The 55053-nt window shown below is 38.8% G+C and overlaps 5 protein-coding genes and 1 non-coding gene across 6 annotated transcripts; 2 read left to right on the forward strand and 4 right to left on the reverse strand.

Annotated features, from left to right (window-relative positions):
- Nucleotides 1-2288: 2288 nt before the first annotated feature.
- LOC112053983 (uncharacterized) lies at nt 2289-7484 on the reverse strand. Its single transcript, XM_052884406.1, has 7 exons — nt 7247-7484; nt 6304-6417; nt 5385-5525; nt 4515-4709; nt 4193-4326; nt 3145-3265; nt 2289-2564 (listed from the first exon to the last, which is right to left on the reverse strand). The coding sequence occupies exons 1-7, from the start codon at nt 7296-7298 to the stop codon at nt 2383-2385; spliced, it is 939 nt and encodes a 312-aa protein (XP_052740366.1). The 5' UTR covers nt 7299-7484; the 3' UTR covers nt 2289-2382.
- A 1302-nt stretch (nt 7485-8786) lies between these two features.
- LOC112053987 (macrophage mannose receptor 1) lies at nt 8787-16844 on the reverse strand. Its single transcript, XM_024093619.2, has 7 exons — nt 16621-16844; nt 15509-15622; nt 12656-12793; nt 11940-12134; nt 11251-11384; nt 10046-10166; nt 8787-9106 (listed from the first exon to the last, which is right to left on the reverse strand). Exons 1-7 carry the CDS (start codon nt 16670-16672, stop codon nt 8928-8930), a joined length of 933 nt encoding a protein of 310 aa, XP_023949387.1. The 5' UTR covers nt 16673-16844; the 3' UTR covers nt 8787-8927.
- A 7563-nt stretch (nt 16845-24407) lies between these two features.
- On the forward strand, nt 24408-32659 carry LOC112046550 (uncharacterized). The gene is made up of 7 exons (XM_052884390.1): nt 24408-24497; nt 25468-25587; nt 26716-26853; nt 27473-27667; nt 29651-29792; nt 30965-31077; nt 32150-32659. The coding sequence occupies exons 1-7, from the start codon at nt 24428-24430 to the stop codon at nt 32320-32322; spliced, it is 951 nt and encodes a 316-aa protein (XP_052740350.1). The 5' UTR covers nt 24408-24427; the 3' UTR covers nt 32323-32659.
- On the reverse strand, nt 28722-28803 carry Trnas-gcu (transfer RNA serine (anticodon GCU)). The gene has a single exon. It is a non-coding gene; the product is annotated as a tRNA-Ser (tRNA).
- A 3410-nt stretch (nt 32660-36069) lies between the features above and the next one.
- Nucleotides 36070-39776, forward strand: LOC112046549 (uncharacterized). The gene is made up of 4 exons (XM_024083215.1): nt 36070-36125; nt 36865-36982; nt 38929-39097; nt 39598-39776. Exons 1-4 carry the CDS (start codon nt 36070-36072, stop codon nt 39774-39776), a joined length of 522 nt encoding a protein of 173 aa, XP_023938983.1.
- A 295-nt stretch (nt 39777-40071) lies between these two features.
- On the reverse strand, nt 40072-51882 carry LOC128198521 (uncharacterized). The gene is made up of 2 exons (XM_052884407.1): nt 47102-51882; nt 40072-40262 (listed from the first exon to the last, which is right to left on the reverse strand). Exons 1-2 carry the CDS (start codon nt 50289-50291, stop codon nt 40072-40074), a joined length of 3381 nt encoding a protein of 1126 aa, XP_052740367.1. The 5' UTR covers nt 50292-51882.
- Nucleotides 51883-55053: the final 3171 nt, after the last annotated feature.

Here is a 55053-nt window from a genome sequence, read left to right on the forward strand (position 1 = left end):
AATTTCTAATAGCGATTATGTACCAACACGTCCAAAACACTTGTAATATTTCATACGATACGACGGACATAATGCGCGCCTGGCTATTTCAGCACATAACTCCAGGTGTTAAGAGTTATATTCGCGTGTATTGTTTATTTGGAACTAAGGATGGTTGATAGGGCAGTGGATAACATTATGGGATAATGTCCCATTTCCTATTCATTCCGTGATGGCTGTACATTGAGTGTGACGATGAATTGTGTGACATATCATAACCCCGACTTGCTGTGGCCGAGGGTATCTCAGGTTCCATTATGTTATCGCCGTTTAGTGTTGGCAATAGTAGTCTGTGACGGATATGACGTCGCTCGATCTCGTGTTGGCTTCAGTGTGCTCGTGGCGTTCGAGCCGTCCACATCTCTTGTTGTGTAATTCTTTATGGGTTACTTGGGACAGGCGGGGAGAGTGACTTGAGTGGAAAAGGGGAGTGTTTGTTAACGCTCAAAGAAATCGTTCACAAGTACGTGACTTCACTCAAGGTCATTCTCTGCCATTCTAGGGTCTTATTTTGGTTACAGTTTGTCCTGACAAGTGTTGTGAATCATAACCTTTGTTCGACATTAGTTTTCTTATATTTGTAATCACTTATGAGTCCTATAATAATTAGACCTCACACAGTTGACACCACGGAGTTAATATTAGGGTAGTTGACTCATATCAAATTTAATATAAACAATATTAATTTCGTATAGTACATGGATTAAGGGCCCGAAATATATCGATTTTAATAAAAAAAGGTAAGGATTTCTTATAAAACTTAATTTAAAAATCATGTTTTTTTTTAATTTTCCAAACGTCAATAACGCGTCCATTTTGTGACGTCATAATGTAGTAACATTGATGTAGGTACTAATATGAGTGGGACAAATTGTCCTGCGGGCAGGCATCGAACTACAACCCCTCGGTAATGATTTGGTCCCTTTTACCGTTGAGCTGTTGATATTGAGGCTTCTTTACTTACTTGAGGTTACTTTGAGCCCCCATAAATTGAAGCCCCTGGGTTAGTCATCAAATTTTCATTTCTCATTCAAAAGTTAATAATACCCATCAAAGAAACACAATACCGCTGAATTAGTTCCCCGCTCTGTAGACATAAGAGCCCCGGCACACGATGCGTTGCGGCGACGGTGCGGCGACGGTGCGGCGCCGGAGCGGTATCACTGCGTCGTCTTATATAGAAATGTCTGTTTCATGTCACACGATGCGCTCCGTGCGACTTGAAACCATCGAGACGAGGCGAGGAGGGGTGAATGCATTGCGACGTCGGAGCGGGACCGCTCAGTTGTTTATGCGTCACAACATTATTTTATTAACAGACTGTCGACTGTGCTACGACGCCGCTGCAACATAACAACGTTGCGGCGCCGCACCGCTCGTGTGCCCCCGCTCTAATTAACAGGCTGTCCAACGCTGCTACAGCGCTGCTGCGACATAACAACATTGCGGCGCCGCATCGCTCGTATACTCGCTGATATGGTAAGATCTTTGCGATGCGGCGCCGCAACGCGTCGTGTACCTTCAGCCTTACTGACATAACGCAGATCTCTCGGATGTTGAACGAAAGGAAATATTTAAGTTTGAAAACTTTAGAGCAGATTAGTTATTCTTGACAGTTTCAAATCAATCTGTTCTTTCACAGGTAAATAGATTTCAGTAAAGATAGTACTGGCGGCAGACAGTAGCATTACGGTAGCCGTATCATTAGTGTAACTACAGGGTGGTAGAGCTGACAAAATGCTTTATCTTGATTTCCACTTATTACTTGATTTCAAGTTATTACTTGTACGATGTAAATCAGGTACAATTCAAGGAGCTGCGATTGTAACAAACTTTCAAAATTCGATTACTTTAAAACATCCTGTATTTTCAAACACCTACCTATTCGCCGCGATCCCGCTATGGGGATCGTTGGTCCCTTTGAGGTCATTCACTTTAGTCTAATGTTCAATAACTTCATACTTACGTAACAGAATTAAAGAGGTGTTTAAGTTTTTTCATAAATTAACTTTTTTGTTCGCTAGAGTGTAAATTAGCATGTGGTCATTTTTAATATTGTTAAGGGGTTTCTTGTATTGGACTAATAGATGTTGGGGCAGCTAAAAGACGGTGAAACTAGCACTGTGTATATTTAAAGTAATAATTGAAATATTTCAATGAGAGGAATGATTTGTATAGTTATTAGGATAAGTTAACTTAAGTTCCTTATTGTATTCTTTCTTAATAAAAAAAAATGAGAGGCAGCAAAATTTCCAACAGTAAATTCCTCCGGCGGCGTTTCAATACATGAAATAAATATACTATGATACTTTATTTTTTTTTTCGTTCTTATGACAGTTGTCGTCAGTCGTGGCAGACAGGGTTTTCTGGTTTCTTCTCACAGATGAAGGCGTAGGGGCTCCTATTACACCACAGGTCATCTAACAGCGCGCTCCGGTAGATGGCGCCGCAGACGTTGCCTCTCTCCGCGATGTTCGGCTCACCGCTTGCGTATTTCGCGTAGCCTGCCTCTTCTAGCGTTTGCCCTGAACAGTCCAATTATACGAACAATTTGTTTTGACAACATTATCAGAAGGTTGGACTAATCCAGTGACCATAAATACTTATCACTGGAAAGTCACAGCAAGCAAGAAATGCGCAATTTTGTTTACTTAGATAGCACACTTATGTACTTGAACTTTGTGAAAATTCTATTGGAACAAGCATCGATGTACTCGTAATATGTCAAGTCTATTCTTCTAAATAAAAAACAGTCTTCTAAGTCCACCTTTGGAGGGTCAACAACAATAACTAACAATATACTATTATGATTATATATCACAGGATTTGAGAAAAACAGAAACAGACAAAAGAAAGTTCACACGAACTAAGTCATGGGCGTCCGCAAGTATATAATATTTACTAGCTGACGCCGCGCGGTTTCACCCGCGTAGTTCCCGTTCCCGTAGGAATACGGGAATAAGATATAGCCTATAGCCTTTCTCGATAAATGGGCTATCTAACACTGAAAGAATTTTTCAAATCAGACCAGTAGTTCCTGAGATTAGCGCGTTCAATCAAACAAACAAACAAACTCTTCAGCTTTATAACATTAGTATAGATTACCTTCAATTGTGAGGAATTCCCTATTTTCGCCCCAATCTTGGAATCCAATGAAGGCGACGTCTTTCCAGAAGTTACCTACCATGGAACTTGCCGGATTCTTTGCAAACAGTTCCCTGAGAACCTGACAACAAAATACAATTATCTATTACTCTCACACATACATAATTTAATTATGTATTTGTTGTAGGCTCCTGTAGTGCGACCTCTGTATCATTATCGGAAGGTTAGGTGAGTGCAAGTGGAAAAGCTGTGCCAAAATCAATTAAAATATTCGAGGGCGGACCCCGGGATCCGTCATATCATTGACATACTAAACCTACCGGCACAAATTACTGTACCTCCAAGAGATTTAACGTTCCAGTATGGTGTCACTTTGAAATCGACAGAGAAAAATAAATAGAATAAACTGTCCTCCAAGTTAGCACACTTCCATCTTAGACTCCATTATCACTTAACATTAGATAAGATCCTAGAAAAGGGCAGACTTATCATTAATTTAAAAAAAAAACGCCATGAAGGCCAGTAGTGTAGTGGAGCTTGTAGCAACTGCCCGTGCGGCTGTCGAACTGATACTTATGGTGGTTGTATATACCGTAGCCTCAGTATCACTGTTGATGATGGCCAAGTGGCCGCCTTCGGCCGCGCACGCCATGTAGGCGCGCGACCACGTGCGCGGCACCTTGTGGAACTTGTAGCAACTGCCCGTGCGGCTGTCGAACTGATACTTATGGTGGTTGTATATACCGTAGCCTCAGTATCACTGTTGATGATGGCCAAGTGGCCGCCCTCGGCCGCGCACGCCATGTAGGCGCGCGACCACGTGCGCGGCACCTTGTGGAACTTGTAGCAACTGCCCGTGCGGCTGTCGAACTGATACTTATGGTGGTTGTATATACCGTAGCCTCAGTATCACTGTTGATGATGGCCAAGTGGCCGCCCTCGGCCGCGCACGCCATGTAGGCGCGCGACCACGTGCGCGGCACCTTGTGGAACTTGTAGCAACTGCCCGTGCGGCTGTCGAACTGATACTTATGGTGGTTGTATATACCGTAGCCTCAGTATCACTGTTGATGATGGCCAAGTGGCCGCCCTCGGCCGCGCACGCCATGTAGGCGCGCGACCACGTGCGCGGCACCTTGTGGAACTTGTAGCAACTGCCCGTGCGGCTGTCGAACTGATACTCTGGAACAAACTTTTAGACATCAAGCATCAACAATCATATATATTTTTTTTCTGAAACAGTGTTTTTGATGTTATATAAAGTTACCAAGATTAACTGTATCACTAAACACATATTCCAAGACAATTAAAGCATGATGTCTAACAATGGACTTCCGTCGGTTGGTGATGATGATGATGATGAAACTCACCGTTATCGAAAGTCCCGCAGTTGTTAGTAACGAGAGCCCTGCCGGCCTTCCCGTAGCACAAATACGGGAAGGTCTCTGCACAGCTGACATCAGCCAGGTCTCCGTTATTCACCATCAGTATGCAGCTTTCGTTATCGTTGTGATTATCCGGTTCGCCTCCGTACCATGTGTGTGGTATTTGAGAGAGTGGAATGCCTGTTTTATAAACATTACATGAGTAATATTTTGTTTTATCAACCATTAACCTCAATAGGTGCATGATTAAAAGCTGGACTCAATCATCACTCATTCAATTATCTAAATGACACAGGTTATAGGATTATTATTGGACTTAAAAGTGATTACAAATATAACAAAACTAATGTCCAACAAAGGTTATGATTCATAACATAACATTGTCACGACAACTTAATTAACAAATCAAACTGTAACCAAAATAAGACCCCAGAATGGCAGAGAATGACCTTGAGTGGAGTCACGCACTTGTGAACGATGTGTGTAGGGTTAAAGGATCCTTTGACAGTCGACTAACACTCCCGTTTTCCACTCAAGTCACTCTCCCCGCCTATCCCAAGTAACACATAAAGAATTACACAACAAGAGATGTGGACGGCTCGAACGCCACGAGCACACTGAAGCCAACACGAGATCGAGCGACGTCATATCCGCCACAGACTACTATTTCCTACATTATTTATTATAAACATGTAAATTTAAAAGCGGCCAACGCGGCGATAACAGGATTAACATCAGTTGAGCTTAAGAACAAAAAGGAACTGGAAACTGATCGAATATCTTAAATATATCGTAGCAGTATTGTTATACTTCTCTGACACTACAGATTCCTAAAACGCCAAGTGTTCAACTTGCCCTCGATAGAATGAAAATCCCCTCTTGAGAAGAATCCACTGATGCCGGTGAAAACACCACTCTTTACTAATTCCGCTTGTTGCATCGCAGCCTGCATCGCTAGCCTCAGGCCGGCATCCAACGGAGAGGCCAGATTACCACCTGAAATAAAATTTATTTAAGAACTCTTTTGAAAAGTTAAGCCTTACGATGGTAAGCCTTAACATTCAAAAGAGTTCTTATATTTATTATATTATCTGCCTGTTACTTTATTGGATTATTATGCTAAAATAATAAGCTCTTTATTCTGACAAGTTAGAAATACAAATATTATATTTGAGTTTCATAAATTTTGTTTAGTAGTTCCGAGTGCTTAAAGGCATAGGCCTACTCTAGTCTTTTCCACTCTGTTCTCTCCTGTGTTTTTCTGCCGTTAGTTTTAGATCATCTGGCCATCCTATATGCTGACGTCCTTTGCCTCGTTTTTCGTCTCTATAGGGTACCAGTACAGAAATCATTGGACTCCACTTGCCTTGCCTATCTTTAATCATGTGACTCGCAATTTCAATTGGCACTCATTTTCAATTTGCACGAATAAACAATACGGCTTTTTGAGACAGCTTGTCTCAGGAAGTATTACTGCCATACTTATTTCTGCCACCAAACAGCATTGTTGTGTCTTGGTCTAAAGAGCCTGAGCTCCGGTGCACATTTATGCTTAATATCTAGAAGATTTTAAAGTGAAGGGCTTTAGATTGCATGTTCTGTGAAATATTGCTCAGAGATATAGAAATTAGTTTCCCACTTACAGTAGACCATCCACCTGGTCAGTTCATTACTACTATAAAAAAAAATCACCAATATTAAAAAAGATATTTAACATAAATTACGTACGAAAAACTCGTAAACTCTCATCTGTATTAGTATGATCGTCAATTACCTTCTAAATGACATCTCAGTCTCGCTTCGCGCCAATTAGTAGGGATCCTGTGTAGCTTCAGCCAGCCTTCAGCTTGCGGGAAGTACTTGTAGTCACAGCGGAACTGATGGCCATCTAAAAAGGATTTTAAAAAAAGGTACCTAATATGTATATTACGAGGCGTAATGGAAGTGTCGTCAAATAAATAAAATTATCAAACTATTTTTAACCGACTTCAAAAAAGTTATCAATTCATCTAAATCTTTTTTTTATGTATGTTCACCGATTACTTGAAGACGCCTGAACCGATTTCAAAAATTCTTTTTTCATTTGAGAGGGTATGCTTTTCAGTTTTCCTATAGTAATCATGTCAGGATCTGATTATGGGATCTTGGAGAAATCGAGGGAAACTCTCGAATGTTGTAGCAACAACTAGTGCGTTTTTTAATTCATAAATCATAATTCTTTATTTGCAAATTGTGAAATACAGATCTTGGTACAATAAATGTTGGCATACAATTTGCTACAAAATGGCATGCAATTTTTTTAAAAAATAATCTTATAATGTTTTCGTTAGGTATTTTAAAGCACTACAATTCAATGGAGGTTTGTTGTCAATCTGATGATGGAGCCGAAGCACAGATGAGGGAACTTCTCATCGATTTACAGCAGTTACCTTCCTCGTGTTTGGACTTAATTAATTTGTATCGATAAGCATTTTACGTCTACATGAGTTGTAACTATCATTACCAGACCAGTAATGGAGACGAGAGACAATTAAGGGAACTCCTCAACGGTTTACAGTAGCTACCTTGTGTTTGGGTTTGATGAATTTGTTTTGATAAGAATTAAAATAAAAATAAATCATAAACACTTAGGATTTTCAGACAGTTCTTTCAGAAACGGCTTTGATTAACAATAATAATATAAATAATTTAATATAAATTATAATAGTTTTACTCACTCATTAAGGTCACAAATGCGAACACAAAATAATACCCCAATGCCTGTCTCATCTTCAAAACTAACTGAATGTTTGTTAAGGTAATTTATTGCATTAGGAATATTAAACAAATTTTTATATACAAACAACTAAAGTTGAAATGTATTTCTGTGAATTTAAATAAATGCCAAGATTTTAGTGGTATTATAGCCATAAAAATCAGTTAAGAAGCATTACAAAAATGAAGAAAATTATATACCTATTTGTTTTAATAGGTTTAAATCAACTCTATGCAAAGTTATGTACTCGTATTTCACAATCCTATATCAAATCTGGGTAATGGTTATTACTGCTAATAGCAATCCATGACAAACGTGCGTGTCCAAAATCTTTCAGTGATAAGGCTGCCTTTTTGTTCTAAATTTAATTATTTGCAGATTAAAAATAAATGAATATTTTGAAACTAGCGGACGCCTGCGACTTAGAAAAGCCACCTTTATGTTTTACAATTTTAACTGTATTGAGTGTTATTCATATTATTTGATTATGAAACACGGCTAAAACTCACGTGACACAACATAGGTGTATGCCCGACTAGTTTCGAACCCATACGGGGCTCTTAGTCATGAGCTGGTTCTTGCGACACGGCGGCACTTGCGGCAGCTCTCAGAACCAGTCAAGATGACATTCATGAACCGTCGGAGAGTGTAACGGAACCTTCACTCCCCATCCCACAGCCCCTCTCCCAACGCGCGCTGCGAGCGGCCGCTCAAGCTGCCGTGTCGCAGTTAGCTCGTGCCGCATTGCAAGAACCAGCTCATGACTAAGAGCCCGGTATGGGTACAAAAGTATAATTCCAAAAATAAGCCCAGACACACAAAAAATAAAAAAAAATATTGAGTTTTAGTAACGTGTTTATAACTGTATGCATAATGTGCTTATAGTTATTTACACGATTTACACATATTACGTCCAAGTTATTTTGAATTCACAGACAGATACTCGAAGTTGCGAAGCTTACGGACCCGAGCGACTAATGCTCTAGAATGAGGGCCATAGCCATGTGGCACATTGATTCTCTTTCTACAAAAGCTAATGCTTCGAAAATAACAAAATGTATAGGAACGACAGTCATTATAGACAGGTCACGTGATCAAGTTGTCGATCGGATTTGTCATTCCTATATATTTCTTTTTGTTTTCGAAACGTTAGCATTTGTAGAAAGAGAATCGATGTCGACGACCACATGGCTAAGGTCTTAGTCTAGAGTACTAGTCGCTCGGGTTAGTAAGCTTCGCAACTCTGTGTCTGTGTCTTGTCTGTGATGTCAAAATAACTTGGACGTAATATGTGTAAATCGTGTAAATAAGCACATTACTAAAAGTCAATCATTTTTTTTTAATTATCTGTGTCTTATTGAGTTTAGTAGAACATTTTCTACTCTCAATGAGTTCTATAATCTAAAATAATCCTGTTCTGATTATTTTATATTTTTACTTTGTCTTTCATAGATTTACAAATGAACTGAACTTAACCGATAAGAGGAAATAATAGTCGACAATGAAGTCAGAGTATGGAATAACTTTATTTTCAAAAGCTGCCTCATTATATAGCTACAATGCTTACGAACTATTGTTGTATCTACGAATCAATGAAACGAACGAATGTCATTTAGTTAATAATTTCTTTCTAACGACAGTCGTCAGTCGTCGCAGACAAGACTGTCGGGTTTCTTCTCACAGATGAAAGCGTAAGGGTTCTCACACCACAGGTCGTCGAACAACGCGCTCCGGTAGATGGCGCCACAGAACTCGCCCGTCGTAGCGTTATTGGGCTCGCCGCCAGAGAACTTCGCGTAGCCCGCATCTTTCAGTGTTTTCCCTGGAACATGCCAATAGCCCAGTGGATATGACCTCTGCCTCCGATTCCGGAGGGTGTGGGTTCGAATTCGGTCCGGGGCATGCACCTCCAACTTTTCAGTTGTGTGCATTTTAAGAAATTAAATATCACGTGTCTCAATCGATGAAGGAAAACATCGTGAGGAAACCTGCATACCAGAGAACTATCTTAATTTTCTGCGTCTGTAAAATCTGCCAATCCGCATTGGGCCAGCGTGGTGGACTATTGGCCTAACCCCTCTCATTCTGAGAGGAGACTCGAGCTCAGCAGTGAGCCAAATATGGGTTGATGACGACGATGCCAATAGAACAACCAGTTCATATAACAAACGGCCCCCAGAATCTTGCCCCGCAAAAGTAACCTCCCAGGATTTCGTAAAGGTTTTTCTTTAGGTAGAAAGCTAAATTTCTGTTTTTCTTTTTATATTATAAAGTTCCGTAGTTTCGGAGATAGGAGTATGTGAAGGCCAATTTTTGTCTGTTTTATTGAATAACTTGTAATAAAATAATAAAAAAAAATAAAACATTTCAGCTCCTTTTATCAAGAAATGCTACTACTATACTCATAGATCAGTCTCATACACAGTCTGCCAATCCGCATTGGGTCAGCGTGGTGGACTATTGACCTAATCCCTCTCATTCTGAGAGTATACTCAAACTTAGCAGTGAACCGGTGGGTTGATAATGATGATGACGATGAAAATGACTCATAACTCTTTTAGGAAATGTGCAGTAAACAAATTGCTTTTTTTTTATTTTTCCACCTCTGCTTTTGGTACACAGTTACTCGTATTGATAGATATGTGCACCAAATATTAACTTAATCCGTAGAGTAGATTTGGAGAAAATTTACTGTGACTCGCGGGAGATCATAAAAGGGGTTCCGTTTTTTACTCAGTATATAGATAATAGATTAATATACCTTCGATGGTGAGGAATTCCCCATGTTCGCCCCAATCGTGGAACCCAACGAAGGCAACGTCTTTCCAGAAGCTACCAATCATGGAACTAGCCGGATTCATCGCAAACAGTTCCCTGAGAACCTGGCAACAAAATACATTGATTACTGTGAAGGCCAGACTTTCCAGAAACTTTACATTTTAATCTGGTCCCTGCACGCCATGTAGGCGCGCGACCACGTGCGCGGCACCTTGTGGAACTTGTAGCAACTGCCCGTGCGGCTGTCGAACTGATACTTATGGTGGTTGTATATACCGTAGCCTCAGTATCACTGTTGATGATGACCAAGTGGCCGCCCTCGGCCGCGCACGCCATGTAGGCGCGCGACCACGTGCGCGGCACCTTGTGGAACTTGTAGCAACTGCCCGTGCGGCTGTCGAACTGATACTTATGGTGGTTGTATATACCGTAGCCTCAGTATCACTGTTGATGATGGCCAAGTGGCCGCCCTCGGCCGCGCACGCCATGTAGGCGCGCGACCACGTGCGCGGCACCTTGTGGAACTTGTAGCAACTGCCCGTGCGGCTGTCGAACTGATACTTATGGTGGTTGTATATACCGTAGCCTCAGTATCACTGTTGATGATGGCCAAGTGGCCGCCCTCGGCCGCGCACGCCATGTAGGCGCGCGACCACGTGCGCGGCACCTTGTGGAACTTATAGCAACTGCCCGTGCGGCTGTCGAACTGATACTTATGGTGGTTGTATATACCGTAGCCTCAGTATCACTGTTGATGATGGCCAAGTGGCCGCCCTCGGCCGCGCACGCCATGTAGGCGCGCGACCACGTGCGCGGCACCTTGTGGAACTTGTAGCAACTGCCCGTGCGGCTGTCGAACTGATACTTATGGTGGTTGTATATACCGTAGCCTCAGTATCACTGTTGATGATGGCCAAGTGGCCGCCCTCGGCCGCGCACGCCATGTAGGCGCGCGACCACGTGCGCGGCACCTTGTGGAACTTGTAGCAACTGCCCGTGCGGCTGTCGAACTGATACTTATGGTGGTTGTATATACCGTAGCCTCAGTATCACTGTTGATGATGGCCAAGTGGCCGCCCTCGGCCGCGCACGCCATGTAGGCGCGCGACCACGTGCGCGGCACCTTGTGGAACTTGTAGCAACTGCCCGTGCGGCTGTCGAACTGATACTTATGGTGGTTGTATATACCGTAGCCTCAGTATCACTGTTGATGATGGCCAAGTGGCCGCCCTCGGCCGCGCACGCCATGTAGGCGCGCGACCACGTGCGCGGCACCTTGTGGAACTTGTAGCAACTGCCAGTGCGGCTGTCGAACCGATACTCTGGAACAGTTCAGATAGTCGACTTGAATCAAATGATAGACGTTTAGAAATAAAGAAATTATGCTTATAATTAGCTAGCTACACCGTATCTGACAAAACTTCAAAGTCTTAGTCATCGCAAGAAGATTGCTAGTCTCTCAGTTTTTGTACAAAGTATATTCCGGAGAGTGTGCACAGGAGCTATTTGAGATCGTACAACCGTCATCATTTAGCATCGCCATTGCACTGCAAGACACCGGGTAGTTTTCCAACCTTAAGTCATTGAGATCCCTAGTCTCGTACTCGTACGAAGCGATTTGCTTCTTCGTTTCTTATACGTATGGCTAGGGTATGGAACTCTCTCTCGAAGTCAATTATTTACTGATTCTTACATATTGGACATCTTTGAGATGAGACTGAATAGGCATCTTCTAGATAAGCGCGTTCCACCTTAGGCCACATCTACACTTGCCATCAAATGAGATCGTGGTCAAGCGCGAGCTTATTCCTTATATAAGAAGACAAAAAGCATGTGTCCAACTGGGGACATCCATCGCCTGATGATAAATCACTCACCATTGTCTAAAGTCCCGCAGATGTTATTAACAAAAACCCTGTCGGCCTTCCGGTAGCACAAATACGGGAAGGTCTCTGCACAGCTGACATCAGCCAGCTCTCCGTTATCCGACATCAGTAAACAGCTTTCGTTATCGTTGTAATTGTCTGGTTCGCCTTTGACCCATGTGTGAGGTATTTTAGATAGTTGTATGCCTGAAAATAAGCAGCGAACATTCTTGCAATGCTTAGATATCGATTTGGAATTAAATCGGATCTATAATAAATAAATGAACAAGCTATATTCGGCTCACTGTTATATGCACGAGTCAGAATTAGAGGAGTTACTTAGTTAATAGTTAGAATTTGATTTCTCACACGCAGAAAAATAATAAAAATTTTCAGGTTTCCTCACTTTGTTTTTCCTTCACCGTTTGAGGCACGTGATATTTAATATTCATAAAATGCACATAACGGAGAATTTAGAGGTGCATGCCGCGGACCGGATTTGAACCTGCCTTCAAAAGCATTAGGCAAAGGAAGTTATATCCACTGGACTATCCCGGCAATTCAATCTATAGAAATATAATAACATTTTACTTTCCTCGTTTTCGTTAAAAACGATTTATCTCACTGAGTAAGCAAAGCTTACATTTTCTCACTGTTTTTATGCCATTTTCAGAAAATGGTACCAATACAAAATAATAATTTACTATTGTTTTATCAGAACTTCTTACCTTCAACGGAGTGGAAATCCCCTCTGGAGAAGAAACTACTGATGCCGGTGAATACTCCACACTCGAGCGCAGCTTGCTGTATCTCACTCACCATCGCTAGCTTCAGCTCATTGGTCAACGGAGACGCTAGGTTAGTGCCTGAAGTCAAATTTATTTAAAAGTCTTACGTATTAAGTCTTAATTTTAAAGTCTTTAAGAAGGTTCAGAGTCACTCAGCGGGCGATGGAACGAGCAATGTTAGAAGTATCTCTGCGTGATCGAATCACAAATGAGGAGATCCGCAGAAGAACCAAAGTCACCGACATAGCTCAACGAGTTGCGAAGCTGATGTGGCAATGGGCGGGGCACATAGTTCGAAGAGCTGATGGGCGTTAGGGTCCCAAAGTGCCAAAATGGCGACCCCGCACTAGAAAGCTGTCGACCCCTCAGCGGGTGGACTGACGACATCAAGCGAGTTCATCGGCTGATATGATGATGATGTTGATGATGTTGATGAACGGTCTTACAATTGCCTCTGGTCCAGTGGTTTTGGATCACTAGGTCTTGGGTTCGAATGTTAGAACGGGCTTACTAAATGCTGATATTTTCTTTCTTCTAAGTTTCCATTTTGTTTTCTCAGCCCAGAGATGGGCAGTTGGATGTGTTACAGTTACGTTATGCCGTTGGTCCCGGATACTAAGCTAAGCCCGCCAACCCACACTGGAGCAGAGTGGTGGGCCTAAGCTTCATATTTCCTCTCATATATTGGCCCTGCAATGGACCGTTGAAATAAATGATAAATCAAGTTTTTTTTGAAAAATAAATATAAGTTATTCTACAACAGTTCAGGAAGCGGTTCAAGAAGCCGTTTCTTATATCTGAACCACGTTAATAGTGCAATTAAGCAACAGCCCCCCTAGCCAAGTGACACGTCGATTCTCTTTCTTCGATCGCTAACGCTTCGAAAACTAGAAAGATGTATGGGAATGACATTTGCTATCGACAGGTCACGTGATCAAGATCTGTCATTCCCATACATTTTTCTAGTTTTCGAAGCGTTAGCGATCGTAGAAAAAGAATCGACGACACTTGGCTAGGGGGGCAGGTACCTACAAATGTAAATAAATAGCAATAGTTACAGTATTTATCAGATTTCTTTGTAATGAATTCTTAGAGGCAAGATGGTAAAAGTCGATCAGGAATATTATTGTACCAACCTAAACTATTATTTTAAGTGATATCGTTTATTAAAGAAAGTTTTGATATTCAAAATTGCTTTTCTTGACTTTTTTAACGTGCTTGTGAAATAAATCTTTGTACTGAAATAACAACTTTCTAATTACCTATAAAAATTTTGAATTTATATTTGTAATTATATATCTAAATAAATAAATAAATAAATATTTCTCACAAGGTACAAATAATAAACTGGATACAGTAACATTACATTAATGTATTTATTGTAATATAATAAAGAGGAAAAGTTTGAGGTGTTGTAGGCGGTATTCTCTGGATTTTGAAAATTCTTTTACTGCAATAAAGCGACGTTATTTGTGAGTGTTATAGGCTATATCTTATCGCCATATTTTTGCGGAAACGGGAACTACGCAAGTAAAACCGCAAGGCGTCAGCTAGTATTGTATAAAAGTTTACAAGCCGTTTAAGTCAATCTTCTTTATTGACACAAGTGGCACAGAAGTTTCGGGAATATGTGGATCTTTGCCACCAACTCGATCTCTGTACAAACTTGCCCGGAATCAGAGATAAATAGTCCAAGCGGCTTTCCTAAACTTAAATCCAAAATTAACCCGAACCGCATTCAAATTAGACTTACGAGTAGATAGCTAAGTAGAAACCTAAGTTTTGAAACAGCCCCTCAATCTCCTCAATTTTTTTCTAAAAGTTAAGGTATTTTTTTGAAATTTTACTAAATAAAATTCATCCGACTTCAAAAACATAAAACGTGCAAACGAAACTAAAAAGCGAAAAATAACATCATATTACGTTCTACCTGCTGATCACGTTGAAGGCGGTGATGTTAATTACCCTTACTCTTACTTTACTTTATTTACCCATACCTTTTCTACAATGATTATTTTTACTATAGATTTTTTACCCTACAAAATCACAGCAAAAAGTGATCCGAATTTGACTCCACCAAAGACCTTATACTTACTAACTATAAGGTCTTTGGACTCCACTGAGCACAATTTGTGTTTACTTACATTATATATTTATATAGTTTTTATACTTCATAAATACACAACTCGACATTATAGACAATTAATTGATTATGAAACACGGCTAAAACTCACGTGATATTAAGTCGGAGTATGCCCGACTAGTTTCGAACGCAGTTTGGATCGTACCGCGATGAAAGAACCAGCTCGTATCAGTTCGAAACTAGTCGGGCATACTCCGACCTAATATCACGTGAGTTTTAGCCGTGTTTCATAATCAACTAATATGAATAACACTCACGATAGTTTAAATTCTAAAATTATAGACAATATTTAGATATTATGTGTTTAAATAATTTCGTTGTTTAATAGACGATTAAATTAAATAAGACAATAAGGGCTCCCACACACGGGTCACCGGCCACAACCACAAATTCATAGACGATGCGGGGGCGCCCCCAGTGGATCGTTCGCCCGCTGAGTGTCGAATTTAAACTCTATGAGAATTCAACACTCAGCGGGTGAATGGTCCCCTGGGGGCGCCCCCACAACGTCTATGAACTCTACTGAAAATCTTAGCAGTCTTTGCAGATTGATCCGAAGCTAATCAAACAACTCGGAACTCAGTAAGCTTCTTTATAAAGCAGAAAAGGTACAAGACACTTGTAGTGTAGCTAGTATGATCGTCAATTACCTTCTAAATGACATCGCAGTCTCGCTTCGCGCCAATTAGCGGGGATCCTGTGCAGCTTCAGCCAGCCTTGAGCCTGGCGGGAGTACTTGTAGTCACAGCGGAATTGATGACCATCTAAAATATTTTTATTAGGTAGAAAAAATAAGTACTGAACCTTAAATTATGAAAAAAAGAGGAATTATTTTCCTACTCTTTCTTCCTTTGTAAATCTAGGAGTTTTTTTTTTTATTCTTTACAAGTTAGCCCTTGTAATTAATCTCACCTGATGGTAAGTGATGATGCAGTCGAAGATGGAAGCGGGCTAACTTGTTAGGAGGAGGACGAAAATCCACACCCCTTTCGGTTTCTACACGACATCGTACAGGAACGCTAAATCGCTTGTCTTTGTCGGTAGGGTGGTAACTAGCCACGGCCAAAGCCTCCCACCAGCCAAACTTTTGGTGGGCAAAAAGATATATCAATAGTTTGTATACGTCGTGTCGCATCAAATGAAAAGACTTGAACTTTTATGAGGTTTTCTATATACTTTTCTTAATCTTCTAATGCATAAAATTCTCTTGTCGCAGTATCTGTTTTCTCATCCGAATCGGCTAGACGGATTTTTATGAAATTGTGTGTACATACCTATAGAACAGACCTGATAATCAGCCAAAATTATTTCCTTTTTTTTTTAATAAGGCATTAAAAAATAGATACAACTTTAAAATATCGACCCTTATTTATTAATACTGTTATGATATAGCAACGTTAGAAAATAGTTTAAGTACGAGTTATTTTGACGGCCTCCGTGGCGCAGTGAACGGGTTCGATCCCCGGCTGGACCGATTGAGGTTTTCTTAATTGGTCCAGGTCTGGCTGGTGGGAGGTTTCGGCCGTGGCTAGTTACCACCCTATCGACAAAGACGTACCGCCAAGTTGTGTTGTGTTGTGTTGTGTAGAAACCGAAAGGAGTGTGGATTTTCATCCTCCTCCTAACAAGTTACCACATATCACATACCATCGGTGAGATTGTAGTCAAGGGCTAACTTGTAAAAAATAAAAAAAAAATATATCATATATCAAAATTTTGAAAAAATCACTCATTAATTAATAGTTATAACAACTATACTCACTCAATAAAATCACAAGTGCGAACACAAACAAACATGTCAATATCAGTTTCATCTTGTTAACTATCTGAATGATATTATAACATTACAACTTATAAAACTGTGGTTTACTGCCTTATCTTTGACCTTTGATTAACTATGAATATATACAAACAAATATAGTTAGAATGTATTTCTGAGAATTCAATTAAATACCGATTTGGCGATACTAAAACCAGTCAAGTTTCACACACAAAGAGAAGTGTCACTATTAATGATCACTATATACTTACTCGTAAAATGAAAAAAATTACGTAATCACAGGTAATAGTGTTCCATGACGAACTTGCGCGTTAAAATTCTTGGAAAGTGTGAAACTGACTTTTTGCATGCAATTATTTCTCTCTATTTCATTTAATTGCATTTTATTTTTAAAAACATTTTCACATCCTGAAAAAAAAACATCCACAAACACGGGATTTGTGTACACACAAAATATCAAACGAACGGAGTCAGGCGTCCTTTGGTTTTTCTTTTTTTTAAATATAGAAATAATGTAAGAAATGCATTATCGAACAGCTGAGAGAACCTCAAATTGATTGTTATATTGATTTCGTCAACTGCAGCTACGCGAATATCTAATCTGAGGTTAAAATATATCTTATTTTATTATTATCTTATAGTCGTCGTTATCAACCCATATACGGATCACTGCTGAGCTCGAGTCCCCTCTCAGAATGAGAGGGGTTAGGCCAATAGTCCACCCCGCTGGCTCAATGCGGATTGGCAGACTTCACACACGCAGAGAATTAAGAAATTCTCTGGTATGCAGATTTCCTCACAATGTTTTCCTTCACCGATTGAGACACGTGATATTTAATTTCTTAAAATGCACACAACTGAAAAGTTGGAGGTGCATGCCCCGGACAGGATTCGAACCCACACCCTCCGAAATCGGAGGCAGAGGTCATATCCACTAGACTATCACGGGTCTAAAATATACAGTAACTCAGTATATTTTATTTTAACCTCAGATTAAAGATTTTCTGATCAGTGCGTGTCATGGCGTCGCGGCGCTGGATTAAGCCGCCACGAGACACCTGCCGCGATAATGAAAATTTGTTTTTTCTATCTACCCACCTCTAGCGCTTATTCAGCTATTTACACTTCCTTCCTTCAAACAAATGGGGGTGCTTATATTGAAACTTTTTGCCTAAGTCTGCAAGCCTGCATCATTTGTTATCGCCACATTGCAACGACTTGCTTTAGTGTGCTCGTGGCGTTCGAGCCGTCCACATCTATTGCTGTGTAATTCTTTGTGGGTACTTGGGATAGGCGAGGAGAGTGACTTGAGTCGAAAAGGTGAGTGTTAGATATCTGTCAAAGGCGCCTTTATTCCTACACACATCGTTCACAAGTGCGTGACTTCACTCAAGGTCATTCTCTGTAGTATTCTGGGCTACCGATAAGAAATTCTGTTATGATACTAATAATAGACTTGATGTTGGGGGTTAGGCCAACCTAGGAAAAGCGCTAATGATTTTCAACTATGCGCGCCGAGCTTTCGGTCACATGATGTGTGTGTTAGGGGCAATGGGGATGATTTCGTTTGAATATATTGATTTTTGTGAGACATTCGGGTCAGTGTTAATTAATTTATACGTAAAAAGCAAAGATTGTCGGGATATTTGCAAAATAAATAAGATTATAAATCTATTAAACATCTTTTATTGTAATTAGATAAAAATTCATACAGTTTTAGCTTCCTTACATTAAATTTCAGTAACATTTTTAATTTATGAATTATAAACGTAAATGCACAAATAACAAAGATAATAGTTATTTTGTTTGAACACCCATACAAGTCTAACGATCATTATGTACCTACAACGTCATTAATTCGTGCTATTTTGTCGTGCTGTAATGATCGCTGATACCCTGTTACTTTTATAAAATTGCTTTACTATTAGCATACTCCTAATTTATGCACAATTTAAAAAATTCGCAGGTGTGTCGCGACACTAAACCTTTCACTACAGATGATATAAATATAAGTTATCAGATAACGAGTGAAATCTCCTTATTGTAGGTTATGAGGTTAAATGTTAATCTGAGTAATAAAATAAGGGAGAAGCGACGGCTATTGGGAATTTCCACCAAGTGTGAGCCCTCAATATCGGTGACTATAAGACCTCCTGGATATGACCTCGGCCCTTGATTCAGAGGGCGTAGTTTCGAATCCGATCCGGGTCATGTACCTCCACCTTTTTAGTTATGTGCAGGAAATTAAATATCACGTGTCTCAAACGGTGCCTACCTGAGAAATTTCTTAATTATCTCTCTCTCTCATTTCTGAAGTCTGCCAATCCGTATTGGGCCAGCGTGGTGGACTATTGGCCTAACCCCTCATTAGGTGAGAGGAGACTCGAGCTCAGCAGTGAGCCGAATACGGGTTGATAATGATGATGATGATGAAAGTTTGGGTTAATCTCTGGATTTACCTACTCAACTGATTTTGATAATTCTTTTACCAATAGAAAGCCACTTTATTTGCAAGTGTCATAGGCTACATTTTATCCCTGTTTTCTCACGGGAACGGGAACTACGCGGGTGAAACTGAGGCGTTTCGGTTAGTCTCTTATTATTATGAACCTTTAATTTCATAACGAAATAACCTCTGTCCAACGTAATCCATTCAATGCTCCACAACAGTATTAGTGTTCCAATTTACTAATGGCAACACTAATATAATTTCAACCAATCATTGTATTAGTGCTAATGCTGGTATGAAATGCGGTTATTACAATGTGGCCATTTTCGAAAATTAATTATCGTAAGTGGAAATTCTCTTATTCGCTTTTTGCATTTATAACAATCTTCATTTACCTATGTATCATCATCATTTCATCATTATCAGTCTACTAGCTGACGCCGCGTTTCACCCGCGTGGTTCTCGTTCCCGTAGGAATACGGGGATAATATAGCCTATAGCCTTAGTAACTTTACTATTTTCGGACCCTTATTTCAAATACTATAACTATACCACCAGAAATTAATATTGTTTATATTGAACCAGTGTCGGCTTAAAGTAACTCGATGCCATAAACAACCTTCCCCTGTGAGCCCCATCGATCTACTAGTGGGCCCCGAAACGTACGTCAACGTAAATTTAAAAATTAATATCATGATAATTTTTCAGCCATCTCTCTCTAAATCCCTATCCATAGACGGGGTTCCTTAAGCTGATAGGGTAATTGGTAATTAAAGGGTAATTTTCTTTCTTTCTTTCTTTCTAATCTAGGACTGCACCCTACAGAAAGAGCTATAAGCTAACGCTATTACGCCTCTTTCACACAGCAGTCCAGTTTTGCTGGATCCAATAAAAAACTATCATTCCTACGCATAAAAATAGTGTCCAGCACGCAGGAAGCTGTGTGAACACTGCTATTTAAATATATGCGTGATTAAACGGGATCCCGCTTTTTACTGGACAACGGATCTAGTTTCTAGTGACAAAACCAAATGGCACAATTCGGATCAGTTTTTTGCAGGATCCCGCATGCGAGATGCTCGTGTGATCACATGAGATCCTGCAGAAAACGGGATCCTGCAGAAAACTGGATCCTGCAAAAAAGTCCAGTTTTTTGCAGGATTGAACATTGAAGAGGCTCGTTCATTGAATGCATTAAAAATATCTTAGTCGATATAGATCTATCCACAACGCTACAGTGTGATAGATTTAATTATTAGATGATACAATATATTTTGCAGTGGACGTCCATCGCCTAATATGATGATGATGATGATAATTCACGACTAAATCGCTGACTTTTTGGCACAAAAATAAATTGAACTTGATGAATAAGGTTTATTTAAAAAATTTGTATAGGATTTTTTCTGAAAAGATTTGTTTAATTTTTTTTTTATATATAATCACTGTGTGAAAGAGACGTTAGTGTTGACACGCGTCACCTACCCGACACCCGAGCCTAACGCAAAGACGCCCGTCATTGGATAAAAAAATAATTAAAAACATCTTGTTTAAATTGTTTGTATATTAAAAAACACCGTATAAGCCTTAAATCCGCTTTCATCCGCCATCATCCGCGCGGCGTTGTCCGCAACACGTCTGCGTGTTTACGCACCGTGACGATCTCAGCGGATCTGACATTTATAACACAGTGATAACCTTCCTTTCTATCGGTCCTAAGTTCAACTTTTTTTTTAATTTTTTTTTTTTTTATTTTATTGTACAAAAAACAAAAATTGTTACATAATTATGTACATAAATATTCATCCTCATAAACTTGACGTTTTAGTGAGGATGGCGAGTTCACCATTATGTTAAGTTATTATCTAATATATGAAATTCTCGTGTCACAGTTTTCGTTGCCACACTCCTCCGAAATGGCTTGACCGATTTTGATAAAAAATTTTGTGCATATTCAGTTATCTAATAGTTCATAGTAAGTAGGTCTGAGAATCGGCCAACATCTATTTTTCAAACCCCTAAATGCTAGGGTAGGGTAGTGGTAGGGTAGGGGTATGGTATAGGGATAGGGTAGGGGTAGGGTAGCGGTAGGGTAGGGGTAAGGGTAGGAGTAGAGTAGTGTAAGGTAGACAGGGAAGAAGTGCAAATAAATAAATTAATAAGTCAAAGCGAAGCTTGATCGGGTCCGCTAGTATAAAAAAAAAATACCGACCGAATTGAGAACCTCCTCCTTTTTGAAGTCGGTTAATTAAATTACCTATACACATTAGGGACACAGTTAGGCACCGTATTATAATGCCTAACTATTTCCTCTAGCGACTCGAGATGTACCCTTTAACTATTTTAATGATTTTTTTTTGGTTAAGTTAATAGTCTGAGCTAATTTAGGTAAGTTTCTTTTATCAATTAAGTATATCTAAATCTAATCTAATATATAGGTAAGATTTGTGTTTTGGAGTAAAACTTCTTTAAGCTCGTATTACTTGGGGAGTAAGCTGGGGAATGCGTTACAAAAAGTGTAATCAGACGAAGCGAACGGACGTTGTAAGGGAGAGCTAATGAAGTTTTACGTTAGATATGTGGTCTAAGGAATCTCGTTTTTTTATTGTTAGTCTATTTTTTGTTACGCTCCGAAATTACTTGACCGATTTTTTAATGAAAAGCCAATCCAATGGAAAGCTACGTTAACAGTGAGTGACATAGGCTATACTATATCCCCGTATTCCCAAGGGAAAACATGAGTAGACTACTATTTTTAAACAAAATGAAATATGATTTATCGCATAAATATCATTAAATTATAGCATAACACGTTAAATATGTTCCCTCCGCCCGAGCGCGTCGCGGGCATTCATTCCCATCATTTATTAATCTAAATATAGCGGAGCAAATAATATAATGCATTTAAATTACCTCATGATACTGCCACAGAATAGCAATCGCCACAGTTCGGCTATAAACATAAGCAGTGGCGTTGTTGATTATTTCTTAATTTTATTCGTTATTCTACACTAGTAGATGCCGCGCGGTTTCACCCGCGTGGTTTCTGTTCCCGTAGGAATACAGGGATAAAATATAGCTAATAGCCTTTCTCGATTAATGGACTATCTAACACTGAAATAATTTTTCAAATCAGACCAGTAGTTCCTGAAATTAGCGTGTTCAATCAAACAAACTCTTCAGCTTTATAATATTAGTATAGATAACGTCTATGGCACTACAGCTGGGTCTATTCAGTAGACAGGTTTTTAAAGTTTTACCAGATAAATGTTTATAAAGCTGGCCTCGATAGGTGCGAGACTAATGAAACCGTAGTGTCACCTCCACAAGGTAAGATTCTCGAATGCGAGCAAAAGGTTCATTCTCGGTTTTTATCTTATTACCACATAAATGTGACATCGTTGTCTAATTTAATTTAGCATCAGATACTCACTTCAAAGAAAATACACAAAAATATCTAATAAAATAATACAATGAAATGTCACTTTGAAATGAAAATTCGTTCGCTAGTATATAGTAATTACCGAGCAGTTAAAAAAAAATCGTTTAGTTTTTGTAATTTATTAAATTTTTTCTAAAACTGTTACCCACTCTCATAGTGTATACATTATAATATTGCACTCTCAACTGTGTGATATCTAAACTGTGACATTGCAGTATATTTAATGTTAAAGTACGTTTCAGTGTGCCTGTACAAACATTCAAATTCAGATTTTCGTGTTCATCGGAACATCACTAACAGCCTAAAATGAACGATAATGTTATCACTATCAACAGAAACACTAAATACTTTATGACTCATGTATGGCAGATTCAATCGTCGTCATCAACCCATATTCGGCTCACTGCTGAGATCGAGTCTCCTCTCAGAATGAGAGGGATTAGGCCAATAGTCCACCACGATGGCCCAATGCGGATTGGCAGACTTCACACACGCAGAGAATTCTCTGGTATGCAGGTTTCCTCACGATGTTTTGCTTCACCGATTGAGACACATGATATTTAATTTCTTAAATGCACACAACTGAATAGTTATAATAGGTGCATGCCCCGGACCGGATTCGAACCCACACCATCCGGAATCGGAGGCAGAGGTCATATCCACTGGGCTGTCACGGCTCTTACGGTACGGCAGATACAATAACGGATATATTCTGTACTTACCTTGTTACTGGTCGTGACTTTGTCTGCTCCGAGATCAGTTTGGTGTACTCAAAGGCAAAAATATTTTATAATGAGCATTCTAAATAAATAAAAATAAATTCATGCAATTAATCCTCTATCCCAGTGGTTCCCAAACTGGATTGGGCTCCGACCCACCTAACAAAAACGGACTAAGTCGGGACCCGCATCTTGACAGTCTTAAAAAGAGGGCACAAAGTAACGGTCAGATTATTTGGTTGGGGAAAAAAAATTTCACCAACAAACCTATATTTGGTCATTAAATTGTCATCATCACAGACTAAAATAAATAATTATTGTAATTTAATAATTTCGGTTATAGTTAGTCTATGGTCGTTCGGCTCTTACCTCAATCGATCGGTTAATCGATGTCAGGGCCCACTCAATATTTTCTCACGACCCACCCTTGGGTCGTGACCCATACTTTGGGAACTTCTGCTCTATCCTATTAGACGGGGAATATGGAGCGTTGACACACCGCGCTGCTGCGATGTGGATTGTCGGGCTCAGGGCGATAATGTTCGATTCTATGACCATCACTATTACATGATAATGATCGTGACTGGGACAATCCTCGACAGACTAACGGCGTAACTCACTCTCCGAGTTATGACATCACCAACTTTTCAACTACGGGCAGTAGCCAAATTTTTTTTAAATGGCCAGTAGTTATTATTTTTATCAACTAACCGACGACGACCCGCAGTTTCACCCGCGTAGTTCCTGTACCCGTAAGATTACCGCGATAAAATATCCCTATGACACTCACAAATAACGTAGCTTTATAGTGGTAAAAGGATTTTAAAAATCGGTTCAGTACCTTCTCAAATAACACAGATTTTTTATAATTTTAGTTTAGATAGATAATTGAAAACAACTTGGAAAAAAAGAAAAGCCTACATACATTTCATAGATCAATTCAACACTCAAACAATACTTTACCTACTGAAGTCAATTTTGACTAAAAACATCTCTTTGATGCAAGCGGAACCACAGACAACAGCTAGTAATAAATATAATGACTTAATTGGAGATTTCGGTATACCTAATTACTCTACAATGATATAATGCTGTCACACTTAATGAAAATTTCCACGCGGTATTTATGAAGGCATTCAGAAATAAAGAAATGGATTAATTCGTTTTGTTTGTTTCAACATGAAGGTCGTTTTATCAGCTTATCTCATAGGTGTAGGACTTGCTTTTGGAGCGAAACTCTTAAATAAAGGTAAATCATTAAATTTATAAGCAAAAACCACTTTTTACTAATATCTAATACTAAAACATGAAAATGTACTTACATTTAAAGTATGCGCGGAATAATTACAAGACAGAGGTCCTAGGTTCGATCCCCAGCTGGGCCGATTGAGGTTTTCTTAATTGGTGCAGGTCTGGCTGGTGACAGCATCGGCCGTAGCTAGTAACACCCTACCAGCAGAGACGTGCCGCCAAGCGATTTAGCGTTCCGGTACGATCTAGTGTAGAAACCGAAAATGCGGGTGGATTTTCTAACTACGCGTAGCAAGTTACCCCGCTTCCATCTTAGATTGCATCATCACTTACCATCACGTGAGATTGTAGTCAAGGGTTAAAAAAACTATTGTAAAAACAAGACAGAAAGGTCAGAAGGGGTGACTTTTTCTCGCAAAAGATAAGTCTGGCCGTCCAACACGTAAATGCATCCAGTATTCTGGCCACCATTCCAAGTGGCCATGATTTGTAAAACTATTCCTTGTTGATTTTTTTTTAATTTCGAGGACACCCCAAACAGTCTGAATTGAAACCCTCGAATAGCCAATATAACTAGATAGATTAACGATATATACTTTTATGACAGAAATTAATTCCACCTTAAAGTAAAAAATCTTCACCCTCACCACAGAAAACATCCCTCACTAAAAAACTAACGGGACTCACTCATGGTGGCCGGCTTTTTCACAAAATATATACCTTCATGATTATGACCTGGGTGAAGTTCTCGCATGGGTTCGTCGGCTTTTCGCGGATGATAGCAAAATAAATAAATCATTATATAATCATGATGAACTTCCGCAAAATAACGCCTGCTTCTATCCAATATTTAAAATACCTTCAAACAGGTGAATTGGTGATTAATCTACCTACCCAGTTAAGGGAGCTATCGAGAAGAAATAATTAAGATAGGGATATTTACGAACAACACATTAAACTGTTTGCAGGGTTTCCAGTGAACGAATTTCGCTGCGACTATGAATATATCCCCGCGATCGACGGCTGGATGAAGTTCCACGTCATCCCCGCCAACTGGTTCGATGCTCGACTGAGGTGCCATCTCGAAGGTATGATACTTTACACTATAATGGGATTTTTATACGTTTGATTTATTAACTACCTTGTTGGTCGGATGGCTATGTTGTACTTAGTTCGAGTCCTTGGTCGGCTAAGAGATTACTGAGCTTTTCTTTATTCTAAACATTTCAGTTACATTTGAATATGTAATTTTGAATGCTCTGAAAATTTAAAATATCCATGAATTAAAATAAAGCTAATCATTTTCCAAACCAGTGTATAATTTCTAATAGTAACTGTTGTTAACATTTTAGTGTTAATTTGCCTTCGAAAATTACTAAAATTATTTATTTTAAAATTAATCTAAAGCCAACACAGAGATGCATTAACTAAAGCCGATTAAATCATAAACTTTTAGGATTTAAACATCAAAAGACAGTTCTTTCCCGTGGTTCTTTCAGAAACGGCTTTAATTAATACGTCACTGGCTTGGCACCGCCTTCAAAGTGTTCAGAAGGTAGCACATAGGATGTTATTTTTTGCTTTCTAGTTTATTTATCTAATTCTGAAGTCGGTTCAATTTTTTTGGTAAAAATATTTTTTTTTCAGTACAGAGTTGGGAAGTTGGTATTACACCCTCCTACCTAGGAGAACATGATAAGCCGGTTTTGGTCATTATCATGACATCTGGCAGTGGTCGTTAAGGAAACAAAGGGTCCGCCAAACTGCTTTTGAGCAGCGTGGTGGGTTACGCTTCAAATCTATCTACTCTCATAGGAGACCAAGCCCGTTGAAATAGGCTAATAATAATGATGTTGAAGATCTCATCATCATGTTGATGATCTGCTTGATTTTAATCAGAAACTTGAATTTTTTGTTATACTTAAATATACTTAAACAATACACATTCTATCTAGTCCCAAAGTGAGCATCAGAGTATAGCCTGTATTATGAGTACTAAGATAGTTGATATTATAATATTCATATACATTTATATACTACATATTAATACTTGTATAATGTATAAATACACACAGACACTGGAAAAAACCCATGCTCAGCACACAAATATTTTCCAGTTGTGGGAATCGAACCCACGGCCATGGATGCAGAAAGCAGGGTCACTGCCCACTGCGCCATGCGGCTGTCATTTTGAGAGACAAGCCCGTGTATTTCAGGGACAACACTAGCGTCTCCACTGAACCCAGACATCCAGGAAGCAATGCTGAGTGTATCAAAACTTGGCGCACAGCACAGCGACATCTTCACCGGCATTCACTCCACTTTCTCCAAGGGAAACTTTTTCTCAATCGAAGGTAACGAAAGTTATAAATATTGAGACTTTTAACGATCGCAGGATTTTATGATTTACTGCTAGTTTTAAAGGAAGCTAAACTGAAATCTCGTAGAAAATGTCGTGCTGGTGCCCGAATAAACAGACAGACAGACAAAAATCTTAAAAAAAAGGTTGTGTTATAGCATCAGAGGGTTAAGTGTCGTGTTTGTTTGTCTGTCTGTCTGTCTGTCTGTGGCACCATAGCTCCGGAACGGATGAACCGATTTCCATTTAGTGCGAGTATTCTTAGACATGTTTGATAAAAATCGGTTGAGCTATTTAAAAGTTGTGGGGGGTGAAAGTAAATAAATAATTAAATAAATAAATGATTTATTGAGCAAAAAGCATTTTTTATACAGAATAGGTTGAAACGACAGTTGTGCTAAAATCTATAAAAGATTTTGTGTTACAACCATCTCTTCAACGAAAAGTGAAGGTGAAAAAAAGTGGGGAAGAATAACCGAATGTCTACAAATATACATATATGCCAAATGAAGGCGCACTGGAAGATAATATTGATGTCTTGATCAAGCGTGTAATTAATAATTTCATGACTTTCGGCGGTTCCAAATTTTCAATTTTATATGTATTGGTTTCAGGAGTTCCTCTTTCGGATATTCTGCACGAATGGGGTACAGATGAGCCCAACAACTTAAATGACACAGAAAGCTGCGTATACCTGACGCCCAGTGGTACCATCGGAGACGGTACCTGTGACACACCTAAACCTTACGTGTGCTACAAAAGGAACGACGAGAACCATGTACTCAATGAGTGTGGTACCATCGATGATGGTAGGTATTTATATAATTAGCAGACCCCGGTTTCACCTGTATAGTTCCCGTTTCTGTGGGAATACAGACAAAACATATCCTATGATACTTGCTAATAACGTGGCATTCTATTGGTAAAAGAATTTTTAAAATCGGTTCAGTAGATACAGAGACTTCCATAAACTTTATCACATAAATTTAACTCTTAGTAATATTAGTAGGTACTAAAAGATACGTTAATTGCTTAATGTCATGTTAATACACTACTAATCTAGATATATTTACATATAAACTACAAAGGACCTTGTATAAGTTCTCGTTGTTTCTTGACAAAACAAAATACCTATGCTTTATTTAAAGGCTAAAGTAACTATTATAACATTTCACTGAAAGTATTGCCCATCACTAGACAGCACTGTCTCTCATCTTTCGGGTGGTGTATTAACTCCAGGTCAAAAAATCTTTCACCAGTAAAACTGCCGTATGGAGTAACATATATTTTATCCGCATAGGCCATATTCCCACGAGAATGGGAAGCTAGTGATGCCGTGAGGTATTGTATATTTTATATGAATTATTTAATTTAAATTTAAATTTATACGTTTTGTAACTAAATATTTTATGTATTACAAACTTAAAGTTAATTTGACTCAAGCGAAGGTCTCAGTCAGTTTCCTTTTTTTTTTATTCTTTACAAGTTAGCCCTTGACTACAATCACACCTGATGGTAAGTGATGATGCAGTCTAAGATGGAAGCGGGCTAACTTGTTAGGAGGAGGATGAAAATCCACACCCCTTTCAGTTTCTACACGACATCGTACCGGAACGCTAAATTGCTTGGCGGTACGTCTTTGTCGGTAGGGTGGTACCTGGACCAATTAAGAAAACCTCAATCGGCCCAGCCGGGGATCGAACCCAGGACCTCCGTCTTGTAAATCCACCGCGCATACCACTGCGCCACGGAGGCCGTCAAAAGTTCCTTAATCAGTTTTAAAAAAAAGATCCAAGATAACTAGATGTTTCGTATAGTTTCATTATTATTATTTTTTTATTAATTTTATTAAAAAACATTTGCCGACGAGGATGGGATTCGAACCCACGCGTGCAGAGCACATTGGATTAGCAGTCCAACGCCTTAACCACTCGGCCACCTCGTCTGTGAGGCGATCGTTGAAATACAAGGTCACGGTTAGAAAGTATTATGGCAAGGCGACCATCACCTGACGTGCGTACCTACTCGTACTTACGCGATGTTTGAATCGTAAGGCTAGATTCACACGTTCTGCATGTTTCTAGGGTTCCGTATCCAAATGGTAAAACGGTACCCTGTGTTAGCAATTTTAAATATTGGTCATTAACATAGTATTGAAGATCAACAGTGAATATTATTTCAAAACCCCTCTGAACTTTATACCTGTTACTAAGTGTCTATCCGTCCGTCTGACACATGAAAGTCAGTCTCATGAATCGTTATAGGTAAAATTTATTTATGTTGCCACTTTAACAATAAAAATGTAAATAAAATAAATATTTACCTAAGTGGTGAAGGTTGGAATGTTTTCGCAGATAACCCAAAGAAAATAAAATTCATACCGCATGACATGGTTTCCCATAATACGTACTATATACTACGTATTATGGGATATATATTCATTACAATGTGTACGGATTTATACGGTAACCAGTCGGGAATCGGCTTGTTTGGAATCTTCGCCGCTGGTGCCCATACAAAAGATATGATTTTTTTGACGTTTTATAGATAACTAGCGGACGGATTACATTGATTTTCCCGCGACTTCGTACACGTGGATGGTAAACTTTCAAGCCCAATTTCACCACTATAGTTTGAATTTTAAAAGTTTTTGAGCCACGCAGGTGAAACCGCGTGGTTCAAAAATTCAAAAATAATATCTCTCTTATCTTCTATAATGATAGATAGATAGGCCTATAGTAGGCTGTTAAAATAGGCTGCTAATATTACAAACCCGTTATGCCTACTTCCAGCATATACCCTGAACAGGCTGACCGGCAGTTGCTACAAGTTCCACCGCACGCCGCGCATCTACTCGCGCGCGTACATGGCCTGCGCCGCCGAGGGCGGGTACCTCTCCATCATCAACAGCGAACTGGAGGCTCGGTTCATCAGGTAAACTCATCATTAACAACACACATCGGCTCATTGTTAAGAGTGTGCAATATGTAATTTGGTGGTTACAAATGGTTCTGGATCTCAGATTCTGGAAAAGTTAGGAGCTTGATATTTGGGTAAATGATATTTCAAAGCGTTAGCTTCGTTATGACTAGGTATGCAAAATACACAATTTGTAAAACTTTTCTCGATAGTTTATTATTTTGAAAAATATATGTTTTGCTCACATTTTGCTTTCAATCTCAGGAAAAGCAAACTTATTTTGTTTTTCGTTATGTTGTTTAATTTACTTGCAATTAGGTAAAAATGGTTTTGGCACTCACGTCATAAAATTTGCGTCGCGAGTCAATCGCTCTGTGCTTTTCACTCACGTGAAAGTCATAATTCGGCGTCTCGCTTGCGCTTCGATTTTTATCCATATCGTACCGACGTGCTGCGCGCTCTTAAGTACGAGTCTCCTCCCAGAATTTGAGGACTTGCAGATCTGACAGCCTCCGTGGTCGCGCACCACGGAATTACAAAACGGAGGTCCTGGGTTGGATCCCCGGGTTGAGGTTTTCCTAATGAATCCAGGTCAAGCTGGTGGGATGCTTCTGCCGTGGCTACCGGCAAAGATATTCCGCCAAGTGATTTGGCGTTTCGGTATGATCTCTGTAGAAACCGAAAGGGGTGTGGATCCTACTCCTAACAAGTTAGCCCGCTACCGTCTTAGATTGCATCATCACTTACCAACAGATAAGATTGTAGTGAAGGGCTAACTTGTAAAGTATTCAGGTTTCATCACAATGTTATTCCGTTTGAGATACGCGGTAAGTTTTTAATCTCTTAAAATGCACATTTACTGAAAAGTTGGAGGTGCATGCTGCGGATTCGAACCTATGTCCCCCGAATCGAAGGCAGAGGTCATCAGTGGCGTGCACTTTATAGATGCAACAATGCACTGCCTACCCTTAGGACTCAATACAACCATATGTTGAAACACAAAATATATAGTTAGACTAGGAATTTACCAATTTTTACATATACCCTAGTTAAAAACCTTATGCATGCCACTGGAGGTCATATCTACTGTGTTATCGCGGTTCGTTTTTTGCCATGCGTTTGTATTATTCTTTATTTTGAACACGTCAGTATTGTCATTTAATCATTAATTGGAACTTTTCCATCAGGAAACTGTTCGCGCTGAACCCAGCGACATCGATGATTGGACCTTTCTATAAGGATGTGGCGTACCTGGGCTTTCACGACTGGAAGGAGCACGGGGAGTGGCTCACTATACATGGTAATCATTATCATATCAGCCGATGGACGTCCACTGCAGGACATAGGCCTTTTGTATGGACTTCCAAACATCACGATACTGAGCCACCTGCATCCAGCGAATCCCTGCGACTCTCTTGATGACGTCAGACCACCTGGTCGGCCAACACTGCGCTAACTGGGGGGTTACATGGTAATACCCAAAGTCAAAGTCAGTTTTTAACCGAATTCAAAAGGAGGAGGAGGTTCTAAAATCGATGCGTATGTTTTTTTTTTATGTTTGTTAGCTCATAACATCGTCATTTTATTGACGAATTTTGAATTTTTTTTTTTTGAAAGAGTATAATTTCAGATTGGTCCCATTTCATTTTCATGAAAATTGGTTTAGTAGTTTTGTAATAAATCGAAATAACTGAAATACGTCTTTCAAATCGGTTCCATTTTTGTGATAAAAAGATTATTTTGCATTTTAATTAAAAACATAAGAAAATCAATAAGAATTCTGATATTTTGATATTGTTTTTTTACATTCTTAAATAAAAAACACTGTAAATAATAAATAAAGAAAACTAAAAATTAAAATTACGTGGTTTCCAAGCACGCCTTAGCATAGACGCTAAGCGATTTAGCGTTCCGGTATAATGTCGTGTAAACCGATAGGCGTGTGGATTTTAATCCTCCTAACAAGTTAGCCCGCTTTCATTTTAGATTGCATCATCACTTAGCATCAGGTGAGATTGTAGTCAAGGGCTAACTTGTAAATAATAAAAAAATAGACCTATACTTTCTTGATACTGTTACTGAGTACTGTTTACCAACAAACAAATTAAAAATGACGGTATAAATCACTAGTCATTTTACACCTAATAATAATTAAAATTAACTTGTTCTTAAATTTATGAAAATTTGCTTAATAGGCTTAGAACAGTTGGATATGGTTAATATATTTTATATAACATTTTATAAACAAACCATACATAATTTGAAATAAATAAGTTGTAAAATGACATGCGTTTTCTACCTTCATTTCCAATTTCTTTGTTGGTCAACAGTACATCGAGAAAGGCTGTTGTATAAATACTTTTATCCCCCAGGTGAGACACTAGAGAGCGCTGGGTACGAGAAGTGGTCATCCGGGGAGCCAAACAACCTTACGGGGGAGTTCTGCGGTGCCGTGTACCGCTCGGGGCTCCTGCTGGACCTCATGTGTGACACCGTGCACGCCTTCATATGCGAGAAGAGTCCCGCTAGCTTGCTGTGTGAATGACGTCACTCCTCTCCAATGCTCTTCACTTCTTTCACTCCGAGAGATTTTTTAGGGATAGTTAACATTTACATATTATCTCTTAAATCTAAAATAAACGTAAAAATAGTTTGAACATGTAAACAACGATACTATCCACGGATACATACGAAAATAATGGCGTCACAAAATACACAAACATAAATCAATTAAAAAAAATAGAGAGAGAGTTATAACAATAATAATTAAAAATACAACGAAACAAATAGGTACGAAAAAAATGTAATAATAATTATAATAATAGTCTATTAAAATATAATATGTAAAGGGAAAAAATAAATTAGAGATTTAATAACAAGAATTAAGAGTGATTGAGATGGCCTTTTTATATTGGGGTTCGGGCAAGGCAAATACGTCCACATCGTCCAATAGCTTGTTGTATGTGTCCACAAGTCGACGCACAGGCGCGCGCTTTCCTGCGTTGGTTTTACAGAAATTGACAGCGAATAAATTATAAGCACGCACCCGACGTTGACCTACTTACTTAGGTCTAAGACTACGTACTTCAAAACATTTAGTGATATCTTACATACTAAGTCAGGACAATCGTATTTATTGTTGATGAGTCCATGCAATACCATGTTATGGAAAAGTAGTTCAGTTGGGAGATAGCTAAGTGTTCACTTTTCTATGTTCTGTGGTCAATTTATTCCGGGAAGTTCTTTTTAGATATAGTTGTAAGATATACCAAGCGCATATTTGACTTTCTTGAACGTTGTTTGGACGTAATAAAAAAATTGACAAATCCCTGGAACGTCGTTTAATGGTGGGCGTCCACAGATCCGCATAGATACGTATCGGACGCATCGCATCAAACGGTACGTGAAATCCGTTCGATGCGGATCTGTGGACATGTATGACTTTTTAAGAATATTAAAATCCATTTGACGCGATCTGTGGACGCCTGCCAAAGTGTCACAATCACAACCTTTTTAACCGACTTTAATTTTTTATTGTCAGACTGTCATAATAACACTAGGTAAAACCGATCCTTAATATTATTATTAGTCCATAGAAAAGTTACCTACATTAAACCTTAAGGTAGAATTTATAGTTCTTTCATCAAGAAAGGATAAGGGTCCATCACAGTTTTCGGTATTCTAATAATGATGAATCCCTTAATCCGCCGTCGGCGTAAGTTTCGGTAAAGGATAATTAAGCAAAGCATTCAATTAGTAAGCGATGCCCATCGCTTCGTGCCCAGCGAGCTGCAGCGATACATTCAGTGTGCAATTAATTACACGATGCAGCGGTGAATAGCGCACGACGCACGATGTGGAACGTGCGGCTAAAGGTGACTGTACATACGACCACCGAGCGACTTTTAGAATAAGCTCTAACATTGTGATTATGATTTATTGTATCTATACTTATAATAAATCTGTAGAGAGGTCAATTCTGGTGATACTGATGCCAAAAATGCAATCAGTAAAATTTTTGTCTGTCTGTCTGTCTGTCTATTTGTATGTTCTTTATAGAAACAAAAACTACTCGACGGATTATAACGAAACTTGGTACAATTATTCTTCATTCTCCTGGGCAGGTTATAGTATACTTTTCATCACGCTACGATCAATAGAAGCAGAGCAGTGAAGGGAAATGTTGGGAAAACGGGAGAAGTTACTCAATTTTTTAAGCTTCCATCGCGTGGTATGTTCGTTATAGAAACGAAAATTACTCGACGGATTTTAACAAAACTTGGTACAAATATTCTTCATACTCCTGGGCAGGTTAAAGTATACTTTTCATTACGCTACCGTCAATAGGAGCAGAGCAGTGAAAGGAAATGTTGAGAAAACGGGAGAAGTTACTCCATTTTTTAAGCTTCCGTCGCCGTCGCATGGTCCCTACCATAGGGGTAGAGTAAGAGTAGGGTTAGGGTAGTGGTAGGGTAGGGATAGGGTAGTGGTAGGGGTAGGCGAAGTAGTAGAGTTTCACGCAGACGAAGTCGCGGTCGTCTGCTAGTCCTTAATAAAAATACCTACATAATCCGATAATTCAAAAAGTAATAAAAAAAACAACCGACTTCAAAATCACATAAATGTTTCCACTAAACTAAAAAGCAAAAAATAACATTGTATGTACTGACTTTTGATCAATTTGAAGGCGGTGCCAATACAGTGTTGCATTAACTCAAGCCGTTTTAATAATACAGTAAAGATTTATTATTTTCAGACAGTTCTTTCTTGGTTTAGCACCGCCTTCAAATTCGCGCGCTTGTTATCGGGTCTGCTTCAGTGTGCTCGTGGCGTTCGAGACGTCCACATTTCTTGTTTTGTGGTTCTTTATAGATTGCTTAGGATAGGGGGGGGGTGACTTGAGTGGAAAAGGGGAGTGTTTGTTAACAGTCAAAGCTACCTTTCACCCTACACACAACGTTCACAAGTACGTGACTTTGGTTTGGTCACTCAATGTCATTCTCTGCCATTTTAGGATTTACTTTGGTTACAGTTTGATTTGCTAATTAAGTAGTCCTGACAAAATGTTGTGAATTTTGTCTTTGTTCGACATTGGTTTTCTTATTTTTGTAAACCACTTCTGAGTCTGCTAAAAGTTCTAAGATATAGTTTTGGGATGTTAATAATGGGCTGCAGTATTTAATTTAAAAAAGAATTGTTTTGCCAAATGTAATTTTATTTTATAAATGAAGATGCAAAGAAACATGTTTGGATTTCATCCTCCAATACTCTCACCTACTCAAGTTAGCGAATGTGCTCCAATGTATAGGCAGCTTTATCCCTAACAATCTTCACAACCGAATGACCTGCAGCTTGCAGCTATTCGCTGCGAGATAGCCCGCTGCATATTTCAGAGGCCATCAACTCGAGCCGCTTTAAGACGTTGCATTCAAAGCCTCAAAGAGTTAGTATACCCATAGCAACTATATAGCTTTGCAAGTTTGTTGACGACACTCCCATGATATGCGAGCGACGGGGGAAAAAAAAATTACTGCTCGGGTGTGAAGTCGTGCGCGCGGGGCAGAAGGAAGGGCGGTATGAAGTCGTGCGCGCAGTGCATCGCTACCCCTTCCCGGCCCGTGCGGACCATAAGGGAATGTTACGAACGTATTTGTCACGCTATAGCACTCATAACAGCGATAAAGTTGTACATGTTTGTGGTTTTACTGTTGTTTGACTCTGAGTTGGTATAGCGGTCCTGGGTTTGATTTTTAGCTCTGCCCCCCTAGCCAAGTAGTACGTCGATTCTCTTTCTACGATCGTTAACGATTCGAAAACTAGAAAAATGTATGGGAATGACAGATCTTGATCACGTGACCTGTCGATAGCAAATGTCATCCCATACATCTTTATAGTTTCCGATTTAGCGTTAGCGATCGTAGAAATAGAATCGACGTACCACTTTTGGCTAGGGGGATTGCTTAGTTTGTAGTTTTATATTTCCTAAATTGGCTCAGGTAACTTGAGACGTTCCGTCAAGCGATTTTGCTTTCCGATACTATGTCGTGTAGAAACCGAAAGGGGTGTAGATTTTCATCTTCCTAACAAGTTAGCCCGCTTCCATGTTCGATTGCATCATCAATTACCATCAGGTGAGATTGTAGTCAGGGGCTAACCTGTAAAGTATATTTTAAAAAAATTACTAATCTGTGCTTCAAAATGGCAAGTGTCATAATTAAGTCAAATGTACACACAACATTTCAACATCTATATTTAAGTTTATTTTAAGTAAATTAATTCGTGCTCAAATATCATGCTGACATTACCCAAAACACAATGTGATCCTAAGAAAACCGCTGGAGTATGCAAGTATGAGCGTTACACATTGATTTATCATCTTCATTATCAACCCATAATCGGCATGTATACAGCTCACTATTGAACACGAGTCTCCTCTCAAAATGAGAGGGGTTAGGCTAATAGTCCACCACGCTGGCCCAAAATTGTGGTAGACTGAGGCCTAAACATTTTCTTAATTCTCTATGTGAGACATAGAGAATTAAGAAAATGTTTAGGCATGCAAGTTTCCTCACGATGGTTATCTATTATTATTTTATGGTATATAAATTATTATAGATATATATTATTATATTATGGTATCACGTGTCTCAAACGGTGAAGGAATCACCGTTTGAGACACGTGATATTCAATTTCTTAAAATGCACACAACCGAAAAGTTGGAGGTGCATGCCTCGAACCGAATTCTAACCCACACCCTCCAGAATCGGAGGCAGTGGTCATATCCACTGGGCTATCACGGCTCATACAACAACAGCAATGTATAATGTTTATGTTTATAAGCCTCAATAGCTCACCGGAATAGAGGCTGGACTCTTTACTGAGGGTTCGTGCGATTCGCGCCTGCTAGACCGTGGTCATACCCACTTCTAGTGCAATCCCTGCCTACTATCTGGACTATTGTGGTACCACTTCTAGTTAGAGGGAAATGGGAACATTAGTAATGTTTAAAATATATGCAACATATTCTTTAAAAAAAAATTCTGGCAGAGTTATTCGTATATCATTCGCATGATATTCATTCCGCAGATGCCGACCGATCTGCAAAAGCCGTCGCCGCGAATGGAAGGGAGAGTTGCAGAAGACTTCTGGGGAACTCCTCATCGAGAGGAAACCCGCACACGAGTGCTTCCGAAGATGGCCGATGGTACGCACATATGAATGATTTACGAGCGCACTTGCTTTATTTATTTATTTATTTATTTACGTACACTTACAATATACATATAGAGACATACACAAATAATATATAACTAACTCACATTGACTTATACGTACATCTATGACAAGTGCACACAACATTCACTAAAAACTAAAAAACATGTAAACAGTCAAATACCACACAAGGAACAAAATAACAGATATAACTAACTTGCTTTCATCATCATCATAATTATCAGCCTAATTTGACGGTTTACAACAGGGTCAGGCCTCCCCCCTTATGGGAGAGGGGTTATGGAGCGTATAGGGTGATAATGTTACATTCATTAACAACCATTATCAATAGAAGATCTCCCCACTCCCGGACATGACCTCTTAATCACCGCTGGCTGATGGGCGCAAACGAGCTCCACCTCGCTAAGCTATGAATTAAGCCACACGAAGCGACAATTCTACGCCACTATCGCCGATCGCCACGACGTACGCAGACTTGATCTACCAGTGGTCCCACCCGCATGAAGCACGCAAGCGTTGACCATTACAGAGAGGGGCCATCGACCTGACCATTGTCGCTTCAGTAGATCCAGATATTAACCCCTACAATATAATATAGTATTATAATATTAGTATAGACATTGTCGGTCTTATCGCTAGGTAATATTCGTATTCCTACAGTTTCAATATTCAATATTCATAGAGCAATTTATATCAAAATGTCTAAACTCTGAATACTCCATTTACGATGAGATCTAAATAATGAATTCGATTTGTACCGAAGTGAACCGGAAACATAACTCGCAAGAGTCTGCCGCTATCGCTGTACATATCTATTGTTTTGGCTGCCTCATTAGTCCCGTTGTGAACTGGTTCGGCTACAAACAATGAGGTCCAGGGTTCGAATTTCGTTAAAACTAAAAGTGTTATCTATTGGTATTTTTATAAAATTCAAAATCCATTTATTTCAATTAGGCTTAGTTTACAAGCACTTTTGAGATGTCAGGATTATGTCATAATATTATTTAATCGAATGGTGGTAATAATAGTCGAAAACTTAAAATTAAAGTTATGAAGATTCCAAACGCGCCTTAGTCAAAATATATAGAATATAAGTATTCTATATATAAATATATAGAAAAGACTTCCGCGTGATTTCCGCTACTTGTAGATAAGTGTTGTAAGTTAGCATTGAGATAGTGAATAGCCTCTATAAAGTGTCTGAAGCAAGCTTTCGAAGCACGTAACGCTCCTGTATGAAGGCTACACTTCTCTCAAATTTTCACTTGGCCGAGCGCCAGGAACTGTCTGTATTGAAAGAAAATTGCAACCACTTTAAAGTTTCTCCTATAACAAGGCAATTTGGAGTCGGGATTTCTAAAGGGCTGGCCATTTTGTCCTAAATCTATTGATGTGAATCGTTGGTAGTTGTGAAATGAAATGTAAGTTGTTTCCGTTGTTCTTAGGATAAAATAGTAGTAATATTCGCTAGTATTATCCAAAATTCTAGATTAATATTGTTAAGAGGAAATATTTTTTATTTGTTTATTTATACCGTGTAGGTTTGAAACCATTAACTAATTCTTAACCTACTGTTAAACTTTTCTTTAAAAAAATATTTTACGTTAAGTTACTATTATTAGCGAGTAACCTAATCGTTGTTTACTAGCTGACGCCGCGCGGTTTCACCCGCGTGGTTCTCGTTCCCGTAGAAATGCGGAGATATTATAGCCAATAGCCTTCCTCGATAAATGGGCTGACTCTAAAAGTATTTTTAAAACCATTAGTTTCTGAGATTAGCGCGTTCAACCAAACAAACGAACAAACTCTTCAGCTTTATAATATTAGTATACACGCAAGCGGGAACTATGCGTGTAACACCGCGTGGGACAGCTAGTAATAAATAAATAATTTACAATATAACATGCTGTTTGACAGAAAGTCCAGCCCAACGGTCCGTGCCCACTGCTGGGCCGCTCCCGGCACGTCACCGTGGTGCCGCGCGCTCACGTCCGGCCGCAGACCGTCGTCCGGATCTGTCAGGGGCCCGTCGAAGATACTGTGGACACGCCCTATTTGAAACTTGCGCAAATTATTAAAAATTTAGGTAATCTTACGACAAACTGTGTACAAAGCGGCCATATTTAAGTTCGGTACTTTGGTCGGGTTTGAAAAGTTGAGATTTCTCTTATGAAAGAAATGTTAACTTCAGGTAGTAGTGTTTAGGTCCACTTTACTTTGAAGTAGTTTAGAAAAAAAGAAATAAATTTCGTTTATTTGACACATTTCTGTGTGTGTCACACAGAAGACAACAAAAAAAGTGATTAAAATAAAGGACCTAAAATTAAAAGATGTTAAATACCTAAACTAATAGTGGTCTTCCATGGATCCATGCTTAAATTGTAATCGATGTTTACAAATAGGGTCGTTTAAAAATATACAATTTTTTAAAAGCTCAATTTTCTATAACCCGAACCAAGGTGTGAACCTTTAGATCGACACCAAACAACAGGCTAAACTGTGCCTTGTTGCTAGATACTCAGTTTGGTGACAATGTCTCACCAGAAAGCCTAAAAGTTTAATATTTTTAACACTATAACTTTGTAGGTGCGATGGACGCGGTGAAATCGTGTTGCCCGTTCTGCGCTTGCACCGGATGCTGCGTTTGTCGCGTGCAAGACTACGAGCCGGCCGACGAGACGCGCGACAAGATGCGGCAGCGCGATATGCGCGTCTTCGACGAGCGCGTTAGTCGCGACTTTCAGACAATGCGGATTATGTACTAATGAATTGAATTAGCCAGATTTTATATGACTCTCTGCCTAGTTCTTCAGAGATTCGTTACAATTTAAATATTTCTTTATTTACCTGTAAATATCAGTTATTATATTAAAATTAAAATTATAGTGGACAGATTCTTTGTATAATGCTATATAATTATATAAGCTGTGTTTTATTTTTATATATTTTAATAGGTATATTTTTTTAGTTATCATAAGTTTTGTTGCAAATATAATTAAATAGCGACATTACTTTCCACCGCGACTGTCGTTCGTCTGCGCTGACCCTATAACATTTTGTTCACTTTTCACTAATTTCTTCATAGCACAGCAAGCTGGAGGGATGCTTCTCACAAATGAAGGCGTGGATGACGTCACAATGCAATTCGTTGAGGAGGCCGCTGCGGTGTATAGAGCCACAGAACTCTCTCGTGGAGTTGTTGAGCTCGCCCACAGAGAATTTATCGTAGCCCGCCTCAGTTAAAGTTTGACCTGAATCAAGACATAACTCCTTAATTTCAAAGCCATAAGCACTATCAGAACCTCGCGGTTACATCCGCATAGTTTCCGTTACTGTAGGAATTCATTATCAACCCATATTTCGGCTCACTGCTAAGCTCGAGTCTCCTCTCAGAATGAGAGGGGTTAGGCCAATAGTCCACCACTCTGGCCCAATGCGGATTGGCAGACTTCATACACGCAGAGAATTGAGAAAATTCTCTGGTATGCAGGTCCTCAAGTACTTAGGTACTCAACCGATTTTAAAAAATCTTTCACCATTAGAAAGTTACATCAATACCGTATAGGCTATATTTTTCCACAGGAATGGGTACTACACGGTTGTATCTACGGGACATCTACCACTAATTCGAAATTTTATAAAATAGATGAAAATTAAGTAATATTTCTTTTCATTAATATACCAACAACAACAGATAGAGCAGACCTTTTTTATTCTTTCGCTCTCTTTTTGTTTAAATACAAATAATACAATCAAACGGTTTGCTGATTATAATTAACTAGCTAAACATAACTTCTAAATACTTTATTATAATTTAGTTATATTCCTAATATAGAAAGTTGGAAAATACAACAACATCGAAGGCTGTGCAGGTAAATACAGGGAAGTATTTAATTATATATCACGAGTAACCGCGGGTAGAGCAAACATGCGGAAAAATGAACTTTTTGCTCAGGGGCACGTTGCGTAAATATTTGGCGTACCGTCATTTTTTGACAGCATAAGTTACAGTGTCACCCGACATTAAACTTTCGGTAAATGTAGGCCTTAGATGTGAAAACGCCATGACTCGTGAAAAAAGATAGTTATTGTGGACCAATAATATCGAAAATATACTAAATTGGTCGAAACGAAATACGTAGTAATACGTAGCCTTTAGCACGCATCTTAGGCCTATTGCACCAAAAAAACACACATGCTTAATATAACTAAAGCCTTAATGACTCAACGGATATAAAGACGAGCTTGTCGGCGCGAGTGAGACATCCGATACAAGATAGTACGAAGTGTTCCATGAGTTTGGTGGGGAGTAGTGTAATAAGACTCTGGCAGCCTACCTCAGCACATTCTTATCGTGACGTTCGATCCGTAGAAACCTTTTGTTGGATAATCCTTCGTGGATTATTTTGGTATAGGCGGGTTAACTAGTTTTAGTAGACGTTTTTAACCCTACATACTTCGGTTACAAGTCCGAAACTTCGCTCAAGGTTATTTCTCTGCCATTCAAGGGTTTATTGGTAACATTCTTAGTGGGAATTGTTAGACCTCATAGGCTCCCATTCAGTGATCGTGTTTTGCTCTTTAAATCTGCTTTTGATATCAACCTGACAAGTTTTGAATAGGTTCGATCCCAGCTCGTTGAAAAACTGTTGTATCCACGTCGTTGCGTGATACTTTTAGTTAAAACTATAGGTTTTACCAACTGCCAGCTCAGTCTGTATTTAGACTGCTAAATAAGACTTTACCTACTTACAACAACTTTATTGCGCTAAGGTATAAGAAGATAAAAGTGAGTTCTAAAGTTAAGAAACTTTGAAATTGAGTAGATAATAAGTAACTACTTTAAGAAAATCTTTTATTGAACTGATAACTTCTAATGGGAGTAAACCGCTTCGTAACGTAACGCGTTACGGCGTAACTCAGACTGGCTTTCCTTTCATTCACGCATGCAGCTGCAGGCACTCGGCAAGTTGTTATTTTCTGATACTTTGATTTTAAGTCTCACGTGTTTTGACGGCCTACGTGGCGTAGTGGTATGCGCAGTGGATTTACAAGACTAGTAACCCTACCGTTCTGGTACGATGTCGTGTAGAAACCAAAAGTGGTGTGGATTTTCATCTAACTCCTCCTACAAGTTAACACGCTTCCATCTTAAATTTATCATCACTTACCATCAGGTGAGATTGTCGTCAAGGGGTAACTTGTAAATAATAAAAAGAAATGGTGTTCAATTCGCTACCTGGTTAATTATTTGTAATATCAGAGAAGTCACCAAACTTTTACTAGTATGTTAGTTACACAAATTATATTATCAGCCCACTTTAATGGTCCACATGTGGGCCAGGCCTCTCTTTATTATAAGAGAGCGAGTATGTAGCTTGGACCCAACACGCTGCGGCAATGAGGGTTGGTGGACTTAGGAAGATAATATTAAACTCTTTTACGATCACTATTACGTGTTCTCTAAGGTACGGGGTGTAACACAATCAACTTCCTCACTCTGGGCTGAGAATTAAACGAAAAATTTCTTAGGAGAAATAAAGACTTAGTTTTTCACAGCACGACCAGAGACTCGAACCCAGGACTTCGTGATCACACAGACTCACCACTGAATAAACTTATGGATCACCGCAACAGGTAAAAGCTTTCACAATTTGAATGAAATTATTATTATAATTGGAATGTTCAGATATTGAATAGACGCGTTAATTTGAAGTCCTTGGACCGTATTGAAGGTATAATTAATTTAATATACTATAATAATTATGTTGTGAAATAGCAAATTGAAATAGTTGTTTGGGCAATTCATTTGTTAAGTCTAAATTAGTTGGTATTACTTGGTTTATTGAAACACAAAAGGTACAATTGAACTATTAAAATAAGCATAAATTTAATATAACTATAAAATTAAAATTAATTAAAACTAATATTTAAAAATACTTACCAAAATTTGCCGCCCTTGCTAGGGTGCCCATTTCGCAGGCAGCATTCCCGCGTTGAATTGCGATTGAAATTCTTTGCGCGAGAAAGCTGCCCGCCCGAGGGTCGCCTGTTGCCTCTCTGAGGCGTTTGCTGATCTCCTTGTGGAGAGTCTGGGCGCTGCTGCCCCTGTCTCGACGCCAAACGGGACGAATTCATACTAAATTAGTTATTATTAAACAATTGATGAAATTCAGGATTTATGAAAATAGAATCAAAAATGTATTTAAAATAGCTTGTATTCCGGAAAACTACGTTGAGCGTAAATTGTATAAACATAATATGTATGTACGTTAATTGTATAATTATAATATGTATAGATATTTTTACCAATAAGTTTCCTTCTGCACCACAAATCAGGTGGTACCATGGGTATCACACTTAAATTACGTTTTATCGATATTCTCTTTTTAGCACAATGTTATTATTTTTTTATCATTTTCCCTTTCGTTAGTAGTAAAGGCTGTTAGGAAGAGAAACAATAACAGTTCATCAAGAATGGGGTTTAGGTTTATCCATGCCCTCTCATTATCTAGTCTTAGACCATCGCCTTAACCATATATTGACGCTTATGCCTTTTATGTTTTTGAAACAACTTTCCTTCCTACCAAGAAAAAACCCTGTTGGAGGAAAGCTTAGGAACTCAACAAATAGTCTAGAAGATGACTATCACACCCAGAACTTTCGCTCTTGACATCAGCCGCTTAAGTAGAGCATTTGAGATTCTCTCAGCAATATTGTAGTTTACCCGCAGTGACAACCCTTGTTATGAATTCAAACAACGCTCCGCTTTCGGGTCCATTTTCATATACAGTGACACATCGGCGGGGGTGCGCCTGACGCTAGGGTTGAACCATTTACATGTTTATGACGCGCGGACATTTTTATAGCCCTCGCGTAACTCATTCCATAAATTTTCAAAAGAATAGTTATGTGCCTCTCCATGATAATATTTTTTGCACGTTACGTTCGTTTACATACACATGTTTACCTAATCAATAAGAAATGTATCTTACTTGATATTTGTTACTCTTTGTTACTCTACTACTGAAGCGATTATGCTGAAATTTGTAATGGATATAGATTTTACTCTGGATTAACATATAGGCTACTTTATATCCCGAAAAAATCCATGGATTCCCGAAATTTGCGAAAACCTGATGATTTTGACGGTATCAATAATTGTTACTCTTTCACATCTCGGTTACAGAACCGAAACACCTGAAAATTGAAGTAGATAGATAGATTATAGTCTGAATTAACACATAGGCTACTTTTTATATCTCAAAAATCCATCGTTCTCGGGGATTTTTAAAAAACTAAATTCCACGCGGACGAAGTCGTGGGTGTCCACTAGTTTTTTCATATATTTACCTACTCAATTTGCATACAGGATAGGCGGGGAGAATAGCTAGGGCAGGGAATGGTGAGTGTTGGCATGTCGGAAGGGATCCCTTAAAAATGTGCATCTGGAATCACAAGCCTCTGGGACTGCTAAAGGAATTCTCTGCCATTCTTGGGTCTTATTTTGGTTATAGTTTAATTTGTTAATTAAGTTTTCTTGACAAATGTTGTGAACCTTTGTTCAACATTGGTTTCCTTATTTTTGTAATCTACTTCTGAGTCTGCTAAAACTATTTTAAACTAATTTTCCAGATATTTTAATAAAGTACATTTTTATACATACATTTTCATAAAAAAAAAATATTATTATAAGTATAGTACAACGCTGAAAACTTCGTTTGGTTTATCAGTTAAACGCGCTAATCTCAGAAACTGCCTATTGGATAGAAATTTTTTTGGGGTTGAATAGTCTGTTTATTGAGGAAGGCTATAATAACATCACGATAAGATTAATAGAACCATCAATGAAAAATATTGCAAAAACGGGAAAACAATGATTCTTTTGAGAGCGCGCTCTAGATTTCCATGCGAAGTCGCGGGCGATGCCTAGTAAGAAATAGAAAGAAAATATATAACTTGCCTTCATGCGGATCACAATGCATATTCTGTAATAAGCTAAATGATTCAAAATCCAATTGCTAGATGAAAAAAAAACAAACATTACCAAGTTTGTAATATACCTAGATATATCGATATGTAAACTTACCTCACATGAGGTCATGAACCCTTACCACAATGTTCTGTCGGTGAGGTAGCGGGGCCCCCCCTCATGTGCTCGTTAGCGCGCGCAATTTGGCCGAGGATCCGTCCTTTGTCCTAAACAAACACTTGTATACAAGTTGTCGGCTCTTGTCTTAATTCGCTACATGTAAATATTTGTATAACTGGCCCTCGTGTTCAGTAGTTAAGGTCTTTGATTACGTTGCATGAGGTTCTAGGTTCGACTCCTGAGTCGTGCTATGAAGTGGTGCGTTTTCCTTTCTTCAGTCTATACTTAGATATATACTTAGATATAGAGAATAAATCTGTAGAAAGAATAAATAACTATCAGGGGGTGATTAGTGATCGATACTGGTACCAAAAATGCAATCAGTAAAATGTTTGTCTGTCTGTATGTTCGTTATAGAAACAAAAACTACTCGACGGTTTTTAACGAAACTTGGTACAATTATTCTTCATACTCCTGAGCAGGTCATAGTTTACTTTTCATTAAGCTACGATTAATCGGAGCAGAGCAGTGAAGGGAAATGTTGGGAAAACGGGAGAAGTTACTCCATTTTTTAAGCTTCCGTCGCGTTGTAGGGTAGGAGTAAGGTAGGAGTAAAGTAGGGGTGGGGTATGGGTAGGATAGGGGTTTGATAGGGGTAGGGTAGGTGTAGGGTTGAGTCAATAATCATCCCCTGTATGGTAGGATAGCTGTAGAGTGGGAGTTGAGTAGGGTAGTACAACAACAACAAGTTGGAAATACTGTTTCAGAAGTGGTGGGTACGACAATAGTCCACGGGCGGGGATCGAACCACGACCTCTCGGTGATGAGTGCAGCTACTTTACTATTGATCTATTGAGGATTTATGGGTCACTACAATGGCGAACGTCCAAACAAATTGTTGACAAGCTCATGTTGTCTATCATCATCACTGTGGAGGATTTTGGAAGGTCCAAACCACAGGGAGACGCGTATAAATAAAACACGTAATTTCTTGATAATCGAGTAGATGCGTTCGCTTGTCGCTTCGAGAGAGAAGTGGCGTACAAAGGCTCGGTGTGGCCGTGTTTTATAAGCTTCGAAGCGCTCGCATTCTCTTACGTTTATTAGAGCATTATACAACGAAGTGAAAGGGATAGACTTATGAGTAAGACAGAGATAGTTATAGAAAAGGAAAGCAAATCAGATAGAGATAGCAATAATCTAAGCTTATTATTTACATGGGTGTTGAGCCGTTTAGAGCTAACAAATATATGTATGAGCTTATAGCTAAGGGAAGTAAAACTCTAATAATGTAAACGTTTATTTGGTACTTATTACTAAAGACGTGATTTGAAAGGTTTTAATTACGATTGTTTTACATTACTCGCGCAAATATACTTATTATCTAAGTGTAATTGTTTATGCTAACTTAATTAATACATTATATTAATTACCTAACTTATACTAAAACAATCTTCAACAGTCTCCCCCTCGTGCGAAGCTGTAGTCTGAAGCACTCAATTCAGGAATGAAGATTGTTGTTTTCATCAGGCAGGAAGCGGATGTCTTCTAAGTTTCTGGCGATAGTCCAAATCTTTCGTCTTCTCCGTATTCTTGCTAGGTTTCGCCGATTTAGTCTTTCGGCTAAGTTTCGTAAACTAAGTCGTAATCCTTTATCTAACCTTATAAAGTTAGAGTGCATTTTTCTTAGTTTCACATAGCATTCCATCGTTTTTCTAAGCATGATTGTAGGTAATAAGGATTTAATGTAGTATAAAACAGCGCTGATGAAAGGATGTTGTTTAGTCTGAAGCCGTTCTGTTGGTGAATTTCCAAGGGATATACCAACTATTTTGTGTGTTATATGCCGTCGAACTTTCATCGAAATGATCTTGACTGCGCTTCGTAAAGGTGCGTCATAGTCTTTCTGGCACATATATTTCTTGTAGTGATCGTATTTTTTGTATTTGACGACGAGTAGTCGACCTTTTGAGTGAGTCATTTTGTTATTAGATTTACGGGCTTGATTCATATCCTTTTTTTCTGCTTCAGCAATTTCGTCTAGATTTTCAGTTGATGACCTGAAGCACAAACTGCTTTGTGACCCAACCCAGTCCCAAGACGAAAATCTTCTTGTGTATTGTGGTGTTGCAGAACTAATTAAATGGGCAATTGGCGTGCTTTCTTTGCTTGTATGTTCTGAAGCTACTGGCCAATCGTTAGGTTCATATTTTATGGAGTTTGAACCAATAAACCATCGATTGTTATAGTTGAAGTTTCGCGATGGACTTGTTGCCACGATTAGTTTTATATTTACAAGACCGTTATAAGTTGTTTTCCAATTATTGGTAGCGGTGTAATTAATTTTGCTCACATCGACGTAGGAGTTTAACTCCCCCGCGTTGCGGAGATCAATGCAGCGTGGTACGTTGGGTTCTTGAATGTGATGTGTATTTGTTAACCATTGTTTCTTTAACCTTACAGGTATGTTATCATTGTGCTTTGTTTTATCTTGCCATAATTGTTGCGCGAGCGCTTTTCTTTGTATCAAGATTTGAGCATCTGAGCTTAAAGGCTTGAGTTGTATTTTACGTAATAGTCGTGCTTCTTTGAAGATTTCTTGTAGCGTATTTTGAAGATTAACATTGAATCGTGTAGAGTAATAATTTGTTTGGTGAATTAGTTTCAAAGCTTTCTCTAATTTATATTGTTCTCCTCGTATCTTATTTTTGTGGCGGCGGTCACTTTCCAGGTTATATATGACGTCGGGGATGTCAGAGGTCCTTTGTTTTAATTTTAATCCTTCGTTTTTTTGTGTTATATCTATTTCGAGGCGGAGTTTTATGACTTCCTTTGTTGTTGTGAATTTTTGTAATTCAGAATCAGAGATTATAGCGACACTATCATTATCCGGTTTTTGTTTCCACAAAGGTATAATTTCGTGATGTTGTAGGTAACATATTCTTGGCCTTGTAGGTTTTATGGTTTTCGTGTATTCACTTTTTAATAAATTTCTTGTCAAGTCCGTGTATATAATATTTACTATATTTTTATGGTTGAGTTCTATTTTTAGCTCTTTTGAATGCCGCAAGACATTGTCTTTGTTGATCAAGACATTGTCTATGAGCTTTGTTTCGCCATCTGTTTTGTGTAAAAGACCATAATTAAATCTTCCGTCGGATAAGTGGTGAGATGTTTTATTTAAGATGCTTAGCGCTTTTTGATTTGGATCGTTAGCGGTTATTTTTTGTATTATTTTAATAGATTCTAGACTTTTATGAGTGGTTGTTATGTTGTTTATCTTATCTTCTGATATTTCCTTTATGTGATTTGTAAATAAGACAGGCTTTGGTTTTTCAGATTTACGTCCGTGCAGTATCCAGCCAAGGCGAGTTAACGATGCCACTGGCTTTGTTGAGTTGCCGGCTTTCAATTCTCTTGTGACGATTAAATGCCAATTATCTTGCCCAATAAGAAGTGAAGGTGGAATTCCGTCGAACTCGTCATAAATTAATTGTTCAGCTATGTCGTCTAAGTGAGGGCAATCTTCTAAGTCTTCTTGTTTAATTGATTGTGATACAACGTCGAGTTGTTCGATAGTATGAGCTTGAAGAGTTTGGAATTGTCTTGAGAATAACCCTTTAATTTTGACTTTGATATGCATTGATAGTTCGGCTTTTGTTGGTTTTCCGCTTATGCCTTCGATTAATAAGTTTCTCTTAGCTCCTTTGGCCCCTATGCGTTCAGCTACTTCATCTTTTAATAAAGTTGCAGATGATCCTTCATCCAACAATGCCATTACAGTCTCTGTGCCATGTGGTCCATATAGTTCAACTGGAACTATCTTTAAATAGGTTTCTGAGGAGCCGATGTGATTAGCTGATACTACTTTGTTTGGTTCTGATTTAAATATATCTTCATGTAAAAGCTTGTGATGTGTTCTGACGCAACCTTCTTTGCCACATAGTTTTCTTTTGCACTTTATGTGTTTATGGCTAGTTTTTAGACATTTGAAACATAATTTATGTTGTTTTACTATTTCCCACCGTTTTTCAACTTTTTCTTCTGTGAATTGCTGGCATTTACTTAAGTCGTGTGTTTGATTACAGAGGAAACATATATCATTATCTTCAATGGTAGAGGCGGCTAAAACAAATCTCATTTCCTCTTCAAATTCTCGGTCGTAATTGGAGTCATTGTCGCTATCGTGATTCAATTCGCGATAAGTTGTATTGACTTTTTTCTCATTGGCTGGCTGTGATTCGAGTTTACTTTTAAGACGTAGATTAGGCTCGTCGAATTGGTCAGAGATCATATTTAGAAATTCGGAGAGCACACTGAGTGTGGGTTCCTCTATTCTATTGTATTTGTATTCTTGCCATCTAAATCTGACTATTGTGCTCATTTTGTTGATTATCCTGTCTGCTATGTCGGTGGAGTATAGGTATTCCGTTCTACGAAGTTGTTTTATTGTATTTACGCTATTGAATACAGCGCTCGCAAAGGCGCCTATGCCTTTGATATCTTTCGACATTCGTGGCAATCGGTCGAGGGCGGCTATTTCGCTTTTAATGATGTAGGTAGGTCGGCCAAATCTTCTCTCTAATTCTTTTAATATAATTTCAGGTGCAGTGCTTGTGTATAACAAAGATTTGACGGTTTCTTTTGCGAGTCCTTTTAATGAAATTCGTATCCGGGCAACATTTTCTATATCGCTGAAGAATGTTGCGGTGTCTCTGTAATGGCTGATAAATGGTATCCAGTTTATCGGATCTCCATCGAATGAACATAAGTCGCTCATGTATGTTGGCGGTTTCTTTGGAGTGGTTTCCAAGTTTTCTGCATGTAACATTGCTTGCGATAACAATTTTGAAAGAGCGTTGATACCTTGGGTGACTTTAGCATCGTTTATATTTGCGGTACTTGGTGCTTTATTCATACAATTATTAATTAAATCGACTTTTTCATCTTCTTGCTCGTGGTCAGAGTTTCCGGCTAGTTGTGATAACTCTAACTTCGTACGTGCTATTGCTTCGTCAGCAATCACTCGCTCTCTTACTTTTTGTTGCAGTTCCCAGCGAGCTTGTAATTCAGCGCATTTAGTTTGCGAAGCACAAGATCCTGTTTCTTGTTTCTTTTCTTTGATTGATAGGTCTCCTGACTCATCATTCGTGTCTTCCTTCGTCTTCTTGCTTCGAGTAAAACTCATCTTGATTCTCAGTCTTTCTGACCCTATGTCCCTAACACCCTACTGGCCTATCAATCCTAGCATTAACCCTAAATAAAATAATTATATATAAAAATAAATTAATTAATACCCTAATAAACCTACGGCCCCTAAGAAATTTTAAATAAAATACATAAATACCTTAAACAAATAAAATAAATAAATACGCTAATAAACCTACCGTCCCTAATATCCTAACTGCCCTACCAGCCCTAACGCCCTAGCAGTCCTGTTTGAGGGTCTCGAAAGACACACTCTCCCAGGGATGGAATAATAGGTGAGGTGAGGTGGGAATCGCCCGACAGAGGGTAACACGTGAGGATTAGAGTGCTCAGGTATCGGGAGGAACGCCCGACACCCTCGGCTGTGCCTACTAGGAGGACCCCTATCTCACGTGAACCGTATTGGCGCAATCAGACTGTTACAGCTGCCGGTTAAGGCAAGCTGGCAGTATCGTCTGGTATACTGCTCCCGCCGTTAGGCGTTAACTCACTGTTCACCGTTTGACACCGTTAGGTGGTGAACAGATGAGGCGCGGTAAACCGCTTAGAGTCTTCTCCAACGCGACGAAGCGATCTTCTCAACAGCCTCGCGGTCTTCAGCAGCTACTCGGAGCTTCGCCTCAATGCACCCGCAGCGAAGGTGGATTCCTCTTCGTTTTGTTGAAGGTGTGACTCCTTTGAAGGTCTTATACAGCGCGACGAAACGATCTTCCCCACAGCCTCGCGGTCTTTGGCAGCTACTACTGAGCTTCGCCTCAATGCACCCGCAGCGAAGGTGGATTCCTTTTCGTGGATGCGTCGTAGATCTTCAGTTGGTCTGTAGCTCGATGAAACGATCTTCCCCACAAGCCTCGCGGTCTTCAGCAGCTACTACCGAGCTTCGCCTCAATGCACCCGCAGCGAAGGGTCGATGCCTTTGCTTCGGTCTAGACAGACTTCGATGACGTCACTTCAGTTCCGTGGCCCAACTGAACGATCTTCCAAGCCCGCGGAACCTTGTTCTGCAGCGATAGGTCGATTCCTCTTCAGTTCTTGCCCGCGGAAACGCTCTCTTGCCTGAGCTTGATCTTCAATGATGTTTGCCGGCTCGGTGAATCCGGCTCGAAGGACCATGCACTGTGGAGGATTTTGGAAGGTCCAAACCACAGGGAGACGCGTATAAATAAAGCACGTAATTTCTTGATAATCGAGTAGATGCGTTCGCTTGTCGCTTCGAGAGAGAAGTGGCGTACAAAGGCTCGGTGTGGCCGTGTTTTATAAGCTTCGAAGCGCTCGCATTCTCTTACGTTTATTAGAGCATTATACAACGAAGTGAAAGGGATAGACTTATGAGTAAGACAGAGATAGTTATAGAAAAGGAAAGCAAATCAGATAGAGATAGCAATAATCTAAGCTTATTATTTACATGGGTGTTGAGCCGTTTAGAGCTAACAAATATATGTATGAGCTTATAGCTAAGGGAAGTAAAACTCTAATAATGTAAACGTTTATTTGGTACTTATTACTAAAGACGTGATTTGAAAGGTTTTAATTACGATTGTTTTACATTACTCGCGCAAATATACTTATTATCTAAGTGTAATTGTTTATGCTAACTTAATTAATACATTATATTAATTACCTAACTTATACTAAAACAATCTTCAACAATCACCATCAACCCATATTCGGCTCACTGCTGAGCTCAAGTCTCCTCTCAGAGTGAGAGGGGTTACGCAGAGAATTAAGAAAATTCTCTGGTGTGCAGGTTTCCGTCACCGTTTAAGATACGTTTTAATTTCTTAAAATGTTGTCTATGAAAGTCCCTAAAATAGGCCTATGTTTAGCAGTGGTAAATCCATCGGCTGATAAATATGAAAAAGTAATAAAATAAATATAGGAAATCTCCAATTAAAAATATTTCTGTTTGAAGTATGTCTAATTAGCAGTACAGTTTTCAATCTTTAGTGCTATCGTAAAGAAAATCTCTGAAGTTACACTTTGTTGAATGCAATAATTGAAATGGATCCCGCCCTTTCTACACATTTTACATGATTTGTTTGTCGACCTGATTGATGAGCTATAGAGAATGATGAATGATTACACACTTGCAAGAGCACTCCATGATGAAAACTGTCCCCTAGCCAAGTGGCATGTCGATTCTCTTTCTACGATCGCTAACGCTTCGAAAACTAGAAAGGTCTTTTCCATGTGCCTGTCAGCATGTCAACCAAGCTGTAATCATTCAAACCTATTCCTAAAACAGGGTAGTTGTTTTCCAAATGTTTAAAATCCAAAGATTTTCAACTATTAGATATGTTATGTGCCTACAAACTCACCACAAAAAGTGATCCGAATTTAGCTACTCCACTTAGCGCAGAATTGTGTGTTTACTTTCATTATATATTTATGTATATATAGTTTTACACTTCCTGAACACACAACTTGACATTGTAGACGACATTTAGGTGTAGCTTGCTTAAATAATATTCGTTGTTTACAATTTGACTAAATTCAATTAAGACAATCAGCCACTTTTGTCTGCCTCAGTTATGACGCGTTTGTGTCATATCTATAGTATAAAATCTTTGTTGAAATCTATATTAACTCTTGCCTTATGTAGGTATGATACGTGTCACATAAATAGAGTTAAGTTTGGATAACCTTTTATTGAGGTTCATTGAAGTGGAATACATATAAAAACCTGTCCGTCTGGGTATTATAAAACAACTAACCAAATGAAATTTCATTCGATTTTAACAGACAGAATGAATAGTTTTTTATTAAATTTTTATTGAGATGAAGAAAAGACGCTTTACAAAAAGAAAAAATGAACTGACAGCGTTCCTACGCTAGCATTCTGACATTTTATCGATAACATTGTCAGTTAATGCACCTCAAAGAAAAAGGCTTGTTTTTCTTGAGGCATCTCTTAAATCACGTAGCATTTCCAGCCGAATGGCCTCTGATAACAATTTGACATGTTTATCAGTTAATTTATGCGACTTTCTTCCAATTCCCCTGGCTATAGATTTCCTTAGTTCTATATTATGTTGTATCCGTACATTTGTCTGTATGTCCATGGATTTTTAAAAATTAGGCGAATTTTTTGTATTAAGTACATATTTTTTTGGAAGGTTTTAAAATTTGAACGTTTAAATTGAAACAAGATGTCGTGCCTTGGTTAATACATAATTTGGGCAGGCAAATCTGAAATTAGGTACAATTGAGTACCTAAAAAGCTAAAGCTAAAAATCAAAGAAATTAGCCAGGTTTACCAAGGACTCTTCGCATTTACCTTTACAAAGGTCTGGCTGGTGGGAGGCTTTGGCCGTAGCTAGTTACCGACAAAGACGTACCGTCAAGCGATTTAGCGTTCCGGTACGATGTCGCGTAGAAACAGAAAGGGGTATGGATTTTCATTCTCCTCCTAACAAGTTAGCCCGCTTCCATCTTAGATTGCATCATCACTTAGGTGAGATTGTAATCAAGGGCTATCTTGAAAAGATTAAAAAAAAGCCTTCATAAAATAAAGTAAGTCTAACCATCGCAGGCTCCCGTTCTAACACAATTTACATCCAAAAAAGGTTGTTTATTGCCGAGTTTAAAAGGCAATTCATCCGTCATTTAAAATTAAACCGCTCACCTCAACCGCCGGTTTAAATTTTAGATTCGAGCACTCAGTCGTGAAACTTTTAGCCATTTGCTAAGTAATTCATTCTGACAGAGGCCTTGAAGAGGGAAAGTGGCGTCACTTAATTACGCGAAAGCCTTCGTATCCTGGGACGAAGCCTTGCATTGTGTCCAGGGTACTGTGCTCGGTTGGTCTCATTAATTAGTTGAACGTTATTCCTTTGTTTTATTTTTCGGTGAAAAGATTAAGTCGAGTATTGTTTTTAAAGCCCTGATACTAAATGAGGGGTGTTGGAAAGAGTGAAGTGAATGGTGAATTTGTGACTGAATGTGGTTTTTTATCTCCTAAGTGATTGGTGTTATCGGGAGATGATTCTTTCCGCGATTCACGCTTAATCAGGCCACTTAGTAAAAACAGGATAAATTTTAAAATAATAATTTAAACACTTTTTAAATTATTTGTATAGATTATATTATAAAAATTATAAAAATTAGAGCTAAAAGTATAAACCCTAACTCAAAATTTATTTATTTCAGTCAGTTATTATTTTTAGATAATGGTGATAATAACAAGTTGAATGAGCCCAGTGGATATGTCCTTTGCCTCCGATTTCGGAGGGTGTAGGTTCGAATCCGGTCCGGGGCATGCACTTTCAACTCTTCAGTTGTATGCATTTGAAGAAATTAAATATCACGAGTCTCAAACGGTGGAGGAAAACATTGTGAGGAAACCTGCATACCAGAAAATTTTCTGCAGCATTGGGCCAGCGTGGAGACCCCCTCTCATTCTGAGAGGAGACTCGAGCTCAGCAGTGAGCTGAATCTGGGTTAATAATGATGATGATGTTGATGATAATAATTAGTCGAAAAATTTTAAAGTAAAGTTACGAGGGTGTCAAACGCTAACTTAAACTAAAGTATAACTGAAATTAAACGTAATATATTCTAACTCTCACACCAAGCTTGTTAATGTCTGTAGCTTCAGACACCTTAGCAACTACGAAATGCCGCGATACAAGCTTAAAGCTGGAAGCTTCCTTTGCCAAATGAATTCTGAAAGCGAATCTCTGAGCGCTCTGAGAACTATATCTTAATTAGGATCGCGTGTTCATAGAGAACAGGCGAATCTT

The sequence above is a fragment of the Bicyclus anynana genome, chromosome 11, assembly GCF_947172395.1.
Source record: "Bicyclus anynana chromosome 11, ilBicAnyn1.1, whole genome shotgun sequence".
NCBI classification, from domain to species: Eukaryota; Metazoa; Arthropoda; class Insecta; order Lepidoptera; family Nymphalidae; genus Bicyclus; species Bicyclus anynana.

Bases quoted from the DNA above. Each gene is read 5' to 3' on its own strand.
- LOC112046550 (XM_052884390.1), top strand. From the start codon at position 24,428: ATGAAGGTCGTTTTATCAGCTTATCTCATAGGTGTAGGACTTGCTTTT. The intron at 25,588-26,715 runs GTATGATACTTT...CGTGTATTTCAG, and splicing joins ACTGAGGTGCCATCTCGAAG to GGACAACACTAGCGTCTCCA. The intron at 27,668-29,650 runs GTAGGTATTTAT...GCCTACTTCCAG, and splicing joins GTGTGGTACCATCGATGATG to CATATACCCTGAACAGGCTG.
- LOC112053983 (XM_052884406.1), bottom strand. From the start codon at position 7,298: ATGAGACAGGCATTGGGGTATTATTTTGTGTTCGCATTTGTGACCTTA. The intron at 3,266-4,192 runs GTATATACAACC...TTTTGTTGTCAG, and splicing joins ACAGTGATACTGAGGCTACG to GTTCTCAGGGAACTGTTTGC. The intron at 2,565-3,144 runs GTAATCTATACT...TGGACTGTTCAG, and splicing joins GGAATTCCTCACAATTGAAG to GGCAAACGCTAGAAGAGGCA.
- LOC128198521 (XM_052884407.1), bottom strand. From the start codon at position 50,291: ATGAGTTTTACTCGAAGCAAGAAGACGAAGGAAGACACGAATGATGAG. The intron at 40,263-47,101 runs GTAAATCTAATA...GTCTTGATTCAG, and splicing joins AAAGGATATGAATCAAGCCC to GTCAAACTTTAACTGAGGCG.
- LOC112053987 (XM_024093619.2), bottom strand. From the start codon at position 16,672: ATGAAACTGATATTGACATGTTTGTTTGTGTTCGCACTTGTGATTTTA. The intron at 15,623-16,620 runs GTGAGTATAGTT...AAAATATTTTAG, and splicing joins CGCACTTGTGATTTTATTGA to ATGGTCATCAATTCCGCTGT. The intron at 11,385-11,939 runs GTGAGTGATTTA...GAACTGTTCCAG, and splicing joins CTGCGGGACTTTAGACAATG to AGTATCGGTTCGACAGCCGC.
- LOC112046549 (XM_024083215.1), top strand. From the start codon at position 36,070: ATGCTGACATTACCCAAAACACAATGTGATCCTAAGAAAACCGCTGGA. The intron at 36,126-36,864 runs GTATGAGCGTTA...TTCATTCCGCAG, and splicing joins AAAACCGCTGGAGTATGCAA to ATGCCGACCGATCTGCAAAA. The intron at 39,098-39,597 runs GTAATCTTACGA...ATAACTTTGTAG, and splicing joins GCAAATTATTAAAAATTTAG to GTGCGATGGACGCGGTGAAA.